General features: G+C 40.0%; 2 protein-coding genes across 3 annotated transcripts; both read right to left on the minus strand.

Moving 5' to 3' along the window:
- Positions 1-15,513: 15,513 nt before the first annotated feature.
- LOC116982698 (tyrosine-protein phosphatase non-receptor type substrate 1-like) lies at positions 15,514-31,525 on the minus strand. The gene is made up of 5 exons (XM_033036063.1): positions 30,531-31,525; positions 29,971-30,282; positions 25,209-25,499; positions 20,507-20,611; positions 15,514-15,995 (listed from the first exon to the last, which is right to left on the minus strand). Exons 1-5 carry the CDS (start codon positions 30,583-30,585, stop codon positions 15,793-15,795), a joined length of 966 nt encoding a protein of 321 aa, XP_032891954.1. The 5' UTR covers positions 30,586-31,525; the 3' UTR covers positions 15,514-15,792.
- Positions 31,526-34,282: 2,757 nt separating this feature from the next.
- On the minus strand, positions 34,283-54,794 carry ogfod1 (2-oxoglutarate and iron dependent oxygenase domain containing 1). Of its 2 annotated transcripts, none has more exons than XM_033036065.1 (13): positions 54,520-54,794; positions 52,794-52,942; positions 51,282-51,328; positions 49,339-49,385; positions 47,493-47,609; positions 44,635-44,726; positions 43,409-43,534; positions 40,729-40,842; positions 39,067-39,146; positions 38,132-38,445; positions 36,438-36,566; positions 36,210-36,268; positions 34,283-34,889 (listed from the first exon to the last, which is right to left on the minus strand). In XM_033036065.1, the coding sequence occupies exons 1-13, from the start codon at positions 54,668-54,670 to the stop codon at positions 34,728-34,730; spliced, it is 1,587 nt and encodes a 528-aa protein (XP_032891956.1). In that variant the 5' UTR covers positions 54,671-54,794; the 3' UTR covers positions 34,283-34,727. The 2 variants fall into 2 exon arrangements, with proteins under 2 accessions (XP_032891956.1, XP_032891955.1); XM_033036064.1 differs by having other exon boundaries at positions 49,285-49,385.
- Between the last annotated feature and the right edge of the window lie 17,295 nt (positions 54,795-72,089).

Raw genomic sequence — 72,089 nt, forward strand, 5'->3', positions numbered from 1 at the left:
TGTGGGCTGAACGGACTGGTTTCCAGAGGGCTGGTATGGACATTGTGGGCCAAATGGATTCTTGGGTTGGCAGCTCAGTCACTCAAGCCTGATGTGCTGGCAGCTCACTCACAGCTGGTGGGCTGGCAGTTGACTCACGGCTACTCCTTGAAATTCAATTTCAAGCAGGGTGCCATGCCACCAAATTCAAATGCAGTTCCCTACCATTTCAAGCAGGGTGCAAGGCTACCAAATTCAAGTGCAGTTTCTTACCACTTCAAGCAGGGTGCAATGCCACCAAATTCAAATGCAGTTCCCTACCATTTCAAGCAGGGTGCAAGGCTACCAAATTCAAGTGCAGTTTCTTACCACTTCAAGCAGGGTGCAAGGCCACCAAATTCAAGTGCAGTTTCATACCACTTCAAGCAGGGTGCAAGGCCACCGAATTCAAGTGCAGTTTCACACCACTTCATGCAGGGTGTAAGGCCAACGAATTCAAGTGCTTTCATACCACTTCAAGCAGGGTGCAATGCCAACCAACTCAAGTGCAGTTTCATACCACTTCAAGCAGGGTCCAAGTCCACCAAACTCAAGTGCAGTTACATACCACTTCAAGCACGGTGCAAGGCCACCAAATTCAAGTGCAGTTTCATACCACTTCAAGCAGGTTGCAAGGCCACCAAATTCAAGTGCAGTTTCATACCACGTCAAGCACGGTGCAAGGCCACCAAATTCAAGTGCAGTTTCACACCATTTCAAGCAGGGTGCAAGGCCACCAAATTCAAATGCAGTTTCATACCATTTCAAGCAGGGTGAAACCACCATCAAACCACCATCAAACCATACAAAACATCACAAAACACCACAAAACACCACAAAACATCACATAAACACCACACTCACTGTTCAGTAAACATTCAGTGTGTTCAGTTGGTTCACAGCTCAGACCGAGTGGTGACCTCTCCCTCCCCATCTTGCAGAAACTGAGCCACACCCACACTTCCGGGTTTTATAATCCCTCCCCCTCCCACCGGAAGGGGCGTGGCCTTCATGGCGTGATTGATAGGAGAGAGATTCTCAACATTTTTTAAACACTAATAACACTTTTATTTTTCATTGATGGGAAGAAGCCTGATGAGTGGAGGGGGACTGAGTAAGATGGCCAAAAATCACAGCCATAAATGATAGCGTTTTATCTAAAATCAATATACAGTGCAAACAGGAAGTTGTCAAGTTTAGACTTTTTGCTGTGCTTCAGTTCAAACCCAACCACCACCAACCATTTGCTGTGTTTAAGTTCAAACCCAACCACCACCAACCACCATTTGCTGTGCTTTATTTCAAACCAACCATCACCAACCACCATTTGCTGTGCTTTATTTCAAACCAACTACCACCAACCACCATTTGCTTTGCTTTATTTCAAACCAACCACATTTTCATTTTCAAACCACATTAAGGGCACTCAAGGTCAGTAAAACCACACTCACAGTTTAGTAGACATGTGTTCAGTGTTATTCACAGCTCAGACTGAGAGACATGACCCTCTTGCTCCCCCATCCTGCAGAGACTGACTGAGGCACTCAACACTTCCGGGTTTGATAGTCCCTCCGGAAGGGGCATGGCCTTCAGGAGAGAGAATCTCAACATTTTTTAAACACTAATAACTCTTTTAATTTTCATCGATGGGAAAAATCCTCTTGTCCTGCGCAGCGGTGGCGGACTCTGAGTAAGATGGCCAAAAATCACAGCCGTATGTGGCAGCGTTTTTTCTAAAATCAATATACAGAACACCAGGAAGTGGTCAAGATCAGACTTTTAGTAATATAGATATTCATTAACACGGGTGGTATCTGCAGTTAGAGAAACAGAGATGCAGCTCAAAGACTACTTTGCTAATTTGGTTCTGCTTGAAAATGAGAGGATGCTGCTGATGTTTTGTTTTTCAGAACGTCTGGAGGGAATTTATGTAGAAGGACATGAATGATTACATGGGGGAGAGAAAAATCTTGAGGCGTGAGGTACAAAATACTGTAGATATTAGGAAGGTAGACAAAAGTGCTGGAGAAACACAACGGGTGAGGCAGCATCTATGGAGCGAAGGAAATAGGCAACGTTTCGGGCCAAACCCCTTCTTCAGTTTCTCCAGCACCTTTGCCTACCTTCGATTTTCCAGCATTTGCAGTTCCTTCTTGAATGTAGATATTAGGAAGTCGGAAATAACATAATAACATCATAACTTAGTAACATAATGTTAAGTTAAATAACACCATAACATAATAACATAGTGTTAAGGCAATAACCTCTTCCTCAATGTCTGCAAGATGAAGGTGCCAGTTATTAACATCACAAAACTTCAGGAAACAAGGTGGTGTATACATCCCAGTCAGCTTCATGGTGGCAAAGTGGAAATGCTTGAGAGTTTATCATCAACAATTTGCTTTAGACCATCCGAATTGAAGATGCGGGGAGGAGAGTACACTAATGCCTCGACTTGATAAGAAGACTCAGAAGGTTCCCAGGGTGGCATGTCTCCAATGAAACGGAACTGTAGATGTTGGAATCTTGAGCAAAAAACACAGATTGCTGAATTAACTCAGCAGGTCAGGCAACGTCACCAGAGAACATGCATAGGCAATGTTTCAGCCTACCTATGAATCCTTCTTCAGACTGATTGTAGTCAGCGGGTGAAAGCACTAGGAGAGGTGGGGTGGGGGGGGGGGGAGGGGGATCAAAGCTGGTCAAATGATAGTTTGATACTGGAGTAAGGGTTGATAAGCAGATGAGTGGACAAAGACCAGGGATGAAAAGGAGACGAAAAGCTCTGAGATAAATAGAGAACATGTATGAATTGTGAGGCATGAGGAAGGTATGTAAGTGGAAGCAAATGGGGAGAAGGGGAAATGTGAGGGGATAGTGCGAGAAATGCAGCCACAGGGAAGAGTGGCAGATAAAGAGGAGGGGAGGAGTTGTTGATTTGTTAAAAGGATAGAGTTTGCCTGGTTCTTACCTCTCACCCCACCAGCTTCCACATCCAACATATCATTCTCCAACATTTCCACTACCATCAACATGATCCCACCACCAGTCACATCTTCCCTTCCCCATTCCTTTCCACTTTCTGCAGAGACCATTCCCTCTGCAACTCCTTTGTTTACTCATCCCTTCCCATCTAAACCACACCCTTCCTAGGTACTTTTCCCCACAACCGCAGGAAATGTAACACCTGTTGTCCCTATACCTCCTCCATAACATCCATCCACAGACCCCAGTCGCCCTTCCATGTGAGACCAAAGATCACAATCACCTCCTCTAAACTCATCTACATCATTCTGGGCTCTCGATGTAGCCTTCCTTACATTGGCGACCGACAGCCGTTTAATCAAACACTTGCTCTCATTCTAATAACCCCCTTTACCATTCCCATACTGCTCCATTACCAGAGTGAGACCACAACAAACTGGAGGAACAGCACCTCAACAGCATTTGAGTTACAACAACCTAATGGTATAAATATTGATTATTCAATTAGTTAACTAACCAGCTTCTATCTTTTTTTCTTCACCCTCTCTCTCTGTGCCTACCCATTTCTCACACTATCCTGCTCCTCTTTCTCCTTTCCTCCACCCCCTTCCACCTACATCTCTTCTCCTTGATTCAAAATTCACACATTTTCTCTCCTTATCTCTCAGTCTTTTAGTGGCCTTTGCATCTCTGTCCAGCCATCTGCAAACCAACCCTCAGATGAATCCATCTATTACTTGCCCCACCCCCAACTCTCATCCAGCTTTCACTCACCTACTATAATAAATCAGAAGAAGGGTTCAAATTTGAAATGTCACCTATCCATGTTCTCCGGAAATGCTTCCTGACTTTCTGAGTTACTCCAGCACTTTGTGTTATCCTGCTCAGGCCTCCGATGATTCTTAGCAATTTCTATAGATGTACTGCAGAAACCATGCTATCCGGATGCATCACAGCTTGGTTTGGCAACAGGTCTGCCCAAAAGTACAAAAAAATTGCATAGGTTTGTGCAAGTAGCTCGTTTCATCACACTAGCAGTCCGTCACACCCTCATGGACTCCACCCATACCATCGTGCCTCAGGAAAAAAGCCCAAGCACTTGGCATTAACAACATTATTGAGGACCATTTATTCTCTCTTCAACCTTCTATTAGGCAGAAGATAAAAAAAGCTTGAAAGTATGTGCAGCAGAATTGGGAACGTGCACTCAGACCACTGAACCAATCTCCCATAAGCCAGAGTGTTATCCCTATCTCCCAACCTACCTCATTGTGCCCTTTTTTGTTTTTTTGCACTTTCTCTGTAACTGTAATGTTATAAAGCTGTAACACTAAATTCTGCATTCTGTATTTGTTCTTTCCTACACAAACTATTGTAGTCGTGTGTGGGTTGATTGCATATGCATAGTATGATTTAACTAGATAGAATGTAAGCAAGGTTCTTTTGCTGTATGTTGCTACACCTGATACCGAAAATCAAACCAATAAGAATATAATCCAAAACCACACCTAGAGAATATCAAGAAAAATCCGTTCGTTTGGAAAAGCACAACAATTACGAGAATAATAGAATTTCTAAAATTGAAAATTAAACAAAAATGGAAGTAATGTCAGAAGAGTAAGACTGATTCGGATTGAGTCAGCATAAAATCATAAGACATAAGAATAGAATTAGGCCCTTCAGCCCATTGAGTCTACTCCTCCATTCAATCATGGCTGAATTGGGAACATTGGAGGCAGTTTTACACACTGACTGGAACATAATGCAAACTTTTATGTGCATACATCATAAGTGCACTTAATCATTTCAAATAGCTTGAACTTTACTATACTAAATTCTATCAATTTTTGTGTCTTATATAATGAAAGAAACAGGTGCATTGTTCATTATCACACCCCACCTACATCAAAGGTACATAAACCTGTTGCCAGAGGCATATTTGAATACCTTGGGCATTTTATATTGCTTTTTAAAAGTATTTTTGTCTTTTAAATAATAAAAAAAAGAGTTCAACCAGCATAGCACATCATTATATTTATTATCATTGCAATGAATTCTTGCACTGCTACAGTCATTTTGGTGAATGTGCTTCAGCAGAGTTGTTGAGTATGGAGTTTCAGGTTTTAATCACAGTAATGATGAATGATGAATAATAAAGTAAAGGATGGACACCCACACATACTGTGACTCCAGTATTTTGTGTCTATCTTTGCAATAAAGGACACCTCTGGTTTCCGTTGCATGTGAATTTTAGACCTGATAAATCTATACATTGCCTCTTCTAACATCCTCAAGTTCCCTTCATTGTGTTGGCATCTTTTCCAATCATGCTTTCCCAGTAAATAAGCTCATGTTACAAACTACTCATCTTTCTTCTAATTTTCTGAATTTCCTCTATCAGCACTGTGTGTTTACACTTATCAGATGATTAGTAATATGGCTCACCAGCACCTCCTTAAGGGCAATTAAGGAAAAGCAATAAATGCTCAGCCCATCAGATGTGGATGGAGAGTATTATGGTGACAGTAATGCTATTAAATGTAACGGTTAATTGCTTGGACTTTCATCTATGGAATACCCACATCCTGAAACAAGAATAAATAGTTTAGAAAAGGCTGTTTTAAAACCAATAAATCTAAATCTATACAATCATGAAACTATGATTAATGCATAAGCAAAGTAGCACATATTTCTTTAAAAACATTGTGTACCTTAGATGTCAATAGATATCCTATTGATGTTTTCAAAATAAGTTACCCACATCAAACTTACATCTCATCCTGTACCATGATTTTTTCTATCGCCTTGCATATAAAATACATAGGGAATCATAATTAGTACTCCTAAAGTTCTTAGTTCAAGTTTCTTCACACTCCTGTCATTTTTTTCTCTTTCTCTAAGCTTTCCATTTATAAAAGCTTTTAAAACATGCAATACTTCAAGTTCAAGTTCACATTTATTTGTCACATGCACCAAATAAGTGATATGAGTTACCATGCAGCCATGCTATCAAAAAGAGCACAATACACAATAGAGTTTAACATAAACATCCACCACAGTGGAATCAACATTCTTCACTGTGATGGAAGGCAATAACATTTAGTCAATCTTCCTCCTTTGTTCACCGTAGTCACCGCTACGGACGGCCCGATGTACAATTGAATGATTTCAATTCAGTTTCGAATGGCATTGATAAGTTTTTATAGTTTTTAGCGTTTACAGCAGAGAGATTGAGGTTAAGATTGAATAGAATACAATAGAATGCCATTTATTGTCATTTAAACAAACAAGGCTCAAACGAAATTGTGTTCCTGCAGTCATAACAGCAAAAAAAAACAAAACGCACAATTAACACAATTCCACACAAACATCCATCACAGTGAATCTCCAAAAACCTCCTCACTTTGATGGAAGGCAAAGGTCTTATCTCTTCCCTGTTCTCTGTTCTTTATTCTTCTCCCACGATCAAGCAATCAAACTGCTGCATCAAGCTGATCGAGGCTCTTGATGTTGGAGCCCCTGGCGGGCGATGCTAAGTCCCGCGGCTGTTTAATCTGCGCCGGGCAATGTGAGGCCCTGCTCCGGGCCGGTTTAAAATCGATTTAAACCCCTCGATTCGGGCGGGAGAAGTTGCCGTTGCGGGAGCTCCGAAAAGCGGTCTCCCATCAGGGACCCGCGAGCTCCCGATGCTACCGTCCACAGGGCCTGCGGCCGAAGCCTCCGAAGTCGGGTCACAGCCGTGCGCCACCACAGTACTCCACGCTCCGAAGTCAGCCAGCTCCATGATGGTGAGTCCGCAGGCTCTGCAACTGGAGCCCCGAGGTCGATTCCGGTTGGAGGCCCGCCATCTCCACGATGTTAGGCCCCAACAAAAACGGAGACACGACAGGGAAAAGTTCACGTCCCCGTTCAGGGAAGAGATTCAAAAGATCTGCCCCCCCCCCACATATACACAATTAAAAATAAAATATAACTAAAACCAAAAACATACACCTAACAGGACAAAAAGAAAGATAAGACAGACGGACTGCAGTCGAGCCGCTGCCACAAGGCGCCGCCAGACCGAAGGTCCCTGGTGAGATCACACCTGGACTATTGTGTGCAGTTTTGGTCTCCAAAGTTGAGGAAGGACATTCTTGCTATTGAGGGAGTGCAGCGTAGGTTCACCAGGCTAATTCCTGGGATGGCGTGACTGTCATATGTTGAAATAATGGAGTGGCTGGGCTTGTATACACTGGAATTTAGAAGGATGAGAGCGGATCTTATTGAAACATATAAGATTATTAAGAGATTGGACACGCTAGAGGCAGGAAACATGTTCCCAATGTTGGGGGAGTCCAGAACCAGGGGCCACAGTTTAAGAATAGGCCATTTGGAATGGAGATGAGGAGACCATTTTTCACCCAGAGAGTAGTGAATCTATGGAATTCTCTGTCTCCGAAGGCAGTGGAGGTTGATTCTCTGGATGCTTTCAAGAGAGAGTTAGATAGGGCTCTTAAAGATTACAGTCAAGAGATATGTGGAGAAGGCAGGAATGGGGTACTGATTGCGGGCGATCAGCCATGATCACAGTGAATGGCGGTGCTGGCTCGAAGGGCCGAAGGGCTGAATGGCCTACTCCCGCTCCTATTTTCTATTGTCTATTGGGATGAAGGAAACATTTTTTTTAATCCAGGTGATAGAAAACTAGGAATGTCGGTGAAGAGTAAGGAGAAAAATGAAATAAATCATCTGTTAGATGCTGAGACCAGTGGCAGGTAAAAATCAAAGCAGGAAAAAAGCAAGCAATATAGTATGGAAGGGAGAACAAGGAAAGAAAAAGAAATGTGAAGAATAAACTACTAACTGGAAAGGGTTATGAATTAGAAAGTAAATGGGTATAATCATGTCACCATAAAAACTTCACTGCAGGAGTTTCTTTGTGCTGTGTCCTGGGTACAACTATCTTCAGCTATTTCATTAATGACCTTCCTTCCATTAGAAGTGTAGGAGTGAGGATGTTTAACAATGGAAGACACAATTCATAGATTTTATTAAATTCACAACTAATTTCCAGCCAGCTATCACATTTAATATAACTGCATACAACACACCAAGTGCAGCCTGACCAATGTTTGTACAGCAGCAAAATTGTTTTCCCAACTCTTATCGATGAAGGCAAACACACACAATCCCTTTTACACCTACCCATCTGTGTTGCCATTTTCAGGGCGCTACAAACTTGTATCCCAAGGTCCTTCTGTACACCAACAGTCCTGAAGTCTCAGCTATTTACTGTATATACAGTGGCTTGCAAAAGTGTTCATACCCCTTGAACTTTTCCACATTTTGTCACGTTACAACCACAAACGTAAATGTATTTTATTGGGATTTTATGTGATAGACCAACACAAAGTGGCGCATAATTGTGAAGTGGAAGGAAAATGATACATGGTTTTCAAATTTTTTTACAAATAAAAAACTGAAAAGTGTGGCGTGCAAAAGTATTCAGCCCCCCTGAGTCAATACTTTGTAGAACCACCTTTCGCTGCAATTACAGCTGCAAGTCTTTTGGGGTATGTCTCTACCAGCTTTGCACATCTAGAGACTGAAATTTTTGCCCATTCTTCTTTGCAAAATAGCTCAAGCTCAGTCAGATTGGATGGAGAGCGTCTGTGAACAGCAATTTTCAAGTCTTGCCAGAGATTCTCAATTGGATTTAGGTCTGGACTTTGACTGGGCCATTCTAACACATGAATATGCTTTGATCTAAACCATTCCATTGTAGCTCTGGCTGTATGTTTAGGGTCATTGTCCTGCTGGAAGGTGAACCTCTGCCCCAGTCTCAAGTCTTTTGCAGACTTTAACAGGTTTTCTTCCAAGATTGCCCTGTATTTGGCTCCATCCATCTTCCCATCAACTCTGACCAGCTTCCCTGTCCCTGTTGAAGAAAAGCATCCCCACAGCATGATGCTGCCACCACCATGTTTCATAGTGGGGATGGTGTGTTCAGGGTGATGTGCAGTGTTAGTTTTCCGCCACACATAGCATTTTGCATTTAGGCCAAAAACTTCAATTTTGGTCTCATCTGACCAGAGCACCTTCCTCCACATTTTTGCTGTGTCCCCCACATGGCTTGTGGCAAACTGCAAACGGGACTTCATATGGCTTTTTTTCAACAATGGCTTTCTTCTCGCCACTCTTCCATAAAGGCCCGATTTGTGGAGTGCACGACTAATAGTTGTCCAGTGGACAGATTCTCCCACCTGAGCTGTGGATCTCTGCAGCTCCTCCAGAGTAACCATGGGGCTCTTGGCTGCTTCTCTGATCAATGCTCTCCTTGCCCGGCCTGTCAGTTTAGGTGGACGGCCATGTCTTGGTAGGTTTGCAGTTGTGCCATACTCTTTCCATTTTCGGATGATGGATTGAACAGTGCTCCGCGAGATGTTCAAAGCTTGGGATATTTTTTTATAACCTAACCCTGCTTTAAACTTCTCCACAACTTTATCCCTGACCTGTCTGGTGTGTTCCTTGGGCTTCATGATGCTGTTTGTTCACTAATGTTCTCTAAAAACCTCTGAGGCCTTCACAGAACAGCTGTATTTATACTGAGATTAGATTACACACGTGGACTTTATTTACTAATTAGGTGACTTCTGAAGGCAATTGGTTGCACTGGATTTTATTTAGGGGTATCAGAGTAAAGGGGGCTGAATACTTTTGCATGCCGCACTTTTCAGATTTTTATTTGTAAAAAAATTTGAAAACCATGTATCATTTTCCTTCCACTTCACAATTATGCACCACTTTGTGTTGGTCTATCACATAAAATCCCAATAAAATACATTTACATTTGTGGTTGTAACGTGACACAATGTGGAAAAGTTCAAGGGGTATGAATACTTTTGCAAGCCACTGTATACTGTTTGATTTTCATGTCCCAAAATGCATTATCTCACACTTGCCTGGATTAGGTTCCACCTGCCACCACTCTACCCAACTCTCCAACTGATCGTTGTCGCTCTGTATTATTTTACAATCTTCTTTGCTATCCACTCTTTCGTCAATGTCATGTGCAGTCCATTGTACATTTACTCATCAGTCCACTAACATTGCCTCCCAAGTGCCCTTCTCTACCAGCCTACTATGCAGAACTTTGTCAAATCTAAAGTCCATTTCGGCCATGTTATGATGCAGTATCATGAGGAGAAGCCTCTTGGGAAGAACACCATGGGTTTGTTGAGAACATAAGATGTTTTTTTCTGAGTAATAAGCTCCATATATCAGTACTATGTTCATTATATTGTAACCTGTTATGAGCATTGTGAAACACAATTGATATTCAGGCTGATGTCTTTCTCTACGGCAACATCTTTATAATTAAAATTATCATTCCAGTGTAATTTTGATTTTGTTTAATTACACGTCTGAAGGAGGGTCTCAACCCGAAACATCACCCATTCCTTCTCTCCAGAGATGCTGCCTGTCCCATTGAGTTACTCCAGCATTTTGTGTCTATTTTCGATTTAAAACAGCATCTGTAGTTCCTTCCAACACAAGCTGGTAATAATGTTCTATCACGGAGTGTTGTTAAGATCTCAGATGCACCAACTGATGGATTATCTGACAAAATCAATTTAAAAGAGAGTTTACAAAAGGCCATTGGAAATTCATTTGCGGGGGATTAATTTGCCAAATTATTGGTAATAAAATGGGGCTCGAGCTAAATTTTATAGCATTTTCAAGCATCACACATGCACCCAAGATCAAGTGACCTCCATGTGGCACTATTTGATGGTTTCATTAAATCAAGGCAACTGCACGTATAGGTATTTCATTAACTCGAACAATTTTAAACACTGACTTTTATAAAAAGGATGCACTTTAACGAAAGTAGTGATCCATTGGAAAATTATACAACGATGAACCATGGTATCTTGAAGTATTCAAGCATTATGCAGCTTATAAATGCACTAGTCCATTACATTGGCAATGATAAACAGGAAGCCTGCCCATTAAATTTTGCACACTATCATCTTTCATTCCATTCTCACTCCTGTACCAATTACAAACAATGAACTAAATGGAAATTAAGTGTAAAAGAAAGACACAAAATGACAGAATATCTAAATGAGGTCAGGTATATCCCTAAAGAATATGCATAGGTGATGTTTTGGGTTGGGACCCTTCTTCAGACCTGCTATGTTACTCCAGCATTTTGTGTCTTCCTTTGGCATTAAATAGCATCTGCAGTTCCTTGTTTTTACAATATGAAATTAAGTGTGGCTGAAATCAGATTTTATTTATTATTTACATGAAAAAAACTGAGTTGGATAAATGGGTCAGCCCCATTCTCAACTAGGGGCAGAGATATTTGCTTCATTTTCATACTTAAACCAATGACGGAGCAACTTTGTTGACCTTCTGACACTGGTTGCAAAGCAGTTCTATTACACCAAAAATCAAGAGGAAGTTTTGAAGTACTGTTTATTCATAGGCTTGTGTCATTTGACTTACAGGATCACAGATTTTGGAGATATAAGTTATGCAGGTAATTTAATTATACCCAAGCATTCTCAATTCAGTTTAAGGATAAGGGGGAAATCTTTTAGGACCGAGATGAGGAAAACTTTTTTCACACAGAGAGTGGTGAATCTCTGGAATTCTCTGCCGCAGAAGGTAGTTGAGGCCAGTTCATTGGCTATATTTAAGAGGGAGTTAGATGTGGTCCTTGTGGTTAAAGGGATCAGGGGGTATGGAGAGAAGGCAGGTACGGGATACTGAGTTGAATGATCAGCCATGATCATATTGAATGGCGGTGCAGGCTCGAAGGGCCGAATGGCCTACTCCTGCAATTATTTTCTATGTTTCTATGTTTCAATCTGTCTGCCTAAATGTCCATAAAACTCATTGCCTCTTCAAGTTAAAAATCATGAGGTAGGTTTCCTGCTTCTGTACTTGTGTAATAGAAATCTTAAAATATGACCAGATTTTCAGTTATAACAGGAAATATTGTTGTGGTGGTTTATCCTTAACATTTTGATATTTTTAACCTCTTTCCTGAGACCAGACTCTTTCTGTAATAGAACATTTATAAACTAAATATATGGATGGATTTTGGGAGAGGGGGTGCTTAGTTTGGGGGGGGGGGGGTGCAGAGGTTGGTTTGCATAATTGGCTGCGATGCATCTCCAACTCTGCAATTCCCTGAGGTCTTAGCCAATGCATTTGCTAAACCAAGCTCTGGGACATCCAGATTGGATGCCTTCTATCGTGCAGATACCGAGCTGAAACTTCAGGTTTATATGAGAATATGTGATTTAAGTTTAGTAATTGGTCATACTGCCTTATCCACCTTTTCTGTTTGGGGGGGGTTGGGTTGGGGGTGGGGGGTGGATATCCTACGCAGTGTATCGATTATGTATATTGTAATAAAGAAAGATAAATCAACTGCACATATGAAACTAAATAAAGCAGACAAACATTTTATTGATTTGCTTTCTTCACTATCTTCGTGAAAACAAACCCAAGAAATCCCTGAAGAAATGTACCTGACATTTTTTTTTACACACAATGGTATTTTAGAAAGCTCAATGAACAGGAAGTTTGTAGCCCACGGTGACCATCTGCTCAAAGCTAAGTAGGCACCAACCATTTCCTTCCTTAACTGGAACCAGTGCAATGAAGCATTGCAATACAAGTGGAACATATTAGAAACCACATCAATTGAAGTAGATACTGCTCTGTGGATTTTTGATAAAAATTAGTTTATTCAAACGCGATGGGCAATACGTCTTCACATTTAACCCTTACATCACAAAGGAATACTGATTAAAGTGATTCACATATTTCAAAATGAAACAGTATGTTGCATTGACAACTGGTGTTTAGTTTAGTTAAGTTTAATGATACAGTGCAGAAACAGGCCACTTGGCCCAATGAGTCCACGCCAACCAGTGATCCACCCTCACTAACACCAGGGACGTTTTATAATGTTCCCCAAGCCAATTAATCTGCAAATCTGCACGTCTTTGGAGCGTTGGAGTGTGGGGGGGGAAACAAGAGCACCCGGAGAAAACACACACAGGTCAGGCGGAGAATGTGCAAACTCCATACAGACAGCACCCCGTAGTGAGGATCAAACCCGGGTCACTGGCGCTGTGAGGCAGCAGCTCTACCGCTGTTCCCCCATGCCACCTGTGGTGAGATGAAGAAGCACAGAAATGAAATGGCCTTGGGCTGATCAGCCTCAATCATATTGAATCGTGGTACAGTCTTGAGTGACCAGATACTGCTCCTATTATTAATATTCCTATGTAGCTGCTGAAATGCAGACATTTCACAAGTTACAGTACACATTGCAGGCAGTACTGGATTGAATGAATTCAATATTATCACTAAGTTGTTGAAAATGACACATCCACTTTTGATTTGGGGGATACACTAATCAGCAGAACAAATCAACTTTAACTGCACACTTGTTTACAAAGGAAGAACTTATGTACTGACTTATTAACAGTAAAATGAAAGCATATCTCACAAGACAAGCGTTTAACAAAAAGCTTTATTTGTTACCTCCATGGGGACACAACCAAGATAGCTCTGAAATTATGTAAACAGACATAACTGTATAATTACACCCATAGTTGCACTTTCAAAGTCTGTGAAAATTAATAGCTATTATATTGACAGCAGCTATTTAATCAAAGCATATATAATATGCATGAAAATAAAATAAATATACAGCAAGTAGAAATTGCTTGGTTGCAAATGTATTCAAGAGAAATCAGAATTGCTGCCGACTGAAAAAGTAAACTGAAAAGGTTGAGTCACTTGTCTCTCTGCTCACTTGCAATAATTAGTGTGGAATGCTGTAACTGAGGTATACGCAGCAATGCGCAAGGTGACTTAGGAAATCACAACATTGAAATGTTCTCTGCAAAAGAAAATTGTGGAGTGAACATTGAAGGCAGTTGTGGAAATCACATTGTGGTAAATGCATGGCAGATGATTGTCCATCAGATAGTTATATTAATGCCCAAACTATTTTACCTATTTTTCCTATACCATGGAACAATTTTACCTATTTTACATATACCCTGAAAATTCTCGGATTCAAGCATCAATCAGATGACCCGGGATGAGTGTTGAAGCACTATCTGTAATATTAACAGATTTTTTTCTCACTCCACAGATACTGAATGATCTACTGGCCTTGCCCACCATTCCCCTTTTGGCCTCAGTTTTCTGCAACATACATGGAAAACGTTTAGTTGCTTTACATATCCTTGTGTTCATTCCCTCTTCTTCTTTCTCTCACTTCTATTATGAATCTAACAATCAGGCAGCTTTGCAACAGGCCTATATACCTATTGCAACCCTGGCCTCTTCCTACCTTAGGTATTCTCTTGGTTCATCAATTTTTCTTCAATTTAAACCTAATTAATTTTCTCACTTTACCAGTTCTGATAAAGTATCTTCAACCTGAAACATTAACTCTGTTGTACTGTCTACAGATGGGGTCAGTCTGCTGAATGTTTATAGCATTTTCCGTGAATGTTGATCACATTACTATCCTTCAATGTGCAATTGAATGCAACACACTGTGGAATGAAATTTCACACTTTATTCAACAATTTTTTATCCAAAGCACAGTGTCTGAATAAAATGTAACTTTATATCACATGTGCGAACAAAAGCCTATCCTATATATTGGTATGAAAAGTGACCATACAATTCCTTATATTTGTGGAAAGCAGATAACAGAAATAATAATTAAACAATTAATCATTTACTGTTCGCCATCATATACGCCATTGGACAAGGTCAAAATTTCCCCTAGTGAAAAGGCCCGGAAATCCACACAATGTGTATGAATGATGATCAAAGAAACCCAATTAGTTTTGTTTTGAATAGTTTAGTTTAGAGATACAGCACAGGAAACAGGCCCTTCAGCCCACCGAATCCACACCAACCAGTGATCTCTGCGCATTAGCACTATTCTACACCCCCCAAGGACAATTTACATTTAAGCCAAGCCAATTAGCCTACAAATCTATAGGTCTTGCGAGTGTGGTAGGAAAACAGAGCTTCCAGGGGAAAACCCACGCTGATCATGTGGAGAACGTACAAACTCCATACAGATAGCAACGTAGTCAGGATCGAATCCGGGTATCTGGCATTGTAAGGCAGCAATTCTACCGTTACACAACCGTGCCATTCAATAAGGCTGTTTATTTTGGACAAAAGTTCCATGCTGGACTGGACATTGTATGTCTGGATTCTTCAAAGGTTTAACAACAAACAACAAATGTGAATGACCTTCTAAAATCCCGTTTCCAACCATATTTAGAATAAATGCGTAGAAAGGAATTGCAGATGCTGGTTTAAACCAAAGATAGACACAAAAAGCTGGAGTAACTTAGCAGGACAGGCAGCATCTCTGAAGAGAAGGAATGGGTGATGTTTCAGGTCGAGACGTCTGCCCCTAAGAAGGGTCTCGACCCAAAATATCAGCCATTCCTTCTCTCCAGAGATGCTGCCTGTCCCGGTGAGTTACTCCAGCCTTTTGTCTCTATCTTCATATTTAGAATAAGTCAGTAAACACCATTATAAATTCTGCAATTTTGAAAATGTGAACAATGTTCTTGTCAGCGTCAGCGAATAAATATATAAAATGCAGTTATCTGATGACCTCATAAAATTGGATTTTCTTTGAGTTTCAAGAAGTGCACGGTGTACAAACATTGAAAGTTATGTAAAATAATCTATAATAATTACTATAAAATGCTTCTCAGATTGAAAAAAATATCAAATATTCATTGGGCCATTTTTCCTTTTACGATGTTTTTTTACTTTTGGCGTGGTATCGGTAACGTCTGCTGTTGTGATTGGGTTCCACTGTGTCATCTGTGTATTCCCTTTAACTGTTTCCTCTTTCAGATTTTTAGGATTTGCCACGATAGGTTGAGTGCAACGTACGCAGGTCTTCATTTGTACCTTGCCTTTACGTGCTGAAAGTAAAATAACATGAAATAAGGTGCAAATTTTTCACTGAAAATTAGAAAATGCAGAAATATTCCCAAAGAAACTTTACCTTCACAATCTGACGTGCTACTACTAATCTGACGCGCTACTACTAATCTGACACGCTACTACTAATCTGACACGCTACTACTAATACTAAGCAATGTTGACCCAGCAAATCTCAGTCATAGCATCAAGATGATGTTAGGATTACTAAAATTGTCCTTGTGTCCAAAGACTAAAGAGTGGGATGATCGAATAAAATTCCCTGTCTCGTACTTGTTGTTTACAAGGCGGTAGGTGTGATAAAATTTAGTATAGTGGGACCAGGAACCATCTCCTTAAAAGTCTGGCTACTGTCACAGACTGTGGGTGATCATATACGTCATTGGCAAGGTCAGAATTTCCCCCTTGTGAAAAGGCCCTGAATTGCACGCTATATGACTGATGGGAATGGGAATCTGGAAGAAATGCATGAAATACTATGTAGAAACAAAGAACTGTAGATGGTGGTTAATATACAAAAGGACTCAAATTGCTGTAGTAACTCAGCAAGTCAAGCAGCATCCCTGTTTTGTTGGGATTATTGCTAAGTGAGCAGAGGGCTGTTCATTCAGAGCTTGTGATGTTGGAGTGTCTGAGGGGAGTAGATAAGTTAAGACAGTTGATGTTGTGCCGACAGTTAGAAACAAAAAGCAGCAGAGGGAGTCCAAGAGGAAGGGTAATGTTGCAGACAAGAGAAGGGGTCATCACCGTTTAATGCGGACACTTTTCCATAGAAAAATGCCCGGAGGTAAAAGAGCTCTACGTCATGGAGCCCGGAACTCATTGACGTGGGGGTGGAGGCGTATAAAGGTAAGGCCTTTTTAGAGGACAGACTGTTCTGTATCGGAAAGAGGGACGTCACGAGGGGAGGGTGAAAACATAACAAGTTTTCACTACGCTCAATTAATCAACTTTAAGTTAATGCACTTTAACCTTTCAAAAGAACTGAAGTTCTCTGCAACCAACAAATTATAAATTGTAGTCCCTGTAACTTTATGAGTACCCATTATACTCATGTTTCTATGAACAACAGTAACATAATACAAGTTTTCTTTATTGTCACAGGGACCGAGGTACGGTGAAAAGCTATTGTTGCGCGCTAACCAGTCAGCGGAAAAACAAAACATGATAACAATCTAGCCATTCACAGTGTACAGATGTAAAGATAAGGGAATAACATTTAGAGCAAGATAAAGCCAGTAAAGTCTGATCAAAGATAGTACAAGGGTCTCCAATGAGGTAGATAGTAGTTCAGGACTGCTCTCAAGCTGTGCTTGGATGATTCAAATATATAACCACAGTCAGTGATTTTAATGTGGGATAAACACTGACTGAGGATTTAGTGAAGGAATCTCAGCTCTTCCTAAAATGTTCGTAAATTGTTTGGATTTTATTGAGAAATAGATGAAATCTCTATTTAAAAATTCAAACGAGATAACAAGCACTCCTTTGCGTGGGATATAATTCAAGGTCTTGTGCTCAAATATCTTTCCTGTCACTATGCTACATATGGAGCCATTCATATTCCACATGGTTATACATAACAGGAACACAACTCCAAAAATTAAATGTGAATGTGAAAGTGAAATACAACTGTAGATCAGGGAATGGGGCAGGGGCAGAGAGATGGTAGCAGTATCAAGTCAGTTATCGCATGTGGTCAACTAGAGAATGCAGATAACAAACCCCATAAGAATTTTTTTTTTTAAATCAACATTCTTGAATCTAAAACTTTTTTTCCCCCACCCGATTTAGCATTGTCATTGAGTCATTCAACATGGAGACAAGCCCTGCAACTCAACTCGTCCATGCTGACCAAGGTGCCCATCTACACGTCCATTTTGCCTGTGTTTGCCCCCATATGGGCAGATGGGGCTCATCAGCCTGGGAAGGCAGTCCATCGAGGAGAGGGAAAACTCTGATTTAAAACCTCCACTGCCTTGTGGCCATATCCAGTCTTGGAAAAGGCTCCAGGAGTAAACCTCAAGAAAATCTGGAGTCGGAGCCCCTAAGGCAGTTCGTTGTTGTCTACAACCTCGCTATGGCAGCTCCTGCGACGGCGCTGGTGCCAAACTGTAACGGCCCTGCTGTTCCTTTGGATCGAGCAGCGACGTGGTGAGGGGGGACGTGCTGCATGGGCAACAGCCTGTCCTCCATATGACATTGCCCAGGCTTGCATCCTTTGGCTGTAAGGAGGAAATGAAGCTTCCTGAAAGCAAATTTAGTGGTGGAGGTACTTCAGACAAGCGAGAGATAATGGAGAATTTCACACGATGAAAGACAATAGATTTAGTAAAAGATAAAAGGCAAGATATGTTGATTTATAAGGACAATAATGTTGAAACAATCAAACAATATCCCAATTAAAGTTAAAAAAGGATAGAGACCAGGATGAGGGTGGAGGTTTGGGGGAGGAGCCAGGCTATCAACCAGAAATTTTCATCGAAATATTCACTACCATTTAAATATATAAAAGGTGCACCCGTGAAATAATGTCTGTCTGGTGTTCAAATGTGGAAAACCAGTGGGCTGTATTGTTTCTGATATAATCGTCCGTATTAACAGATTGGCAATATATTGTTTTCTCTGTTTTTAATCCTTGCACACGAGTTCAATGGTAGAAAAAAATTGTAAAGTGGAGTCATGTTTAATATGCAAGAAGGCCAGGACACTATAAATGTACTTCTTGTATATTGTTCTAACTGAACAATATAATATGATGATTAGTCAATTAATGTCAGAGGGTTTCAATTAAATGGTACAAAGATGTTGTGTTTGTTTGGAAGGCTGTACTTTTCTGTACGGGCAGGAATTCTCTGCAAGATTCCACGTTCTGATGAATAAGATAAACCAGAAATTATTCATAACTTGATCACTTTCATTCATGAAGCCAGAAAAGAACAAGACAATTAATTTGGGAAATATAAAAAGGATTGCAGCATTGAGGTGCAAGTTGAATTTGGTGCTCAGCAGCTCATCGGCCAACTTTTACATCTCCATTTTAAAACACGAAGCATTTTCTTTTGCTGCACAAAACAGAAGCTCCATCACATACATCTGGCCTAAAGAAATAATAATAAATCAAAGCTAACTTTTCTTCAATTTAATACTCCGATCTTGCCATGAGGATGAAAGTAGCCTTAATTGTGTTAAGAAACTTGAGCTATGGCCCAAGATTACTCAGAATTTTGTTAAGTTTTTATGTCAGAAGATTGGAGGTGGGAAGGAACATAACGAACTCGAAAAACTGGAGCAATTTTTAAGAATCACTTTCTTTTATTAGCTGATACCTAGCGTCATGTAACCCTGATATTCAATGCCATTACCATCTTTAAATGCCCCACCAACAACATCCTGAAGGTCACCTTTGAGCATAAATTCAACTGAACCATAGATAAACAATGTGCCCACAAAGCAGACCAGATAGTGGATATCCTATGGTAACTTGCTTGCACTCCTAACATCCGAGTTCTTTTTAGCACTTACAAAGCACAAGTTAGGAGTGCGATGGAATATTCTTCACTTGCCTGGCGATTGCAGCTGCCACAATTCCCAACAATCCTTCTTGTTGAACAATAATTTGAAGTAGTAAAGACAAAATATTCCGTGGCTGCGGGCTCTCCATCCCAAACTTGGCTTGTAGCACGTGTGTTGGCTGACTCTTGAAAACGAGTCCATAGCTGATAGTGAGTGAACCAACACAACCAATAAAAACACTTGACCTCACTCTCGCCAATTCACCTGTGGCAGATACATCTGTTCATGATAGCATTGATGGAAGGGAACACAACGTTAACTTTATGGAAACAGATCATTACTTGCATGCTGGCATTCAACATTAGTTGAATGGGGAATGCAGAAGGACATGCCAAAAGCAGTACTAGGCAAAATCAAAAATGACGATATGTTAGCTTTGTGAGGCTGCAATGTTGGGCTACAATTGTGTTAAACAACAAATGCAGCATGTAACTAACGGAGCTGAACAATCTCACACAAATCAATCAAATGAAAGTTCTGCAAATCCCACAAAATCTCGTTGTAAGTGAAGCTGCATCTCAATCATGACATCCCTAACACATGAATGCTAGACATGGCCAAACTTTCAAGCTACGTTCAATCAAAAATGGCAAATTGATGGCTTTGACTTCCTCCTAAAATCCCTTTCACCACAAAAACCAACCTTCATCAATTTAGTTCTCTCCACATAACAGCAATAAATATCCAAGAGCAGTAAATACACTGAATACTTTGCTTTAAAAGGCACTCTAAGCTGAAAATTCAATGCCCATTGTGGAAGTGTCCAATTTGCAATACTTAATCCTATTACAATGTACAGCTCAGAATAAAAAACATAACAATGTTTTTATCTGATTAATTTACAATAACTTTTTTGCTTGTTATAATTAGTGAATCAATGTAACACTAAAATCATTGAAAAGAGATTGTCCCTTACCTTTGCAGAGTTTATAACTGACTATTGCTACAATAATCAGAAGCAGTAGAGACAGTCCTCCACAAAGAGGAATCCACCAAGGTAAAGTAGTTTTTGAACTGACATCTGGAAAGCAGATATAAAACAGAAATAAAATCACTTGTACTCTCAAGTCAAATGATGATTTGGGAGGTTACGACATTCTGAGGGATCTGCATAAAACTATATTATAAAGTAAATCTCCCTGTGCAAAAACAGCACTAATGTTCAAACCAATATTCAAACCAACAGAAACAAATAGTGTGATTAAGCTCATTTAAAATATAATACCTCAACCTAACGTATAAAGAGTTTTGAGAATCTCAGTCCCATTACTGGTTGGTGGGGTTCAAAACCTTTGAGTTAACTAATGGAGTTATTTTAAACTGTTATAATGTGAAAAATACAGAACAAATTCTTCACACAAAATTTAAGCAATTACATTTTTGACCAATTAATACATTTTATGAATGTTAGAACACAGAATGGATTAGCACTGAATAGACCATTGCCCCATGATGCCTGTGCTGAGCTTGATACCAAATCAAACTAAAACCTTCTGCCTGCATATGATCCATATCCCTCCAGTCCCTGCATATTTATGTGCCACTCTAAAAGACTCTGATCTGTTATTATCAAAACTGCTTCAGCCGCCAGAACTGGCAGCGCATTCCAGGCACCCATTACTTTCTATGCAAAAAATCTTGCAGCGCACTACTCCTTTAAATATTCCCACTCTCAGCTTGAACCAATGCTACTTTGTGTTTGACATTTCCATCCTAGGAACAAGATTCTGAAGAAGGGTCCCGATACGAAAGGTAACCTGTCCATGTTCTCCAGGGATGCTGCCTGACCCGTTGAATTACCCCAGCATTTTATGTCTGGTTTGATTGTTTCCTCTATCTTTGCCTCTCATGACTTTGTAAACCTATATCAGGTCTCTTCTCAGCCTGTAACGCTCCGGGGAAAACAATCCAAGTTTGTCCGACCTCTCCTTATAGCTAACACTCACTAATCTACGCAATATCCTGGTCAACCTCTTCATCACCTTCTCCAAATTCTGCACTACTTTCCTGTCCTGTAATGTGGTAATCAGAATTGCATACAATACTCCAAATGTGACACAAGTAAAGCTTTACACAGGTGCCAAATGACTTCCCGATTCTTATACTGAATGGTTTGACCTCTGAAGTCAAGCAAACCAGATGCCTTCTTTAATACAAAGATAGACACAAAAAGACTGGAGTAACTCAGCGGGTCAGACAGCATCTCCGGAGAAAAGGAATAGCTGGCGTTTTGGGTCGAGACCTTTCTTCAGACCTTTTTCTGACCTGGTGCCTGACCCGCTGAGTTATTCCAGCTTTTTGTGTCTATCTTTGATTTAAACCAGCATCTGTGGTTCCTTCCTCTGTGCCTTCTTTAATACCATCCACTTCTGGTGCTACATTCAGGGAGCTTTGTACTTGGACACCAAGACCCCTTTGTACATCAATATTATTATGGGTTTTGTCATTATATCCTCTTACATTTGACCATCAAATGTGCAGCAGCTCACATTTGCCCAGATTAAACTCTATCTGCCATGTGTCCACCCAAAAGGTCTAAATCCAGTTGTATTAATTGATGATCTTCTTAACTGTCTGCAACTCCACTAATTTTTGTGTATTCTGCAAACTTGCTAACCATTCCATCTACATTTTCGTCTGAGTCATTTATATATATCACAAAAGAACAGAGGTGCCTGCGCTGATCTCCGCAAACCACCACTGGACACGCACCTTCAACCAGAATTATGCCCTTCCACCACTAACCTCTTTTCTATGGATTAGCCAGTTCTGAATCCAAACTACCAAGTCACTGTGGTCCCCTGCATTTTAGTCTTCTGGCGATAGACACAAAATGCTGGAGTAACACAGTGGGTCAGGCAGCATCGCTGGAGAAATGGAATAGGTGACATTTTGGGTTGAAACTCTGTCTTAGTCTTCTGGTTTAGCTACCATGAGATAATGAGGTGCCATCATTGTTCTGAGATGCAAGGAAATCTGGGTGCATGAACTGCAAACATCTAGCATTCAGGTGCAGCAAGTAATTCACAAACCTGTCAGAACATTTTCTTCTATTATATTTTATTGCTGGGGGAATTGAATACAAGAGTAGGAAGACCTTGCTTTATTTACATCGGAAATTGATGAGACCACATCTGGAGAATCTAGTGCAGTAATGGCCTCCTTGTTTAAGTAAAGACTAATATGACAGAAGTAGTTCAGAGAACGTTTACTGGACTAATGCGTGCCTTACAGGAAAAGGTTTGACAGGCTAGGATTGTGTCTGCTGCGATTCAACAGAGTGAGAAGGGTCCTGATTGATAAATGTAAAATCATGAGAAGTCTTGACAGGGTGGAAATGGAAAGGATATTTCCTCACAGAATGATTAGTTGTCATTGTTTAAAAAAAGGATCATATATTGAAGGCAGACGAGGGGGATTTTTCCATTCTCTCCACTGGCTGAAAGCTTTGGCAAACTCTTCCTTTAAGGGGAATGGAAAACAGAGTCTGTTAATAATTTTAAAGCAGAACGAGGCAAATACTAATTCACTAATGGGCTGAAATGTTTAAGGGTTGCAAGCATGGATTTGTTAAGGGCATATCATATTTAAATAATTTGAGATAACAGATAGAGTTAATGAAATTAATGCAGTTCTAGCAATGTTTTGTGTTAAGTGCCCCATACCACACTTATCAGCAAAGCTGAAGGACAATCCTTAAAAGGTGATAATAAAAAAAATTATGGTTGGCAAAGTAAAAGATAACAAGAGCAATGTAATGAATGGTTTTCTGACTTAAATTGTTAATAGTGGTGCTTCAAGGTGTCAGTTTAGGATCATTGTTTTTTTTATAATCTATTTTAATAACCTAGAATTAGGGGGTCAAGCCAAAATTTCGATATTTGCAGATAGCATAAAACTTGGTGTATTGTGATTAACAAAGAAGATAGGGATATATTACAGCCAGATATAAACCAGCTGGTGATAGATGAAGTTTAATGTGGAGAAATATGCATGATGCAATTTGCTGTGAAGAATGAGGAAGAGAAAAGGATACTTTTCAAAATGGGGTGCAGGAGAAGGAGGATCTGTGCACAAATCATTAAACGTGGTTGGGGAAGTTAGGTAAGTGGATAATAAGGCAAACACAATCCTGTGCCTTATCAGTAAAGAGAGTATGAAAGCAGGAATTTATGCTGAATCTGTATAAAATTCTTGTTTGGCCTCAGCTGGAAATATTATATTAATTTCTAGTCACGACATTATCGGAAGGACGTGAAGATGTTAAACAAAATTGGTTACTAGGGCTATAATCATGACAGAAGTTTAGAATGAATAGAACTGTTTTGATTGATTGTTTGATTGACTGATTGATTGAAAGTACAGCATAAAAACTGGCCATTCAGCCCACCAAGTCCATGCCAACCGTCGATCACCCATTCACCAGTTCTGCATTATACCACTTTCGCATCCACTCTCTATATACTAGGGGCAATTTACAGAAGCCAATTAACCGAAAAACCTGAACGTCTTTAGGATGTGACTGAAATATGGAGCACCCAGAAGAAACCCATACAATCACAGGGAGAACATTCAAACTACACACGGACCTGAGGTCAGGTTCAAAACTGAGATTCTCATGCTGTGAGACAGCAACTTTACATGCTGTGCCATCCTTTCTTTGGAGAAGAGAAGGCCGAGGGGAGATTTGATGGATATATATAAATCGATGAAGGCTAGAAAATGTATCGAGATAGTGAAACACAAAGACCAAAGGGCTGTAATTAATAATGGGGAAAGTGAATGCATTGCCTATGGATGTAATGGAAGCAGATTCTGCTATATCATCAAAGAGATGAATTGTATTAATATATGCTGCAGAAATAAAATGCAATGCCGGAGAGAATGTGCTGGTGTGGGGAGACTAGTGATTTGTTCTGGTAGAAAATCAGCACACACATGATGGGCTAAAAGGGCTCCTTGTGTGATGTAATCATTCTATAATTCTGTGGCATATTGCTCCCATGTATAGAATGAGTAAGTAACCGAGGCATGAAAATAATCATAAATCCATGGATGCTGGAAATCTGAAGTAAAAATACAGAAAATGCTAGTAGCACACTGCAGAACAGGCAGCATCTAATACAGAAAATGCTAGTAGCACACTGGAGAACAGGCAGCATCTAATACAGAAAATGCTAGTAGCACACTGGAGAACAGGCAGCATCTATGGAAAGAGAAAGAAAATTAACCTTTCAGGTTGGAGGTCATTCTTAACTCTATGTATCTTTCCATAAATGTTGGAGGAGCTGCAGAGTTTTTCCAGTACTTTCTGTTTTTAACTTAAGATATCTCATCAGTTAAAACAATTGTGCAAAAACACATCAGCAAAGGATTACATCCAGGGAAATATTGAATAAAAGTGGACCTTAAGAAGTAGTGTAAAGTCACGTCACAGAGCTTAGCAGCTGCAGCTGGTGTGTACTGCTATTAATCTTAGACACTCCATGCAAACCCAGTTTCTGAAAATTCAGATTTTAACTCATCGCCTGCTAGGTATTATTACAACAAAAAAATCAACCAGACACAGTGTAATCATATACAAATTAAATTCTTTGTCAAAAGAGGGATGTTTCTACCTGCAAGGTTGACAGTATAAGTGGCCGAAGCTGGAGCTTGGAGCGTGGAGTGAGACACTTCACATGTGTAGATAGTTCCTTCCTGCGCTGGCTCTGTGTCGTGCAAGCAGCTGGAGGCTTCAGTTAGACTCTCTGCGTTAAGCTGATGGTTTGTTTTTACTCCATTCGTAATTCTTTGACCATCTCTATACCAAGACAAGCTGTAGTCTGCAGGAAAGAACCCAGAGGTTTTGCACAGCAGAGAACCATCTGCATCTTGTGATTTCATAATCGTCATTGGTGCTGGGGAAGCTGTAGAAAATGTTAAAGATAACATATGTTCTGATTTCAATATTGCAAACAAGATGTGAACCGATATACTTCTCTGGTGTACATTGGAAAATGTTAGAATATTCCCTTTTCTAATATTTCATTCCTCCATTATTTAAAGGGATTATTCGCTGGCATGTCTGATCTATAGAACATTTTGGTATAATAATCTGACACCATCTTGTACAAAAATATTATAATGGGGACTTATTGGGTAAATGTGTTCTGTTCTGCACTGTAAAGATCTATGTGGCTATAAAATTAAAAACTGGCCCAATCATGATGAATCCAAATTAACTCTGAGCTTGCCTACTTATATTTTACGCCTACATTAACGAAACGGAGACGACCTGGTACATTTGCTGGAAATGGGAAAGGAAGAAGCTATCCCGCACACTTAATGGTTTTGTTCAACAAAGATGTAGGTATATACTCGAGTAAATCAGCCTGAACTGAATGAAGTAGTGAGCTAGGTTGGCACAGAATGAGATGCCCTGGCCTAAACCCAAATATAGGTTGTGTAGTCTGAATTCCAATTATGCCTGTCTTGCACTTAAATATAATGTGTTCATTTTGTGAAATTAATACATTGTTAAAGTAGGCAGCTACCATTCTCTCATCAAATAGCTGAGTCATAAAAACAGCTTTTTTCCTCCACGAGTAATAGCTCTACTCAATAATGAAAATTTTGTAGCCTCCTTTGGCTGTGGTATTTTATTTAATTCACATGTTTAATCAATAATGTTTTATTGTTAATGTTGACTGTTTTATGTGTCATTCTTAATTGTCGCTGTATGTCATGTTGTCACTTGCGCGCGGAGCACCAAGGCAAATTCCTTGCATGCGAACTTACTTCGCCAATAAACTTATTCATTCATTCATCAAAAAATTCCATTGTCAGGTAATATTCATGTCTCTATTAAAACAAAGCTTGACAAAGTAAAAGCTTGTATTTAGCAAAAGAACAGCAGCATTACCATAAAAAGCTAGTTTCTACAAAATGTAATAACATTTAAAAAATGAAATTTTGATGCTTGTACAGTGCATAAGCTTTATGCAGTTTACCATCGATGGCATCTACACAAGGCACTTCTTCAAGAAGACAGCATCTATCATCGATGATTTCCACCAAATGGCTCATGCTCTCTTTTCTCTGCTACTGTCAGACAGGTGGTACATAACACTAACATGTAGGAAAGAACTGCAGATGGTGGTTTAAATTGAAGATAAACACAAAATGCTGGCGTAACTGAGGAACAGGCAGCATCTCTGGAGATAAGGAACGGGTGATGTTTTGGGACGAGACCCTTCTTGTACAGAACACTAAATTCCCACACCACCAGGTTCAGGAACAGCTATTTTCCTCCACCATCAAGTCTTGAAATGGCCTTCATGATCTTAATACTTCCTCAGCAGCGAAATGCTATGGACCACCTCTTGCACAACAATGGACTTGATTTTAAATCTGTGTAAGAAAGAACTGCAGATGCTGGTGAAATCGAAGGTAGACACAAAATGCTAGAGTAACTCAGCGGGTGAGGCAGCATCTATAGAGAGAAGGAATGGGCAACATTTCGGGTCGAGACCCTTCTTCAGAATCTGTTTTGCACAAATTTATTGTATTACACATTGTTTTTCTTTGCACTGGCTTTCATAATTTATGTTTAATTTGCCTGCCTTTGATGCTGTTGTAAGCAAGCTGTTCATTGTACTTATAACTTACTGTATTTGGGCATATGTCAATAAACTCTACTTGCCAAATAATTTAGCATAATTATCATACAAAGCTGTATTCTACAAAGTGTAACAAAGTGCCAAATAAATTACCGATAAATTAAGAAACATTTTAGAATATTAAAAATATATAATTTGCATCGTATAATTAAATAATAATTGATAATATGGGAAAATGGTTGCCAGGACCATTCATATGAAATCGGTCTTTACCTATAGGAATGATACATTTTGTTCCAAATATTCACACTGTTGCCACTTGTTCTCACCCCTTTCCACTAACTCCATCCCACCAAACCCCATTCTTAAACAGTAAGATGGTCTGCTTAAATCATGCATTTCAGTGGTATAATTTATCTGCTGCATCCTCTGTTAAAAATGCTAATAAGTATCTACAATTAAAGAAAACCAATACAATTATAGATACTTAATCTAAAGCAGCGAACATTAAATATTATTAAAGGATAGGCACATGCTTTGACAGAGAATGCAACAGAAATAATGCATACATTCTCAATACTATGAAACATCTTTAAATAAAATAATATCCTCATGTTGCATTGGGAGGATAGTCTGTCAGTAAATTTGGCTTTTATAAAAATAAAACGGTAAGAAAGTAGGTTGTATGAAAGTCGATGAGTCCCTTGCAATTATAATAAGGGTTATTTAACTTCAGGCCAGTGTCAGTACTTGTAAACTGCACAAATTAACCAGGATTTTCTGGAAACACAAGTTACAGAATATAGATTACATCATTTATATATCCAGAAATAACCCCTAAAGGAGCCTATTCAGCCAACGATTAAAATTGAGATGTCCAGAAATTAAGTTTTTGTTTTGTCAATCGCTGGTTGGCACATTCACTCGTCCAACTTTTTCCTCTGAAGACAAGGTTTGAAATAGAGACTGGGGCAATTGGTGGATGGGAAGGAAGGGAAATGGGTATCTTTCAACGTTTAACATTTCATTATTAAAATTTCCAATCGGAATGGGATTCATATTCCAGAACCGAATAACTGAATGTGTAGAGTTGGGACTGATCAAATAAAAATAAAGGTATGGAACTTGAGCGGGCGAGTAGCCGTCATCATCCTTCCGCTTCGGGGCACCCGCGACCCCTGAAATAACAGCGCAACTCTAGCACATATTTTTGTAACATTGTTTAAGGAGGAATTGATCCATTTGTAATCGTAGAATCTCGCAATTTGGCTTTGAAAATCTTTCGATACGGTTCGATCCTAGTTTTCCAATGTATGTAATAACATAACGCTGAATGAGTCTGGGCTTGATTAGTAATTTAACTTCGTGCAACATTACCAAACGAAAGATGTCAATGAACTGTGCAAATTTAGTCCAAACTGCCCCACTTCAGACACAATCGGTTAAAGACAAATGCATCTCAAATACAACCGGCTGGTGGGGAAGGGAAATTTAAAGTTATAATATTGTTTATACTATCCGAGCGACTAACTGTTCAGTTTTGGAGATAAGCAAATTAAATACAGAGCACCAGATACGGTCACTGAGGTTAGCACCAATTAAGTTTCCCCAATATATTTATGTTATTAAATTGACTGCACCGTCGGACGGCACGTGTAGGGCATTAACCGGAGACAGTTCAGTGCAATTATCCCATTGCAACCCGACTTTCCAGGAATTTTTGTTTTGTTCCCCGGGTGGAAGTCCATTCTGAGGGGATAATGAACGCGCCTGTGCGTAGATAGAATTCTACCCCAGCATGCTTGAGCATGAATCAATACGCTACTCTCCCGTGAAGTATATTACACAGACCACTTGTAATGCAATATACATCGATAACTCAGATCGCAATTTTCCATCAGCCCAGTTAATTTGCCTTCCACCCTTTCGGCAGCTCTTCCAGTTTAGCCTGGAAATGGATTTCCCTTCCTGTGGAATGCTGCAACTAATTGGGAGCCTAATTGTTTATTAAGTAGCGGGAATTGTGTATTAAGTAGCTGTTTGTAGAAAGCGTGGCAATCCCCCTTGGATGGAACACCTGAAAAGTGTTTGTAAAACAAATACTATCAACGGCAATCCAGATTTTAAACCCCCCCCCCCCCCCCAAAAAATATATATCTGCTTCTTCTCTGCCCAGCTGAACTGAAACCCCATACTAGTACTCTTTAGGGGTAAACGATAACTGATAATTAAATTCAAATATTTCCTCTTAATGAACACATTCAAGTTTGCGGGAAGTTACCAATTTCAATGGATAGAAGCAGGCGGATACTGGGGAAATGTTAATGCATTTCACACGATGTGTTACAGCTATAGAGCACAGCGGGTTGCGACATATACCTTAAAAGTACAATTGTGTTCTGCAAATGATTTCGAAATAATTGTTCAGCCGATGCCCGCGTTTGCCGCACGGAATTATAAAGGGATGATACAAAATGTGCATTCGGCGCGTTCATTTACGAATACCCCCCTTCCATTATTATACATGTCATGGTCTTCCGTGTCTCACAATGCCCGGTACCAATATTCCCTTGTGCCCCCTGTCATTGCTGTAAGGTTTTGCATGGCAGCGACCATTATTTACGCGTAGTGTATGAATCGTAAATGAAAACTTTATATTTTAGCTACTTTATTCCATTCATTCCTTTCCAGTCTCCTGTCGCACTGCACCGGATCAACATTGCCCCGAGCCAGGTTCATAAACAAAAGTGGCAGCATGTCGCTGAGAACGATCGCTCACCTTTTACTTCAAGGGTTGCACCTGTTCCATTTCCAGTGTATTCACCCTCCACTCTGCAGTAATAGATTCCGGCGTCTCCGAATCTCACGTTCACAATCTTAAGCGAAGCGCTCGCTCTAGATTCCACCTTGAACACTTTCCTGGAATCTTCTCCCTCTTTGAAAAACTCCCGTGCTCCTGTTTTCCACCAATACATCTTAATGTTATTTTTATCTCTAAATAGCCCGAACGAGCATTGCAAACTCGCGTCCTGCCCTACCAATGCATCGACTTTATCCGGCATTTGATGCACCTTCGTAACCTCGGCGAATGCTGCAAAAATAAACGGAAAACAGTGTGTAAATTTAGGAAAGGTTCAGGACAACAACAAACTTTCTCGTCTTTCAATTGATTTTTTAACAAATCCATGGAAATGGCGACTTGCTTTAATGTACAAACACCACAGGAACAGATACCTTCCAAAGACCAGACACAATGAATTAAAAACAGCGACAAAACAAATGACAATTAGTTTGCTAAGTGAACTCGTCGCTTCATGTGCAAGTGTTTTTGAAGAATACCTGTGCAAATAACGGCCAGAATGAGGAAGGGGTTAAATTCATTTTTTCCATACATACTGAGTACCGACTTCGCAATTGAGGAGCCACGAGAGACCGCGGAGTCGAACAACAGAAAGTTGTTGAGCCACGCAGCTGCGTTGGTTTGGGGATGGTGGGTGGGAATAACGGTATGTTGAGGGACTTTTTTTTGGTTGGGTATATTGTGCAAACGAAACTAAATGTCAGACTTGCAGCTTTGCGGTTTCAGTACCGTCAAACGTCAGTTGACATCTGCGAAGAAACATGCTCGCTGCTGGAAATGGAAATTGAGGCTAATTCAAAGAATTCGAAAACACATTGAAGCAGGGTTTTAATCACAAGGTGTGTGTGGCGGGGGTGGGGTTGACAGGATTGTTAGGGGGTGAAGGCAGGGAGCTGTGTGGCTCAGCAACTTTCTGTTGTTTGACTCCATGATCTGCAGAGTCCTGCTCCTGCGCTGAATAAATATTTTTAACTTCACGGGAAGCCAAATGTACAAGAGGCTCTACATTCACCCTCAGCAGATAACACAGCATGGAGTGCTTGTGCGTATCCCTTGCGAGATTCTCCAGGCGACGTGATTGTTACATTAAACGGAAATGTTCCCCACAATAGGGATATTTTAGAAGCAGCTGAAACTCAAACACGTGTATCATTTCCAAATTTAAACCTTGATATATAGCAAGGACAATCCCATCTCTATCCTGTGATTTCACTTATTTGCTCCAAGGAAGATTTGATCATCGTCTTGCACTTTCTCCTTGCTGTAATATATTTGGGGGAAACAACCATTCTAAGTGTTAAAGTTTTACATTCAAATTGTGAAAAAGCTGTGTCATTTGACATCTGAAACAACTAGTTACATTCCTGGAATTTTTGGATCGCTTGCTTTGCACATTGTTCCAAAAAGTCTTAGTGAATAAATATAATCAAAAATCTTTATGGGTGCTTAAGATAACAAGGAGTTAACTTGTCATTGCAAGGTAAAGAATAATTTATTATTAACTAACATATTCAAAGAAATAAATTAAGTCATTAACAGGAGTTAACTTTTGTGTTATCTTTTTACACACTGAGAGCATCACAATGCATTTACGTTCTCTTGTCTTGATTTTTGACGCTCAAAACATATAACAACAATATATAAGGTAGGTGTCTGGTATCTCAGGTCCAGAATGCAAAATGTTCACACATTTCACCATTTTAACTGGTGTTGCACAATAGCCATTGTGAACTTGGGTCGTTATCGCTTCTAAAATTAATTCAGATAAAAATAGATATGAAACAAGCAGAGATTAAGAGAGCAAGTTTGCAGCAAAATCCTGTAAATGACAAAATTTCACAACGGTTCTCATTCCGTGCTCTAAAACTGATCTCCCGTTTGTTCAGGACTTAAACTCCCCCTCCCATTCCCAATCAGATTTTTCTGTCCTGGGCCTTCTCCATTCTCAAAGTGAGGCCCAGCGCATATTGGATGGACAGCACCTTATATTTTGCTTGGACAGTTACATCCCAGCGGTATAAACATTGACTTCTCTAACTTCAAATAGCCCTTGCTTTCCCCCTCTCTTCATTCCCACCCCCTTCCCAGTTCTCCCACAAGTCTTACTGTTTCCGACTACGTTCTATCTATGTCCCGCCCATTCCCCTGACATTAGTCTGAAGAAGCAAAGATCCTATAGCTCCGTGAAGAAGGGTCTCGACCCGAAACGTCACCCATTCCTTCTCTCCAGAGATGCTGCCTGTCCCCCTGAGTTACTCCAGTATTTTGTGTCTACCTTCCTGTAAATGACTATTACTTTTTCTATAGACACCATTGGATGATTTTAAATCTACTGTGTTAACTATAAAAATACTTTATAAAAAAAATCAACTTTCCCCAACAAGGGGATAAACAGGGTGGAGTTTTATACAGCTTTGCTCAAGCTTTGAATTCACTTGTCCTTAAAAGCTGCAAAGATGTTTTAATGTATATGTGTGTGTATATGTACCCACTCTAAGTTTATGATTCCTCTTCTTTGTAAGTTTCTTTAATGTAGCAGTACAAGATACTTGTAAAAAACATGGCTGGCTTCATGGCAACTTATTATTTCTAAAACCTCTTAATTCTTAACTGTCATTAAGTCCCTTGCCCTTGGAAAATATATCAGTGTCCTCAATTTAAACTTAAATTTTAGTTCAAAACGTCTCTCAAGATAGGCATGGAAAACATGGAAAACAATGTTGTTTTATATAATGCAGAAATATCAATCCATGAAATGGGTGACTCTTCCCAGGGGCACTGTTGCAGAAGTTTGATCAGCCTTCCTGAGGGTGAATCCATGGAAAATAATTGGTCCAGAGCCCATGGCCATGTCCTTGGGAACTGCATGGACCAACTAGCAGGAGTGTTCACAGGCATCTTCAATCTCTCCCTCCTCCATTCTGAGGTACACATCTGCTTAAAAAAGACCATTATCATCCCACTGCCAAAGAAAAGCAAGATCTAATTCTTAACAACTACCGTCCAGTGGTCTTGACATCCACCATCATGTGAGAGGCTGGTTATGGAATGCATTAAATCTAATCTACCAAGTAACCTTAACCCATTGCAGTTTGCCTACCGTCACAAATTAGAAAAGCTGGAATGCAGCTCCCTCAGATCTGGACTGAAAGACAAATCAAGGAGCAAGTTGCAATAAACCTCTCCCGGTTAACAAACCAATTATTACCAACTTCATAAGGAAATGTGTGGAGTGTTCTCCCATGAAAACCACCTCACTGTTCCCCAACCAGAAACCTTGGATGAACCAGGAGGTCTGCTTTCTTCTGAGGACCAGATCTCAGCCATTCTAACACAGAGAGCCATTAGACCCAATGTCCTTCAGAAGGAACTTTCTTATCTCAGGAATCAACCAGTAATTTGATAAATCTTCATTCGACCTCTCAAAAGAGTAGATGGGAAAATAGAACAATATAGAACTAGTGTGAACGGATGAACAATTGTTGGTTGGCATGGCCTGTTTGGCGCTGGATCTCTAAACTAAAAGGGCTAGATTTTATTTTGCTAATATCTTCATTCCAGTTATACCAAAGTTCTTTTCCACTGAAGACTAACATCCCATTTGCCTTTCCCAGTTTTATAATATCAACCGGACTGTTGTCTCAATCTTTGATTGGTGCCATTCCCTGCCCAAAATCATGGCAGCCACTCCAGTTAGTTAATCTACATTCTTCTCTGTGTACAGTGAAAATGTGGAAAGTTTAGAATCACTTTTTTATTTTGTGCACCAAGAGCATCAGGCTTACTTTTATATTTCAAGTTTTGTCAGATGAAGAGAATGTATCCACAATCCTAAACTCCAGAAAATTACCTCTTACACATCGTATAAATGTTGCTTCCCAATCATCTTTATTGCCTCTGAGTGACCTGATCAAAGTCATATTACTTTGTGCATCATTTCATCATGGAGAGAAAATAAAATAATATTTGCCTTGGCTTCCCACATATCGTTGAGCAGCCAGCTTCCAAGTTAATGGGGTAGCAGACAGACAAATATACCATCTACACTCTCAGCAAGAAAATGGTGCACAGCCGTAAATCAAAGTTAGATATAAAATAATATAAACTGGAGGAAATATTATAAACAAAAATATACCTCCAAAAATGTCTACCATCATAAGGATACATCACCATCAAATTAACCAGATATTTATAGCAGCATCAACAAATCTGTTGTAAGCATCAATACATGTATTGCGAGATTTATTTTATTAAAAGTATGAAACCAATGGGTCTCTCAACCCAGAACACTCACTGAACATAGTTAGCCGCAAAGTGCAGTCAATGTTAGGCAAGATAAATTAAGGGAAACGTAATTCACATTTGTTCAGACATTTTTAATAAGGAATAAAAACCACATTTGTTCGAAAAAGATTTAAATCACTTCTATGAGACTTGCAGTACCTTTTCCCAGGTCAAATAAGTCCTCACTCAACTTCTGGAAAACCAAACATTCAGCCCATCGAAAATGTAGTTGTGATCAGGGACTGATCAGGGACAAGTATGTCTGATCTTGGAATGGCCCAGCACATATTGCCTCAGAAATCTGCTTTATCAGGAAGACCATGGTGTTGAGTACTTTTGCGCTTTATCCCATATCAGATGCAATGATTTAGGCAGAGAAGGCAGATGTGAAATCACTCATAATACACAAAGGAAATGTCCCAGAAACTACAGCCCTCATTATTCTTGTTAAACTGATTGATGCTCTTCTGGTTAATATGTTTCACAAATTTCAATGTTTCTTTATCTCGGTAGATCAATGCCAATGCGTTGTCTTCTGGACAAAGAGTAAGTAACTGAAATACAACATAAATAATTTAAAATGAATTTTATTATAGAAAAGTAACACCTGATTTATTCTCCATCACTCCACGATTCCCTATGTTTTTCTTATGAAAATGTTGGGGGGTGCATGATCAAACTATAGGATCCAGCTGAGATACTTGCTGGTCAATGCAGGGAGCCTTCCCATATGATTCAGAGTTAGAGAACAGTGCAGACCCGAAATGGGTCATTCAGCCCCCCCCCCCCCCCCCCCCCCCCCCATTTCTTTGTTTGCCATCAGCATCATTCCTAATGGCCTACATTAGGTGCATATCCTTATTTTGCTTATTTCAACATCTCTCTAAATGGCTCTCAAATATAATTACTATCTCCTGTGGTCGTAAATTTAAATAATCAGCATTCTGTAAAAAAACAACTTTTGACTAAAATCCCATTTAAAATTCCTTAATGTCATCTTATATTTATATCCATATGTGTTGATTACTTCCCACCACAGGAAAATAATTATAGCTACCTATGCCCATAAACTTTATATAGCGTGAGCAGGTCAGGCTCTTTTTCTTCCGAGAAAATAAAAATCTAACCACTAATATCCAATAACTAAACTACTTCAATCCAGGCAACATTTGCACTCTCTCCAGCGTAACCATATCCTTCCTGTAGTGTGGTGACCAGTACGATCCAAGTAAGGTTTTGTAAACTTGCAAGAAAAGCATTTTAACTTTTATATTTTATAGAAGATAAACATAAAATGCTGGAGGTCAGGCAGCATCTCTGGAGAAAAGGAACAGGTGACGTGTTAGGTTGAAATCCTTCTTCTTTATATCCACTGATTTATAAAGACAAACATGCCTTGTGTACAACGATTACTATCTGCATTTCTACTCTCTGGAAATTATGGGCTTAAACCACAAGGTCCCTCTGTTCATCAACATCGCTTAGCACCCAAACATTTATTGTCCTGCATCTATCTGACCAAAAATACATCATCTTGCACTTGTCAAAATTAAATTCCATCTGTAAACTTACTAATCATACCCAAGTTCCCATCAAAACTATAATCTACATCAAAAATAACGAGAGTCCCACACTGATCCTCGTGATGTATCAGTATTCAGTCTAATTCGTTGCAGAATGCAATGTATGTTGGAACTTGCATGCAAAAGGCAACATGACTTGGTTACTGGGATTCCTAAATAACATTTAATGGTTCAATGGTCCTTTAGTGTCACAAGTACCAAGGTACAGCGCATAAGCATTTATTAAGCCTATATTAATTCAAACGTTTTAAATCTCCTTAGGAAATTAATTTGAATTAATTCAGTTCTTACCTCTTCATCTTCCCCTTTTGCAATGTATGAAGTGACACCACCAAATTCCTCATCCCAGCCTGGAACAGAAAAATACACATGTTCATTCTCCTAATCCAATCACATGCTGGCACTTTCCAATACAATGTTTTGCTCTTCCCCTCAATGGTATAACAAAAGCAAAGTTGTGATCCAGCATTACACCAGATGTGTAATACATATCCTGTAAATTAAAATCAGCACATTTACCTTCACAACCGCAGTTTAACAAGAGGTCGAGGGCAAATTCTGTGTTTTCCACATTGGTGTCATGGATAAGTGTGTAGTATCCATTTTTCCAACGTCTTAATTCTCCTCGGCAAACAGGAACACCAGGCTCTGTAAAATAATTGATTGATGCATCTTCAAACTCTTTCACTTGCTTTTCATTGAGTATGTGAAGAACCAAACAATGTCTCCATTGTTATTTTTAACTTTACCATCATATCATTTTTTAATTTTGTTGCCACACAATATTCATCAATAGACACATTGATGATCTGTCATTACTCCAAGATAACTGCTGCTCAAATGTATTAAATTGTTGCTGAACGACCTTCAGCTACAACTTTCTTCTCCCATTTCACTGTGTAGCATGGAGTCAATATCCACAACGTTCAACTGAGTACATCTGTGCTGACTTTATTAACTGTGTGGTAGGTTGATTGACTGCTAATTGCAGCAAATCCCATTGAAGCTAATATTTCCGTAATCTAAAATGAGGTGTCAACTTACGTGTGCGGACATGGCACCGACGGACGAGAAGGCGAAGCAAAGAAGTCGAAGCCAAAGAACCGAATGGAAACGAGGCCGAAATGCCAAAAATCCGAAAGATTACGAAGACGAAACGGCAACTAACCGGAAGGCAGCGTCTCCTACAAGCAGAAAAGTCCAATAACGGACATCACGTTGCTGGGGGGCGGGACTTGTCAGCGATTGGTCAAGACCCCGTCGTCCATCACATTACTGTGGAGGGATGAACATTGTCCTACACCTCCGCTCCACCCGACCCACAGCCTTCGGCCGCTTAGTCACCTATGGCTTGTGTGGAAAAATGACCCCCACCCTGCCGTCCCCCCTTCTCTCTCCCCCATCCCTCTCCCCTTCTCTCTCTCCCTCCTCTCTCTCCTCCTTCTCTCTCCCTTCTCTCTCTCCTCCTTCTCTCTCTCCCACCTTCCCTATCGCCCTTCTCTCTCTCTCTCTCCCTTCTCCCTCTCTTCCTTCTCTCTCTCTCCCTTCTCTCTCTCTCCCTCTCTCCCTTCTTTCTCTCTCCTTTCTCTCTCTCTCCCTTCTCTCTCCTCTCTCTCCCCCTTCTCTCTCTCCTCCTCTTGCTTTTAGGCGTCCCATCCTTCCGGTTAGTTGGTGTTTCATCTTCGTACTCTTTCGGTTTTTTGGCGTTTCGGCCTTGATTCCATTCGGTACTTTGGCTTCGACTTCTTTGCTTCGGCTTCTTGTCCGTTGGCGCCACGTCCGGGTACCATCAACGTATTCAACTTCATCATGCCTCTGATCAACCTCACTGGCTACATATCTGCATCCTCCAACACAAATTTAGTTGCTACCATCACACCATGAGGTTTCCATTAAACATCTTTCTGTGCCTTCAGTAATCAGACTGATTTCTGAAATTTCACAGTTAAGAAAGAGAAATAAAAATGTAGTCTGCTTCTAACTAACTGATAGGCTTGGATATGTTGATACCTTCAAACCCACCCAATTGTATTCACTATTGGATTCAGAGGGGAGCAATATTGGACAGTTTAAAACCAGTATTACATCTAATTTTGTTAAAATCCAGCTTCACTAATATTATCTAACTTGAACAATTATTTTTTACCTGCCATAGTTCCAAGTGATGACATCTGCCAATCCCTAAAAATAAATATTTTTAAAATAAATCTTACTTTGTGGACTGTCCGTTGGCATTGTTTTTTCTGTTGTTTCAAGTACACTGCCTCCTCTGCTATCATTGCCATTAGGTAATGTTGAATCTGATTTCTCATCCTTTTCAGTGCTAGAGCATGCTTGCTCATTTTCATCAGACATCTCCAGGTCATCTTCTTGCTCATCTTTTTCATCATTATCTGAGGCTGCGAGGAAATGTAGCTTTAAGCCAGTAAAATTGGACAGAAGCAGGAACATGGCCTCAGAATAAAAGAGCTTCATACATTTGGCAAGAATGTCAGGAAAGCCATCTTCCTCTGCTTGATCATAGCATCTAAGGAACAGAGAGGCACTATCAGAGAGCATGCCACAAATCCAGGAAAAACTGACCAGAGCTCTGAACAATAACAAGGTTTGTCACTTATTTCACAAATACATTAAACAAATCTGGCAACCCATCTGCTATGAGCACAAGCTCAAGTTAGCTTCTATTGCACAAAAGGAAACAATTGTGCAGCATTGAAAGACCATACTACTGCAGAGATTGAAATTTTAGATAAAGTGGTCAAACATGGCCCATTAAATCACCTGAGCCATATACTGAGCGAGCCTGTGAACAGGTCATGATTCCTATGATCTCATGAAGTGGAAGGAAAACGAGAGGGATAAAAAAGATGAAACTTTTACAAGCCTAGATAAGCATTCTGTAGCACAAATAATGTATGTTTCTATTTCTGAAATAATTAAGTGCAAGTGTGGTGACTGCCATTCTCTTCCATTCCAGGTTTAGGTGCACTTGATTTTTGGAGTAATACAACATTACAGAAAAGTCCTGCTGTAAATTCTGCACAGGTGCTTCTGGGTTAAGTATTCCATTGATAAGTGCATTAAAAAAAATCATTCAACATCTTTAATATTCATGAATGACGATCCTTCAGATTTCTGATCCACCTACCTTTTGTTGGCTGGTCCTCTTCTCTTCCATTTAATCTTTGGGTTAGATATAGCCTCACATACCATCTGAAATTTTTCTTTCTGATCAGAAAATGCAGAAAAATGTTTGTTTTACTGTTATCGTCTGTGGTATCCCTGCATTAACAATATTTTACATTTTGAAACCTAATTTCTTTCTTTTTTTGGATTCTCATCCTCTAATTGCTGTCATTTCATAGCTTTTGTTAATTTACACTCCACAACTTTGAACAAACGTCGAAGTCTGATAGTCAATATAACAAAGTGGGTTGACGTTTTATGCAAAATGACTGTTTCTTTGACTATGGCTCTAAATAATCTGGGCTGACAGGGCAGTGCTGATTTGAAGAAACTGTACAATCTGTGAGGTTCTATTTTTCAGATGATGCTGTTAATCAAGGTCCTCTCCCATCTGCCTGCCTCGGAGTCACACCAAAACATCCCAATGCAAGGTTTAAACCAGAGCAGTGGAGGTCTCTTGGTTAACATTATTTAATTATTTGGTTAATGTCTCTTGGTTACATTAATCTATCAAATAATATTACTATAAGTTATTATATAGTCATGCTTGCCATTTGTAAGATTACCATGCAAACACATCTATTTGTGAACACTAAGAATATAGAAAATGCTGAAAATTCTCAGTTGGCCTAGCCCCAGTTGCAGCCTGGCCTGTTGAGTATTTCCATATTTTCTGTTTTATTTAAGATTATCACCATTTATTCCAATAATATTTCACTAGGCAGCTGTGAAGCAATTTAGGACTTCCCAAGACCAAAAAAAGTGCTGTGTAAATGTGATTTATTTTCTAATATACTCTCACGTTCACGGAAGCAGAAATGTCAATAAAAGTATCTCCAATACCTTGACATAAAACCAAAAAGGAATGTTGTTGACCTTTGAAATCTGATACAATACACCTCTTTGGTTTCGAAATAGTTCCTGACTTCAAGGATCCTATATTTATGGCTGCCCTAATGACTATTTGAAACAAAACCAAAAGATGTAACAAAATAATTATCTTGCAATCCAGATTAGAATCCTATGCCTTTCGAATTCTTGTTTCTTTGATTTCTCTAGGTGGTTTGGTATAAACAGGGTGAATTAAAGATGATTTTACGTTTTTAAACTGCACAGCAGGTGAGATGTACAGAACCCATAGCTTACTTTAAATCTACAGCAACAGCAGCTCACAACTTTTTTCTATGTTAACTATTCCCTTAACATAATCTAAATAGATTAAGCCTCTGAATTCTCCACATGAACCTGGGATAAAACCACTTTCCCCCTGACATTATTTGCCTGTCTTAGTCTTTTACTGTCAATGGCTATCAGTAGCACTCCAATATCCAAGAAAGCTTTGAGTTTCTATAATGTGCTGATTGTCAGCATTCAATTAAATTTAAAATGCCTCCTAAAGCAACCAGATGTAGATACCACCAATATATGACATCCGTGGGTGATAATTATCACAAAACTATTAACAGTGAAAGCAGAGACATCATATATTGACATTATAACAAATAAATTAATTTACTCCTAAGACTTTTTCACGGACAAGGTGACAGATTCACATCCATTTTCCTATCCATGTGTGTGAGGCATTTTCTAAATTCAACCAAATAAGAGCCTGCCACACACTTACCTTGAAAAAATTCTTTAGAAGAATTTCAGATTTTTCTTCAAACTGCTCCTGGATGTTCGCTTGAGCTGACATATCCATGTAAATTGGATTGATCCATTCATAAAGTATTTCTTCCTGAAACATTTTAAGACAAAGCATGTCACAGAGGATCAATGTCTCTTCACGGTCAAAATGCAACTTCCTGCTCAGTTGGAAGAAATAGAAACATAAACTGGCCATTGCATCCCTTCAGATATAACATCCTTATCAAGATCACTTCTGATCTTTTGATTTAGCCGCAACCTAATTCACTAACCCTTGCTATTAATTAACATCAATCCATCTTTGTCTTGTTTATATGAAGCACCTGTGCCTCCAAAGTTAACTTGGACACAGTGTCTCATTTATATCCTTGGTCAAGAAATTTGTTATGCCAGTGTTGAATGATTAACCTCTCATATTGTACCTCTGATTTGATTCTAGAGACCCCAACCAGAGATTTTGTTATAGCCTTGTTTATCTTATTAAAGCTTGTAAGAATGGTGTATATTTCAATGGGATCACACAAATTCAAGATATCATTGACCCATCTCTTTAATCTATATCCATAAAACAAACCTTCCTGCCCAGGAATCAATATGGCAAATTTTCAATGTACTTTCTCTTTCACAAGTATAACCTTCCTTAAGTCAGAAAACCTGACCTGTACACAGTATTCCAGTCGCAGTTTCACAAGGATCCTTTGTAATTGCAGGAATATATTGTTACTCTTGAAATCAAATCCTCTTGGGCGAGGGCAAATTTCACCTGCTTTCCTAATTCCTTGCTTTGCCTGCATGCTGGTTTGCAGTGATGCACAATGACTCTTCTCAACCTCTCATCATTTAAAAAAATAATCTGTCTTGCTAATTTTTGCTACCTGCCAACTTTACTTAACCTGTCTGCATCTCCAGAGCAACCATATGTGACTTTACCATCACAGCCCTCATTGCCACCTAGCTATGAGCAGCAGAATTGCAGACTTGCATTTGATTTTCTCAAACATATCTTCAGCATCAAGTCCAGCATTTAACCCTGTATCACCCTGCTTGTCAGGTCCCCTATGTGAAAAATACCTATTTATTTTCACTCTTGAGAAGAGTCAAGTGTTTAATTGTCATAGGTCCAGAGGCAGAACAAAATCAATTCTTACTTGCTACATCTTACCAGTCCTGTAAACACAGTAACACACACTTCATATATAATAATCAAAATATAATAAATAAATAGCAGTAATACTATATAGTATTATGGTTATGAAATACTATATGAATAGCAGTAGGAATAATACTATATGAATAATAGTATGAATAATACTATATGAATAGCAGTCATTAACCATAATAGTGCTAAAAACAAAATCTGTAGTGCAATCAAAGGCCCATTCCAAAGAAGATTACAATTATTAAGATAATGTTTCTAATGGACTTTGGATATGCTTTCTCTTTAGCTGCCTTTCAGACTCGAAGATGACTTGCGAAGATGAGTATCAACATTTCCGTCGAGCCATTCGTGGATTCTACAAATTGCACAGAAGGACTATGATGCAGGACAATAAATAAAACTATCATAAGGTGTTAACTATTGCATCCGCATGATATTGGTCTGACACGAACTGGCACCGATTAGAAAGACAACAACTGATAGGAAAATATAATTGACACTTCATTGCAGTTGAAATGGGTTGTTGGCCAGAGTTTGACAACCTTTGGTTTGTGTCTCAATCGTGTTTTTTTTTTTAACCTATTTTGTGTGTATTTACAATACAATACAAATTTATTGTCATTTGAGCCCCAGTGAGACTCAAACGAAATTTTGTTTCCACAGCCATACAAACAAAAACAATGTCCTACAGACATACACACAATTAAGTTCACACAAACATCCATCACAGTGAACCCACTGTGTTGGAAGGCAAAGTCTTTTCTCTCCCCTGCTCTCAATTTCTCTCCCGATGTCCAAGCCCCAGGCGGGTGATGATAAGTCCCACGGCCATTTTAGGCCGCGCGGGGCGATTTACGGCCCCGCTCCCGGTCTGAAAGTACAAGGTCGGAGCCCCAGCGTGCGACGGTGAGTCCCACGGCCATGAAGCCGCGCCAGGTGATGTACGGTCCCGGTCCGGGTCGTTCCAACCCCGCGACACGGGCTGGAGAAGTCGCGTTGCGGGAGCTCCGGGAAGCGGTCTCTCTCTCCCCCCGGACCCGCGAGCTCCCGATGTCCCAGTCCACCGGACCTGCGGCTGCGTTGCTGGAGCCTCCGAGCCCAGGAGTCGAGTCGCAGCCGCGAGTCACCACCGCTCTCCACGTTCCGAGGCCGGCCAGCCCCACGATGGTGATTAGTCCGCAGTTCCGCAGTCTCCCGAGCCCCCGGGTCGTTCAGGTTGGAGGCCGCTCCACGGTGCTAGGCCCCAACGACAACGGAGACCCGACAGGGAAAAGGTCGGGTCTCCCGAACAGGGAAGAGATTTTAAACGGTTTCCCCCTCCCCCCCCCCCACCCCACATATACACATTTAAAACCAAGCTTAAAAAAACACAAACACTACATTTAACTAGACAAAAATAAAAAAAAGACAGACAGGCTGTAGGAGCCGCTGCAACGAGTCGCGCCGCCACCAGGAAGATTGTTATTCAAGGCAGATTGTGAGAAAAATCTCAACTTACATCACACGCAATATGTGGCACTTGAGAAAGGCATTCAATGTAACGAGGTGGCCTCTCCAACATTGGCCCGTAGAACCAGCCACTGATAGAAAGACGGCATTTGCCCTCTACCACCACTTCGGACACCTGAGCAGGTAAAGCATTAATCAGTAAATTTTAAAACACAGTGATTCATACAGGTCTACAATCAACTTTCTGGCAACTGGTGGTCTGGCACCTCGTTTAACCCAGACTAAATTACAAGAACTCACTTGGAATCCCTCACGGGTATCTCCCCGAAAATGTGGCAGCTAGGCCAGAAGACATGGGCGATCTGGATTTTATTGGGACTTCGGCGGCCAATTGGCAAGTTAAATTTGCCCTCTGTGGCGGGGGCAATGGAACTCAGGCCTGGCCAGAACCGGCATATAGGTTCCCGTTGTTACACGTTGTACCGAAATAAGCCATTTGTAACTTTATCAAATCACATTTTGATCATGAGCCAAATCTTGAAAGTCGTATGGGAATAAAATTGTCCCTTCACCTTTACAAAGCCTATCAGCAGTTTTAATACATTTCTCAACATCTGCAAATATTGCTTGGATTACACAAACACCAGGCAAAATTCACAGGTTGACAGGATTCCAGGAGACCTGGAGATGAGTACTTGACCAGGTGAAGAAGTGAGGCAATATTCCAAATGTTTTTAATGGTTGTGGGACTGGAATTAGTGCAAAATAAGCTCAAACTGTAACGGAAATCTCCAATGTCCCACATCAATTGGACAGCACTGCCTGAAGGAGCCAAAAATAACAGCAGGATAGTTAGCTATTGACAGCACCAGTTTTTACAGTTTGTGTTAGCGCTGATCAACGTACCAGTTGGCACACCTTCTCTTGTGTCCTTCTTAAGTCCAATGTTTATTTAGTCAGTTCAACAGAATTATCCCTAGTTAGAGGATAACTCCGTCTGCAAGATTGGTGCTGCCTGACTCGGGTATATCCAAATCTAACTGGCATTCTCTATTATGCTTCTTTTCCTGTGTATTTTTACAAAGGGAATTCCTATTCCAGTAATATCTTGGGCATATTGAAAAAACACACCTGTGACAGTATACATATCACAACATCTTTAAATCAAGTTCGTCAAACAAGAACAAAGGTTCCAAATGTCTGAAATCTTCATCTGAAACATCTTTGTCTGTTTGTCCACAGTTAGCTTATTCTGAACTTTTTCCACATCTGTACCTGATGATGAGAGACAGGAGAAACTTCAAAGAAAACTAATGTGTTCCATGTTGGAGTTAATGACTTGACAATCTCTCGAGGCTGGTAATGGTCTATAGAAGACAATTAGATTGAAAAGCATCAGTGCAAGTCTGCAATTTCTAAACAAGCAAGCAGAATATATTTAATATTCTTATAACTTATCAAATATCATTTCACATTTACCCAAAATCACTTCCATATTCAGAAACAAGATTGCACACCGTCGTCTTCTGCCCTGACCGTCCACTGAAGACTGGAAGTGACAGCAGAAGTCTAGGCGATTGGTGAAGGTGCTCCACAGTGGGGTAGGGGAGGTCACTCAGTGTTTTAGAACTAGTTAATGAGGTATGACAATTTATTTCCAAAAATAATGGTGTACAAATTGATGCTGAATCTGAAGGCAAGTGTGTTCCCTTATGACTATTGTAGAGGTCATAAAGTTCAAGGTGGTGTCATAGTAGCCGAGGCAAGTAACTACATTTTATAAATACCACACATGACAATCAGAGTGACAATCAGAGTGTGCTGGTGGTGGAGGGAATGGATGTTTATGATGGTAGACTGGTGAACCGCCTTATTCTGACTGGTGTTAAACTGAGGGAGAGTTGTCGGACCCACACTAATGAGAGTTCTCTGGTTGGCACTCAATCTGCTGATGTTATCATGGATCATGGGTCCATCCAGTCCAACATCTAAATCAAGACTTTTGTATTACTTGTAAAAAGACCCTTGATCAATAATAAAATGTTGCATCCTAATTTTACTGCATATAACTAGGGTAGCTTATTTGCTGCATATAACAAGTGTAGCTACACGACTAATGTAGCTGGGACATGTTGGCTGACGTGGGCAAATTGGGCCAAAGGGCCTGTTTCCACACTGTATCATTCTAAGACTCTATAAATAAATGTTCTTTCCTCATTTTAATTTTGTCTCTGAATCATTTTGATTCTGAATTCTACCATAAGGAATTTGCCCAAATATGCAAGGCCTATTTACCCTGCTGAAAGCCCATAGTAAATAAGATCCTCAAATTCAATCAACATCTTTCACCATGACACCTATAAATATAGGAAAATCTGAAAATTACAAGAAAAATGAGCAGCTTGTAATATGTTGAACTCAGGAGCTTACATGCTGGGGAAGCATGATGGGAAAAGAGGCCAACAGAGTGAAGGGAACTTAAAGATGTTAGGAGAAGCAATAAATAGATGTAATAAGGTGTTTAGATTCCACACCATAGCCAGCCTGATAACAAAAACAATGTGGGCTGTAAACTAAGTTGAGGGAAAGAAAATTGATCAAGAAATATTGTTTTTATTGCAAATGGGAAGAGTGGTTTTCTAAAAGGGTGATTTAGGCCATTTGGAAAAATGGGCTGAAAGATGGCAGATGGAGTTTAATGCTGATAAATGTGAGGTGTTACACCTTGGCAAGACAAATCAAAATAAGGCGTACATGATAAATGGTAGGGAATTGAAGAATACAGTTGAACAGAGGGATCTGGGAATAACCGTGCATAGTTCCTTGAAGGTGGAATCTCATATAGATAGGGTGGTAAAGAAAGCTTTTGGTATGCTAGCCTTTATAAATCAGAGCATTGAGTATAGAAGCTGGGATGTAATGTTAAAATTGTACAAGGCATTGGTGAGACCAAATCTGGAGTATGGTGTACAATTTTGGTCGCCCAATTATAGGAAGGATGTCAACAAAATAGAGAGAGTACAGAGGAGATTTACTAGAATGTTGCCTGGGTTTCAACAACTAAGTTACAGAGATAGGTTGAATAAGTTAGGTCTTTATTCTCTGGAGCGCAGAAGGTTAAGGGGGGACTTGATAGAGGTCTTTAAAATGATGAGAGGGATAGACAGGGTTGATGTGATCAAGCTTTTCCCTTTGAGAATAGGGAAGATTCAAACAAGAGGACATGACTTCAGAATTAAGGGACAGAAGTTTAGGGGTAACATGAGGGGGAACTTCTTTACTCAGAGAGTGGTAGCGGTGTGGAATGAGCTTCCAGTGGAAGTGGTGGCGGCAGGTTCGTTGGTATCATTTAAAACTAAATTGGATAGGCATATGGATGAGAAGGGAATGGAGGGTTATGGTATGAGTGCAGGCAGGTGGGACTAAGGGAAAAAAGTTGTTCGGCACGGACTTGTAGGGCCGAGATGGCCTGTTTCCGTGCTGTAATTGTTATATGGTTATATGGTTAAAAGGGGTCAGAAGATTAAAGATAACTGGGAATAAAAACAAGATAAAAGGCTACAGAGACATTGATCAATGATGGATTATTTAAAATATATAAAATGAACATGTAACCATTATGTTGTGAGAATATAAAATGCAATGGATGCTGTGAATCTCGTATTGTTAAGGCTTTGAATAAGCCGACTTGTTTGAGAAACTCACCACTGCTTTATGAACTATTCTTTATGTCTGTTCCTCTTTGAGCTGGGTCCCACGTGAATCACAGGTGAATCACAAGATTCCCTCCAACTATACTATGCTGGAGGAACTCAGCAGCTCATGAGCAAAAAAAATGAAACTGCTGAAGGAACTCAGCAAGAAACAGTTTAAAATAGGGTCCCAACTGGAAACATAGTTTGTCCATTTCCCTCCACAAATGCTGCCTGACTCGCCAAGATTCTTCAGCAGTTTGTTTTATGCTTGTCATTGGATATTGTCAGGATATTCATAACATTAATTACTGAGAATTAAAACATCAGCAGAAACTATGTGCACCATAATGATGAATATATGTTAGACACCTTTGGGAGTCACCAGTACATCATGGCTAAAGCGATACAAGTCAGTGATATGTTGCAAATCCTACTCACCATCGGCATCATATAGATCCAAGGTGCCACCATCACTTCCTTGCCACTCAGGCACAAGATACAAGATGAAGGCAATTCTCCGCCCTTCTAATTCATCATCATGACAGAGCAACACATCTGCAACAGCATTGGGTTCAAAACATCAATATAGTTGCTACCTAAAGGCGTTTAATTAGACTTTCTCAGAAATTATGAAAGGGTACCGAGTATTTCATTTTCAGTTCAACAAATGTAACTGTTACATTTACAGAATATTTTAAATGTGTTTTTCAAATCATATAACTTTTGTTAATGGTTTGATTACATCCACCATTCTGTATACCAAGTTACTCAAGCCATTGTTGGATTGCATCATGTTTTCTCCTGACAACAGAAGTATATTAACTTTTCTTATTTTTCAGCTCAATGGTGCCTGCTATAAAACCAATTGATAACAAAGAGCTGCAATTGGTTTGTGATTAAATATGGTGTTAAGGCACCAAGTCTAGACTCACATGAACAATAATACGTGCACATTTTGGACATCAGGCAAAATACATGAAAATAGCTTTCCAGGAAAATGGACAAGGAATGCTTTACTGTTTTATCTTCTGAGGACGCCTTTACAAAAAGGGATCAGAAATTTGTCTCTGCAATGCCGTGAAGAGCTGCCTTAAAAAAATGTGTACATTACTGCGTTTCTTAATGTCAACAATAGCACACTGAATTTTGTGGAATGCGTTTTGGTGTTGTTCTTCCTGTATGAAAATCCTGTCAGCTGGACTTTTAACTACACTGGTTGGAATAATGACAGCTACCAGTTATTACAGAAGAAGCAGTTTCTGCTTGATCTGATGGTTCACAAGTAATATTATTTGAGAGGAACAACCACACTAAATCTCTCTGTAAAGTTGGTTGTACAATGTTATATTTGCACAGTTTTCTCTATGCACTGCTCACACTGCAAATCAATTCTTACCTGTATTGTCAGGCATTTTTGCAATGAAAATTGCTTTACCATGAGCATTTGTCTAGCCCTACCATTCCTCTTCATGGATGATCTGAGTCTGCAGAAGGTGTCTTCTATCTATGGCAATCGCCTTATAGGAAGATTACAGTGGACAACAGAGAAAAACTCTGGTGAACCAGTCAACAATTCTCACTCAACAAGGATGAAAAGTTAATTGGTTATATACCTCACGGTTATACATAAAAGTCAATTTTACCTATGTAGCAATTCAAGCACTTTAAGGTAAGGCAATGTACACAAATTGTAACATTTCCACATGATGTAGCAATAATCCTACACCTTATCAATCTCAAGATTTTAGCCATAAAAGTAATATTAGACATAAGCTCTGTGTTTTTCAAAGCACACCCATTATATTAAATACCTGCTCCCAATCAACTTTTTAAACATAGGAGACTTTTAGGATTTTCATATTCAACTACAGTGAAAACCTGAAGACCACCCTTAAAACAGTCACAAAGTAATTGTATGTAATATTTACACTGTGTAGCACAACACATGATTATCATACATTATATCTAGTGATATCACTGTTCTGATTCACCAATTATGAAGGTAAAAATGGCATTTATAGAATTCCAATGGTAAAATATTCCTTGGATATCAGCAAACTGAAAGCAAAAATGTTCATTCTATACATCTCACAAAGATAATTAAATGTGCATGCCATGCAACATTGCAACTGAAACACCAGATTTACCACATAATACAAATTTGGCAGAACCCACAGTAAAATGACATGTAATCAATATCTCCCATATTTGCCTTAATAACACCATATACCTGTGTATTCATACTTAGCACAAGATATATCAACTGTGCTTTCCAGTTTTACACCTGCAATATCTGAGAGCCATAACCGAAAATCTTCATAAAGTATTTTCCTGGAGAGAGATAGAGGAAAATCATCTGAACAACTTCATCGATACGATACAATAAAACTTTATTCATCCCCGGAGAGAAATTGGTCTTGCAATCTCAGCTGAACCCAAGTTTGATCATGAATTCAACCAAATTATAACAGACTAGGTGAAATAAAGTTACAAGAGAACAATCAGCAGCTCCTAAACTCTGATAAATTATATCATCAATGCACAATAATACTGGAAATATATAGATCATGTGCAAGAAACAAATTGAGCAATTTTCATCAGAACTCAGGCAATTTTGGAGCAATGAAAGTATTACTTTGCAGAGATATAGTAGTTAGCTCTGGCAGATAGGGAGAGGTTAAGCAGACTAGGACTTCATTCCTCACAGGACGATGAGGGGTGATCTTATCAGGCACGTGCCGTCAGGGTAGACAAGGTAGGCACTGCCTACCCCGACTAAAAATATAAAATGGTAATTATTAAATATAAATAGTAAAGGCACGGGAGAATTATGCTTACCTAAGAGATTGATCTCTTAGGTAGGCATAATTGTCCCATGCCTTTCATCCACAGTACTTGTAACACGCAAAAGTATGTGCAGCTCACGTGCTGTCGACGCTGCACGCTGTGAAAGGAACTCTCCCTCCCAATTGGTCCCTTGAACTAGTGTTGTAATTCATTAAGATCACAACTGATTCAACTTGTCCCGGTGTCCTCCTGTTTTTCCTACCATCTTTCCACCTACCGTCACCCTCCACCCCCCATCCATTCAGTAATTCAAAATGAAGGAGATTTGGAAGCCTTGGGCAAATTGAATTGTAACTTTCTTTATTTTTATTTTTTTGAGCGTAAGAAATTCCATGCCCGCCAGCCTTCTTTCAAAATTTAGCAACTCAAAATGGGGCTGCGTCTTCGATGCAGGTGCATCTTTATTGCCGGGAAATATGGTACTTTATTAAGAGATATGGCTTTTGAAGACTTTATAAAAGTCGACTGACAGCTTAAGGAGAGGAGAGCAATCTGCGCATGTGCGGTTTAAGATTTTTTAAAAGCCGACTGACTGAGTAATTACACACTGCACGTGCCTGGATCTTATAGAGGCATACAAGATAATCAGGGGAATAGATAAGGTGAATGCACAGAGTCCTTTACCCAAAGTAAGGGAACCAAGACAAGAGGACGTAGGTTTAAGGTGAGAGAAGAAAGATTCAATAGGAATCCGAGAGGCAACTTTTTCCACACAGAAGGTGGTGGGTGCATGGAACAAGCTGCCAGAAGAGGTAGTTGAGGCAGGTACTTAAACAATATTTAAAATACATTTGCACAGATAAATGGATAGGAAAGGCTCAGAGGGATACGAGCCAAATGTGGGAAGATGGGACTGGTGTTGATGGAGCATCCTGGTCAGGTTGGGCTGAAGGGTTTGTTTCTCTGCTATATAATGATATGACATTTGCTATAATTCCAATAATTATTCACTGCTTTTCGGAAGTCCCAATGGTTAGGTATTTGTATCATAGGGGTCCATTTCTCTGCAAACACACTGCAGTCCCAATTCCTTTAACGCCTCTCATATCAACATCCCAAGCTCCCTCCAAACTCATAGGGAACGGTTTCTAATGCTCTTTTTAAACTCACTTGGGATCGGTTTTCTGTTTTCACATGCATCTTAGAGGGCCAAATTTACCACACTTCGTTTAAATACTTTGAGCCCTGGTTCCCACATTGCCTTTCAACTCAACAGGGTCTGTTGAGTGTGTGTTGTAAAGTGCATTATGGCAAATCTCATAAATCAAATAAAGCAATGAATGTTTTATTCTCCCATTGTTGTAAAAGAGCAATGCATTTTTTTAAAAAGTATCACGTTGTGTCCACAAGAGGATAAGCTGTGGTTTAATAGTAACTCACCTTAGTGCTGAGATATGGTACCCCTTCCTCCTCCTGAGGTCATCTGACTATCAGGAAGCAAAAGACACCATTAACATCCAGTAAAATCAATCATTCCTAACTATATATTTACATCTAGACCTGTTCCTTTAATAGCGTCATTTATTTTCCGCTATTAAAACCTTAGCTGAATATTCACCTGGAACTTCGTTCCGTCAGCTCAATCAGAATAGCTTAATTTAGTTTAGAGATACAGCATGGAAACAGGCCTTTCGACCCGCCAAGTCCGCGCCAGCCAATGATCACCCGTACACTAGTTCTAACTTTCACACCAAGGACAATTTACAGAATTCAATTAACCTACAAACCCACACATCTTTGGAATGTGGGAGAAAACCAGAGCACCCAGAGAAAAATCACGCAGTCACAGGGAGAACGTACAAACTCCCTGAGCAACTATATCCAAGATCAACCCTTGGTCTCTGGTGCTGTGAGGCAGCGACTCCACCACTGCGCTGCCTTTACATATTTACATTCGAAATTTCATCTCATCACTTCTATTAACAGCCACTTTAGGCACCATTGTATGGGATCAGCTGTGGTTTACGCTCTCCAATTTAATTTCAATAATTTAATACAATCTTTCAAATTATATTTAAACAATGTCTGTAACATCTTGTCTCTATTAAGAAACTAAAATGCCAGCAAACATTGTAACTGAAATTTAACGTGATTGTTAAATACCACTTTGTCAAGTCACTGCAAACTTTACATTCTGTACCTCACCCCACATTTCAGAGTTTCTGTTATACAATCATAGAAACATAGAAAATATGTGCAGTAATAGGCCATACGGCCCTTCGTGCCTGCACCGCCATTCAATATGATCATGGCTGATCATCCAACTCAGTATCCCGTACCTGCCTTCTCTCCATTCCCCCTGATCCCCTTAGCCACAAGGGCCACATCTAACTCCCTCTTAAATATAGCCAATGAACTGGCCTCAACTACCTTCTGTGGTAGAGAATTCCAGAGATTCACCACTCTCTGTGTGAAAAATATTTTTCTCATCTCGGTCCTAATCCCTTATCCTTAATCATCACCTCAGCTTTGCTATTCCAAGAATTCTGCATAAAGATTTTCTGAAATTACAACTAAGGCTAAAATATTAATATGGTAATTTGGCTGCAGGGTTTTGAAAATAGCTAAAATGATGCAAAAATCCTTTTGTAAATGAAAATTACTTAACTCCTTCTTTCTTTCATTCTATCCCTTTGCCTGTTCTCTTGTTCCCATTGTGCGAACAGTCCATTTGCTAGCGATAGAACCCCAACGTCTATAACCTTCTTAAGAAGCTGTTCATGATATGCATGCTGGGCTCATTCAAAGCAAGGAAATTAGTATCACTACAGCATAGTTTCATTAGCATGCATATACTGTAGCAAAAGGCCCTGTACTTTTAGTGTTACGAATTTCATTTTGGTCTCCCTCCAACCAACCCTTTCATTTGTTCTCTGCAAAACTGCTTCTCACCTGCTTAAATTTATAAAGATCATTGGATTTTTCATGAAAGTTTAGTTGCAGAAGGTCATTTTGAAGTCCTGTCAAGAATGACTGACTTTGTATAAAGTCTGGTATCACACAGTGTGTGAATGGCTGAGTGCTGACCTGCAGACCCAGTTCTGTAAAGGAAGGCAGAAAGGCATAGGTAAACTTGTCAAGAAGCATTTATGCCGTAATAAATTAGACACAAGCATGTTTCTCTTACAGTTTCTTTACAAAATAAAGAGGAATTCTGATGATTATAATCTCCGAATAGAAAAAAGGGAAAATATTTGTAGACTGCCAAAACTATTAATTACTGCAGTATTGGTTCAACTTACATTGCAGGTCTCATTGTCACTTGCGGGCGGAGCACCCAGGCATATTCCTTGTATGTGAATACTTGGCCAATAAACTTATTCATTCATAACATTAGTCTTCCTCCTGTCGTCTGGCACCTCACCTCTGTCTAACGATGACAAGACCTCAGCTTCCCACACTGTTCTTGGATTTATCAGATGAGACAGTAGATTCATCTATCTTTGTACATCCATGGACTTTCAGTACTTGCTCAACTCTGACATAGACTATCCTCAAGATATCTCCATCAACTTTCCCCAAGTTCCCCAGTCTTTAGGTCTTTCACCGCCGTAAAAACAGAAGAGAAATATTCATGGAGAACCTTTCCCATCTCCTGCACTTCCACACATTGATGACCACTTTGGTTTCTGAGTGGCCCCATTCTCTCTCTAGTTACCCCTCTTCCCCATAATATACCCACCCTTAAGCCTGAATACATCCACTGAGAAACAGGGATCTCCAGTCGTCGAGCATATGAACATTTGAGATTAATATATTTTTAGACACTAAGGCGATCAGAGAATATATATCCACCTGTCACCTGCTAGGCGTTGTTCCACCTCTCTTTTCCAGTTTTCTTCCCCCTACTCCAATCAATCTGAAATTTCCCTCCATTGAATTCCTCCAGCACTTTGTCTTTTGCTGAAGATTCCACATCTGCAGTTTCTTGTGTCTCCAGAGAATATATTAGCCATAAGATTCAGTGAAGCTGTCACGTCTTGTCTACTGTTGCTTCTATTTCTTATATTATTTTATATTCCACCGCACTGATGATGTCAGTCCACATTTGGTGCTCAAATATTTTAATGGAATTCGACTGATGCAAGAGTGGGTCACATTGACACTTGAATTGTTTCTCCATTCACAACATTCATACCTTACCCGGTACGATCCCCGCTGAAGTTAGACACAAAATGCTGGAGTAACTCAGCAGGACAGGCAACAGTCCCGCTGGGTAGCATTTTGTGTCTATCTTCGGTGTAAACCACTATCTGCAGTTCCTTCCTACACATTTCTCCAGTCTGCTCCAGTGCGAAATCTCCTCAAGGTGTGTCCACTTTGAAGAAGTTCTCCTCTATCCGACGAGTTCTGCAACGCCCTCTCTCGCTCCTTTGATCCTTCCGTACCTCTAGTTTCCCTTTGGTTTCCCTCTCCCCTGACTCACAGTCTGAATAAGGGTCTCGACCCGAAACGTCACCCATTCCTTCTCTCCAGAGATGGTGCCGGTCCCGCTGAGTTACTCCAGCATTTTGTGTCTGTCTACGGTGTTAACCAGCATCTGCAATTCCTTCCTACACACGACCCCCGCCCGGCTGTCTCCAGTGCTGTGGACCGGGCCCGATACACTTCTCCTCACCATGCGAGTACTCTAACCCTCTGCTCCAGGCCTCGCTCACTCGCTCCTTCGCTTCCAGCAACAGCGGGTTGAGTTCCGCAATCTCCCTCTTCAGCTGTCTTTTCCTTCCGCGACCATTTCCCGACTCAGTCCGAAGCCTCTTCGAGCTCATCACAGTTCAGCTGCACCTTTTTCAACCTTAATAACTCCAGGCTGTTATTCTTCAATGGAAACTACACTACCCGGCAGAACCTGCCGTGCCGCAAAGTCAGATGATTCCCGAAACAGCGCCGCTGAAAGGTCAGATGCTGTTGCAACCACTCAGAATGCACCTTCAGTGCTGGTTTTGCCCACATGTGGCCAATGGCAAATACGCCGCAGTTCGCCGAGCAATTGGATCGATATTATAGTTCCCTTCCAGTGGTAGTAAATGAATGGAAGACAACTGATAAGAATCGTGAACAAAATAACAATGGTTAATAGGCAGCAAGAAAACATTATATAAAAACGGAATTTAGATTCATGACAAAATATTGTGAATGCTTGAAATCTGCATTAAAACAGAAAATACTGCAAATAGTGTTGTCACTTCAAGTGATAATGAAGACTGCTCAGTTAATCTAATCCACAAGAGAGATCTTGCTGAACTATGCTTTTTTTGGGGTATCCTCTAATGCCACTCCATTAATATCAGATTTTAAACTGTCAATCGAATTAATATCGACTGCTTTTCTGGAAAGAATTCCAGACTTCTACCATCTTCCAAAGAATATTTATTGTGTTTCCTTCTGAATGACCAGTTCCTATTTAAAGATCATAACATCTTCGAAACGAGGTCCCCCCCCCCCCCCCCCCCCCCCCCCCCCCATCTCTTCCCGAAACAAAGGGGAACAAAGCACCCCTTTCTGATGAAGTAGAAATTCACTTAATCTTTTTACAAACGAATGTACTGTATTTCATGCCTCCTCTACATTATGGAAACAAAATGCAGTTTGCGTGATTGCTTTGTGGAGCATCTGTATTCAGTCCACAAGGACAAATGTTGGCGTTCATTTGGCGACTACTTTAATTCTCCATCACCTCTAATTAATTCGTAACTAAGAGTTAGATATAGCTCCTATGGCTAACGGAATCAAGAGTAATGGGGAGAAAGCAGGAATTTTGGATGATCAGCCATGATAATTTTGAATGGTGGTGCTGGCTCGAAGGGCCGAATGGCCTACTATTTTCTGCAGCTATTCATATTGCATCGTTAACATGCATTTCACTGCTTATATCGTCCGTTTAGTTTCTTCCTCACCAACCATCCGGATAGCATCAACCGGATAGCTTAATAAACGTGGCATAGCCTGGACAAAGCTGCCTCACACTTCAAAGATGTCTACGTTGTCCTCAGCTCCTTTTTCTCTCCTTCTCTTGAACTAACTTGTTTACTCACGTTCCCAATTTCACAGAAGTTACAACCCAAAACATATCCCCTGTTTCTCTTTGAGCAACTATTCGCTGACTGCTGAGTGTTTACAGGCTTTTCTGCTTTTATTTCGGGTAATAATGCATAGTTCACAATTTAGTTCTTAAAATTAAGCTAAAATGTAATTATACACAACACTACATCTATCTAATAGTTTAGAGGGTGGGAGCCACAATTATGCATACACCAATCCTCATGTTATGCAACTATGCTTTGCATTACTGTCAAATGACTGCCCACTCATTATATTACCAACATCCAGTGTATCCAGATAAAATCCATTTCATTTACATCTGTTAAATCCTGAAAAAAGTGATGTCACCAAGTTGGCTAAGAAGATTGATGTTCTTCCAAGTCTTGATACATGTTGAAGTACATTTGTTGTATGAATGCCCTAGTGCAAGAAGATGGCTGCATGTCAACTTCCAGGAGACAGTTAGACATGACAACAAAACATACATTCTGTAAAATACATTAAATTCATGAATTTAGATTAGCAACAAACTAGCATCTATTTTTATTACTGAACATTTACAGCTCTCCTAAGTACAAAACATCAAATGTTCACTGCTTTCAGGGAAATAAATATTTTCTCATCTCTGTCTTCAATAACTGACCTTATCTTTTGAGAACATGGCTCCTCATCTTAGACACCCCAGCGACAGGACATCTTCAATATGCAAGTACTGTGACAAACATATTTGTTAATCCATACAAGTACATTACCTCCCCCAACACCATATGCCTGAAGATTCAACTTATATACCGATCAGCATTACTGATGTCAATTAATACATTTGAGTAGTAATTTTTACTTTTTCTTTTACATTTTCAGGAAATGTCACAGGAATAGGTAAGGGGAAAATAGATGGATGGCTGTGAGAAAAAGTAACACAAAGTCCTGCCAGTGTATCTATGTGTAGGCCTTCGTGTATGCATATAATAGGCATGTAGGTGTTTTTTCTGGACATTCGTGTGCACCTCTAGGTCACCTGCTCTGTGTCAATGATGTGTGCACAACACAGAATACAACACAGTGCCTGTGCGCTTGATCATTTACTTTTGTGTCTGAACCAGCATGATCTTCATTGCAATCCTAATATTCAAATAATTGCACCATATTTACAGGTTATTAATTTTGCAGAGAAAACCAAAATTAAAGGCTGTCGAAGCATTGACAGATATGGATCAGTAATTGAAATGGGCGGAGAAAGAGCAGATGGAATTTAATCTGTGAGATGTTGTGCTTTGGGGGGTAAGGGGAAAATATAAAGTTAATGGCATGATCCTTAACAGCATTTATGGGGAACAAGTCCACTGCTCCCTGAAAGTGACAACACAAGTAGACGGAGTGGTGAAGAAGGCACTGGGTTGCTTACCATTCGGGCAGAACATTGAATATAAAAGTCAAGAGGTTATCTTGTCGTTTTATAAGTCTTTAGTTGGGTTATACTTGGAGTATTGTGTGCAATTTGATTGAAAGACATGGAGGCTTTGGAGAGAGCCCAGAAAGGGCGTCCAAGAATACTGCCTTGAATAGAGGGTATTAGCTGAAGGCGAGGTTGGACAAACTTGGATTCTTTTCTCTGGAATGTGCAAGTTGAGGATCATATATAAGATAAACAGTCTGAACCTTTTTCCCATGGTGGATATGTCAAAGACTGGAGGCCACAAGAGATGTGAGAGGAGCTAAGTTTAAAGGGGATGTGTTGGGCCTGATTTGTTACTCGGGGACTGATGGAGACATACAAAAGTAAAGTTTACGAGGTTTTCAGAATGGATATGCAGGGAACAGAGGGATATGGATCATGTATAGGCAGAGGAGATTAGTTTGGTTTGCAATAATTTTCGCTACTGATATTGTGGGGTGAAGGGCATGTTTCTTTGCTGTACCGTTTTATTTTCTAAATCTCTCCATGGCCTCACACCTTATCTCTGCGCCGACCTTCATACCCACAGCCTTATTGCTCTCATCGCATCCTGAATTCCCCCTATTTTCATATCGCTGCCACGAGGTGAAAATGCCACACCTTAACTCTGAAATTTGTTCCCAAATTATCTCGTCCAAAAACTAATTGGAATCCAATTTTTGTTTAGACAATCAGACGCGTTACTTAATATTAATGGGATTAAAAATTGTTCATCATATTCCTGTGAAACACCGCCGAGGGGATTTGAGAACACAAAAAGCTCTGAATAAATGAAAGTATGTGTATTTTGGGGAAACATAAAGCAGTTTTACAGCTATATTTAAATGCGTGAAGGTCCATTCCTGCAGATACTGGAATCTGGCGCAAAGAAAATAAACACATCTGCAGGATGCTCTCAGCAGATCAGGCAGCATCTCTGGAGGGAAATGGTGAGTCGAGGTGTCGGATCGGGACCCTTCAACCAGCTATTCTTTCAGTACTACTGAAGGGTCTTGAACCGAAACATGGACCTGCGCATATTTAAATATAGACATATTTATTGCTCTACGCTTCCCACAAATATATGCAGCATGCCTGCTTATTTGCCTCGATTTAAGGTTTACTCGGTTCCTTTTCGAAGGTATTTTTATATGTTGTTCCGTCGTGATGGAGGGTCACGTCGTCTTGAAAGAGATAACTACTTTATAGTTTGCTCTAATAGTATTACCATTGGCTAAGTACGAACCTTTGCAACATGTCTCGAAAAAGATTGAACCAAGGTTATTTTTCTCTTTAACAGACATACCGCAAACATATTTGGATTTCGATTCACTAGTAAGAGACAGCATGAGAAGAACATTTCAGCCGCGAGTCTGCTGATGACGTCATGGAATGTTTCCGTGGCTCAAGGTCGCTGGCTGCTAGAGGTTAACTTGAAACGCACGAGGAGTAATTTACGAAAAAAGAAATGGAGGAACTCAACGGATCAGGGAGTATCCATCGAGTGGATTGAACAGTCGACTGTCTATTCCCCGCCAGTTTTGCTGTTTGATCCATTGAGATCCCGCAGCAGTTTGTTTGTTTTTTGCTACAGTTTCCAGTATCTGCAATCTGGTTTATCTCTGTATTCTCCCTGTGACTGCGTGGGGTTTCCCCGGGTGCTCCGATTTGTCTCCACATTGTAAATTGTCCCTAGTGTGAGGGACAGTCCGGGGCACGGAATGATCGCTGCTCGGCGCGGACTCTCTGGCTGAAAGACCAGTTTGCGCGCTGTATCACTAAACAAAACCAATCTCTACCTGAGCATGTGATTACCAAATGGATAAAGGAAACATTCAATAACGTTCACGGCAGGTGACATAATGGGAGAGTCTGCGCGCCATTGATGGGAATGAGAGATCATAAAATGCGTTGGACAGAAATGGCGCCGGTACATTTCCACCACAGATGCTGATTGTCCCGCTGAGTTCCTCCAGAACTTTGTGCTTTAGTGTCAATATGGGTCTATTTCCGTGCTGTACCTGTCTATGACTCTGTGACCCTGATTGCTAGAGTAAACATGTTAGTTTCGCTAGAAGGGAAATTTGAAAAGATAGAACGCTCTGTCAGACTTATTCCCGTTGTCTTGAGTCCCTTTCCTCAAGTGATTAATCGGAATAAAGTCAGGCAATTATTCCAAAAGTAATGATATTTAGAAATTGAAATGAATACTTGTAAAGATTGAACGAATGTCATGCAACGTTTAGGAAGATAGCTGACTGATCATAAAAACATAGAGAATAGGTGCAGGATAGGCCATTCGGCCCATAGAGTCAGCACGTCATTCATTATGATCATGGTTGATCATCCAAAATCAGTACCCCGTCCCGGCTTTTCCCCCATAATCTTTGATTCCCCTAGCGCTAAGAACTAAATCTAACTCTCTCTTGAAAACGTCCAATGAATTGGCCTCCACTGCCTTCTGTGGCAGAGAATTCCACAGGTTCACAACTCGCTGGGTGAAAAAGTGTTTCCTCTTCTCAGTCCTAAATGGCCTACTCCTTAATCTTAAACTGTGACCCCCTGGTTCTGGACTCCCCCAACATCGGGAAAACATTTCCTGCATCTACCCTGACCGATCCTCTAAGAATTTTATATGTTTCTGTACGATCCACTCTCATTCTTCTAAATTCCAGCAAATGCAAGCCCAGTCGACCCATTCTTTCAACATATGCCAGTCCCGCCATCCCGGAAATTAACCTGGTGAACCTACGTTGCACTCCTTCAATAGCAATAATGTCCTTCCTCAAATTAGCAGATCAAAATTGCACACAATACTCCAGGTGCGGTCTCACCAGGACCCTGTCCAACTGCAGTAATACCTACTTGCTTCTAAACGCAAATCCTCTCGCAATGGCCAAAATGCCATTGGCTCTCTTCACTGCCTGCTGTACCTGCATGCTTACTTTCAGTGACTGATGTACAAGCACACCCACGTCTCATTGCACCTCCCCTTCTACTAATCTGACACCATTCAGATAAATATCTGCCTTCCTGTTCTTGCCACCAAAGTGGATAACATCACGTTTATCCACATGTTATTGTATCTGCCTTTTGCCCACTCACCCAACCTAAGAAAATCACCCTGCAGCCTCATAGCATCCGCCTCGCAGCTCACACTGCCCCCCAGCCTTGTGTCATCCGCAAATTTAGAGATGTTACATTTAATTCCCTCGTTTAAATCGTTAATATATATTGTAAAGAACTGGTGTTCCAGCACCGAGCCTTGGGCACCCCACTAATCACTGCTAGACATTCTGAAAATGACCCGATAATTCCTACTCTTCTACTTCCTGTCTGCCAACCAGTTCTTTATTCATGTCAAAACTCTACCCCCAATACGACCTGCTCTAATTTTGCACACCAATCTCTTGTGTGGGAAGAAAGTCGAAAGTCCAGATATACCACATCCACTGGTTCTCCCTTAGTCTACTTGTTACATCCTCAAAATATTTTAGTCAAATATGATTTCCCCTTCATATATCCATGGTAACTTTGACAGATGCCGCCACTGTTTTCCAAATGCGCTGCTATAACATCTTTAATAATCGACTCCAGCATATTTCCCACTACCATGTAAGGCGAATTGATCTATAATTCCCCGTTTTCTCTCTCTCTCTCTCTCTCTCCCCCCCTCCCTTCTTAAAAAGTGGAGTTGACAAATCGGTTACACTCCAGTCCACAGGTACTGATCCAGAGTCGAGAGAACATTGGAAAATTATCACCAACGCATCTACGATTTTTAGGGCCTCCTCCTTGAGTACTCTGGGATGCAGACCATCTGGCTCTGGGGATGTATTTGCCTTCAGTCCCAACAGAATACCTAACACCATTTTCTGACTGATGTATATTCCTTTCAGTTCCTCCCTCCGATTAGATCCTCGGTCCCATAGTATTTCTGGGACACTGTTTGTGTATTCCTTAGTGAAAATAAAATCCATGCGGTCTTTACATCTTATTGCAGAAGTCTTCAGCAACTCAATGCACTACACATGATGCTGTTCCTTCATGGTTAGCCTTCACGCGAAGATCGTGAGTTATACAATCTACAATTATGTACAATTATTGCTTTAGCAGTCCAATTCTCCAAAGTTCCCTTGAGTCGTGATGCACACAATATTTTATATTTATTTTCATTTTCCAGGTTTTTTAGTTTAATAATCTCAGTTTTTCTTTTGTTCTCAGCGTTGTATTGATCCAATGTTTGGGTTCTATCCAGTAGTCTATTGGTAAATTCAGTAACGACAAATGTAACTCAGTTTTATTCCGCTCAACATTTCAGTTCACGTTTATTTCAGTAGCAGAAGCATTGCAACCATTGCTAAGCTCCCTCAGGGTTCATTCAGCGCTAGCATTAAAGTATCATCGGAGGCAACGGACTCAACTAAAAGAGCAAAAGTCTGGCTAATTTCTGAACTTCAATAATAAAAGAAGGTTATAAAAATAACTCAGCCGACACTGAAGCAATCAAACTTTTATTACAGATCCTTGGGAATGCAATTCGAAATAAGTAGATCTGCTCATGTCCATATAACTGAAGATGGAACAGAAAGGATATATTAACTCCAATGACCACATTTCACTGATCGTAGAGGGAATTAACATTTCAGTGCAAACGAACTTTACAAAATATGAAAGAGGACGGAGTTACAGACAGAACTGTCATTGTTACTTCACAAATGTTTTAAGTTGATAGAGCATATGAGATTGCTCTCAAAGTCATACCCAATCCTTTATTTATAGAGAACTAAATTATGTTAAGCATTTCCTGGTTAGGCCTCTGCTGGAATGTTGTTTTCCAACCTGAGAGTTGCACATTAGAAAAGTGAGAGAGTGTGGAGAGCGAACGTAAAAGGAGGTGGTGAAATAATTCTGGCAAGTGAAGAAAATAGTCAAGTGTTTTTCTCCTTAAACACAAACATAATAAATAAAAGTATTTTCAGTAATGAATAATAAGGATAGATGTGTGACATCCTTTCTGGTGTAACGGTCAGACGTGCCATCCCCCGCTATTACCAAAGAATTACACAAAGAAAATGCTCCTGTTTGATTTTCACCTCCTGTTGCAAATGACCTAACTTGGCCTCGGCCGACATCGGGCAAAGAACGTGCAATAGACTGAATTTTGAATGTGTCTCGCTTTTATTCAAACATTTTATATTATTGTGCTATAGAAACATAGAAACTACGTGCAGGAGGAGGCCATTCGGCCCTTCAAGCCAGCATCGCCATTAATTGTGATCATGGCTGATCGTCCCCTATCAATTACCCGTGCCTGCCTTCTCCCCATATCCCTTTACTCCACTAGCCCCTAGAGCTCTATCAAACTCTCTCTTAAATCCATCCAGTGACTTGGCCTCCACTGTCCTCTGTGGCAGGGAATTCCATAAATTCACAACTCTATGGGTGAAAAAGTGTTTTCTCACCTCAGTCTTAAATGACCTCCCTTTTATTCTAAGAATGTGACCCATGGTTCTGGACTGGCCCAACATTGGGAATATTAATATTTTTCCTGCATCTAGCTTGACCAGTCCTTTTATAATTTTATATGTTTCTATAAGATCCCCTCTATAGCGTTGGTCATTCTGGACAGTTTTACTTTGCAGTTTTGTTGCTATTCGAAATAGCCCTTTAAAATCCACCGAACAATAACATTAAAATTGGACTCCAGCGGCTTCAAGCCTTTTTTTTATGGAAGTTGTACCTCAGATATACACTAACCTACAGAAAGCCTCGTTAATCATGTGATACCGGACGTCAGGATCACATGTTCCATACAAGAGATGCTATTTACTAGACAAACTTGCAAATAAACCACATTCATTTACACCGAGTGGACAAGCCACTTTTCCTAATATGTTGGCGAAATTTCCTGTACGGTACATGGCGCTATGTGGTATAATTTGGCATGGTGAGTTTAGATATTTGTGTTGTTCCTGAATTGCAATTCATATTTGACATTTTTTTCCTGTTTACATCCGGCAGATGTAGCAAAAAGGCCCCTTCCATTTGGGTGCCCTTCTTCCATGATTGTTTTGTATTAATCTGCTATTTTTTTCCTTATCCAGTAAATGCAACTAATTTCTTACTTAATTTTCGGCAGTTGTGGAAGTATCTTCGAGCTCAGTATATCAATTTCCTAATGATGCAGATGTCCCCATCGGTGCAAACTTCACCATGTTCTGCAAATTTCCCATATCGCAAGATACTATTTCCGTTTTTTGGTGGAGAGAAGGCATGAGAACATCATTGGAACCAGATACGAGAAAACAATTTCATGTAGGTAGCGGGAGCGGAACATTTGTTCTCCATAACGTCAATGTTGCAGACTCGGGAACATATTACTGTCAAGCAAAGCACCAGAATCAACACATCGGGAATGGAAGTGGCTGTCTGCTCACTGTGTTCGGTGAGTGTGCATGTTCGAAAATTAAGAGATTTTCAGTTCTCTGTCATTTACATATAAATTCGTCGTCTATAAAATTCGTCGTCTATATTCCAACTTGATAAAATGCCGGTGCTAATAAATCCCAAGAAAGATACTGGAATGGACGACTTGAACTGCGTCTTGAACTGAAATGAATAGCTGTGGTAGAAAGTCAGTTTTCCTTTCACCGAGGAAAGAAATGGCGAACAATTTTAGCAACTTTCCCCTAAATTAGGTATTGTACGCAACATTAAAGTTGGGATATTCCATATCAGCAACATCACTGATATTCCACTTCAGCTGCTTCCCGTGTTCATTCATTGCCCAGGTATATTTCTGATGCTTCGTTATCCAAATCTTATATTTGACTCGGCGCATGACCGTGTTGCAGCAGTAGCATTGAACTCTGTACATTCCCATAGTGAAGTATGCACCATTGAAAATCTCCATCCCAAGATCTGAACATCAATTGACCAATCAATTTTGGGCACCGAAATGTAATCAATGAACGTAACTACCCCCGAACAATGCACGTAACCACCCGCCTCGAGAAATCTGTGACATCTCTACTTTAATACCATTATTTTCAATAAAGGAAATACCGATAAAGTCCCAAGCGTTAAAGTTAACATAGAAAGCCAGTCATTTCCATTCAGAACATTGGCGCCTTTATCCCATATTACCCAAATATTAACCCTCCTTGTATAATGTCTAAAATCGCTCAGTTTTTATATCCAGTGTTCAAAAAAATCCATGGTTAACCAACGTAATATATAATTATAATATAATATAATATAATATAATATAACTTTTTTTCTTCTGCTTAAGATTCCCCAACTCCTTTGGAAATTGTTTCACTTGAAGATAGTTTGGCTGCTCCAAAACTCGTGTGTAAAACAGATGCGTTTTATCCAGAGACATTAGAAATCTTCTGGAGAAAAAATAATGTGGACATTCTAACCGGCATTGAAACCGTGAAATACAGGAATGCGGAACGATTGTATGAAGCTTCCAGCTTTTTGGAAATAGCGCAGCCTGCCCGGGGTCAAGATGTGTACACCTGTTTAATATCGCATATCTCACTTAAGGTACCGGCCAGTTTCACCTACATCGTCGAACCAGGTAAGACTGGGAATATTTGCAGTTGAGAATGAGTTAGTAGCTGATCAGAATAGCGGATTAAAATTTTAGATCTATAGAAATAATATAGGGAGAAAGAGTTAAGGTGAATCATTTTTACACCAACGCTTCAATGTACCAGCATTAATCATCCCAATGGGCAGATGATTAAATGCTTGCACAATGCCGACCTTAAGACAATTTTAAAAGAAGAAACGTGAAGTAGAATAATAGAATGCCGCACTTTAATGAATGGGAGATAATTGCATTGGGAGTAAATCGATTTGAAAACGATAAAGGGACAAAATACATTTCATAGAAGTCGAAAATGCTGGAGCAACTCAGCGGGCTAGGCATCATCCATGGAGAGAACGAACGGGTCAAATCAAGTCAAGTCCACATTATTTGTCACATACACATACAAGATGTACAGTGAAATGAAAGTGACAATGCCTGCGGGATTGTGCAAAACAACAGAACAACAGAACAGTACAGAGCCAGTATTTACATTTAAAAAAAAGACACAACAGCAATTACTCTCTGGTGAGATCAGAGTTTACAGTCCTGATGTCCTGTGGGAAGAAACTCCGCCTCAGGTCGAGACCCTTTGATGGAAGTCGCACGGACGAACGAGTTAGTAGACATAAGGAGCAAGAAAGTCAGGCAGTGATATGAGAACAAATTACAAATTTGAAAATCAAATTAATACGGAATAAACATGACAAAAAAACAATGATTTGATACGTAATGGGATTTGTTCTCGGGCTTGTGGTGTGTTTTGCGAGACCTCGCGGTTATGCTGCGTAGATTAAGAAAATCTGATCAGGAATAGCCAGGTCTCTGGGTGGCAATTGCCAGAATGAAGGACTTGGAGGTAGCAAGATAGAGTGGAGGATAGGCAGTCCATCAATGTTACCGAAATGTAAATGTTATTGAAGGCATTCAAGTGTGGTCCAAAAGTGTCATCAGAACAGAATATGTGGCAAGGAAGAGAAATAATTGCGTTGAAGCTCATGAACTATAATTGGAGAAATATCTGCTCCTCATACTTCTATAGACGTAGACGCAGACGTACATGTGCGCAGACGTAGAGTTGCAGCTTTGCAGCGCTTGCAGCGCCGGAGAACCCGGTTCGACCCCGACCACGGGTGCCGTCTGTACGGAGTTTGTACGTTCTTCCCGTGACCGCGTGGATTTTTGTCTGAGATCTGCGATTTCCTCCCACACTCCAAAGACGTACAGGTTTGTCGGTTAATTGGCTTGATATGTGTAAATTGTCCCTAGTGTGTGTAGGATAGTGTGATTGTTCGGGATCACTGGTGGGTGCGGACTCGGTGCGCCTTTTTCCGCGCTGTGTCTCCAAACTACACTAAAGACATATTGCGTGCTGAAGGGGGGGGGGGGGGGGTGATATGCTCGGAGTGGGATGTCGATGCCATACAGACAAGGAAATTGTTAAAAGTCAGTGCCTGTTTTGAGTAGAACCATAGAAAAGAGAGAACAGAAAATAAGTATTTCATTCAAAATTGAGATGGTAGATTGTGTAACGACATGCTTATTCAAAACCGGAAAATGTACATGCGGGTATTGCTAACAGGGTGAGTGCTACGAGGGTGAGAGCAATAGCAAGAACATTATATGGCAATTCCATAGCGGACTTGTTGGACAGCTCCAGTGGAATATGCAGTGGTGCCCTGAATGAATTGGTTCTCGTTATCCAAGTTATCCAACATTGAATTAGCTGATAGTTTTCCAGATGAATGGGCCATTTCTCCAGAAAATATTGAGTGAATTGAGTCCAAAGTCATATAGTCAGATAAAATAATCATAATCTTGCTGATCCAGATAAGATTCCAAGAGAGATACATATAGATGTCTTCATATGGAGAGATATTTATTCTTATCGATTATTGTTTGGTCAGGCCCTCTAATATATCATAATACGTCAATTCGTGTCAATTTTATATGTTAAGTGTTCAGTGGTCTTATGACCTGTCTTGGGTTATCTTATTGTGCTAACCGCTCTCTGCAAAACGTGTTAAGGCAAATATTCAGTATTCACCAGAAATATAGAAGGCTGGCGCGGCTTGTTGAGGTTGGTTTCCATTATCTGGTGTGGCATTGTAATAGAAAAGCAAACGTTTTTAGTCAAAATGGCTGACCTTCGAGGAAGCAGCCATTTTGGAATGGGATTTGCTTTTCTTCATAAATCCCATCATGAACGTGCATTTGGCATTGTTAATATATTTTATGTGCTGTGAGGATTTAAATACATCTTTGAAATGCTCTACCTCGTGCACTATTTATGTACGTACTTACATATGCATATTTTTTTAACATTTTAATATTTTGTTCTTGTAGATCCCAATTCCATTATCTTGATTCTCACGTGTGTGCAGGGCGGATTGGCATTGATAGCTCTGTTAATAATTTTTGCAGAACTAATGTACAAACCATTAAATGGTAAGAGCGCTGTTTATTGCAACAAGTGTTTACATTTGTAAATTCAAATGTTAACATAGTGATCATTAAGAAAGATACGTGATTTTCAAAGCTCTATCTGATTGACCATTCATTATGAAATTTAAACTATAACGTGGTGAAAACATTTCGCCTCGCTATTCGAATTATTCACCAATCTATCGCACATCAAGATTGCAATTTTACCTGAAATTAATCATCTTTTACACTTTGTAGATATGAATTCACCACCAGATCAAACAGCATAAAATAATAATTTGGAGCTTGATTTTCTCTAATGATTTGTAACAGTTGTTAACTTATTGACCATCTGGTATCGTCTGTTTGATCTTGATTTTAATTGTAATTGTGAGAGATAACCAGGCTATTGATACGCTATCGTCTTTACGCAATTTGGTTCACGTCAAGCTCCATTAAATTGAGGGTAGTATAGTCAAGGAACAGGAGAGTGTAACGTACCAGAAAATATATTGCATCAATTTGACATAAACATCTCCAGACAGACTTTAGAGAATAACTGTAATTAGTATCAAAGGAGTAAGTTCATTTTAACTGAGCATTTTTATTTGATATGATTTTCTTTTCTGTTTCCAAGGCGTTATTAGAAATTACATGGAAGCAAATCGAGTGAAAAACGGGTAAGCATAAAATTATATTTACATTCATGTTTGAATAAAGGAATGGAGTATTGGAGTCGTAGCTGAAGTATTAGATTCAGCAATTAAAATATATGTAATTTATCTTCTAAATATCGTAGAACAGTATATAGAAGGAAAACACTCCTTCTATATTCTATAATTGCAGTTAAAACTTGCAGTTAAAACTTGCAGCTAACCGTATCAGATCCGCCCTTAGGAATATTATTTGCATTTATCCAACTAGGTCGATATGAAGCATCAGTTTTAAGTACTTTTCTTTTACACGTTTTCTGGATGAAGGCCTTACTGGTAGGGCCACCGCGTAAAAGAAAATGGGGTGTCTTCTTGAAAGGCTGAATATGAAAGTCACTTATCAGCCGAGATCGAAATGCTGTTCAAGTTTAGTTTAGTTTATTGTCACGTGTACTGAGGTACAGTGAAAAAGCTTTCGTTGCGTGCTCACCAGTCAGCAGAAAGACAATACATGATTACAATCGATCCAATTGCAGTGCATAGATACATGATAAGGGAATAACCTTTAATGCAAGGTAAAGCCAGCAAATCCGCTCAAGGATAGTCTGAGGCGTGGGTACGTCGTCCCGTGTCTGCTGAAACATTCCAAATGGACCAGAGCTTTGTGCAATCATCATCTAACATCCCCAGTTATGACCTTAGCATGGCAGTAACATGTTTTGATAAAGGAGCTGAAGGTGGCTGCCCATAGGATGTTGCATTGGAGACCATTGAAGGAGATGTTCCAGGCTGGGAATTCCAACAACCACAACCATATTGTTTCCTGTAAGAGGTAAACTAACTATCGATTGTTCACTTTGATGCCCAGTGAATTCCATTTTTCGGGGGCTTCCTATTTCCACAGTTAGTCAAATGCTGCCTTAATGTGAAGGGTACTTGGAACAGTAATTTTGCATGTGAGGCATTTGTCCCTGACCACCAGTTTCTATACTTGAGGTAAGTTCCAACCTTGGATATGCCCATGCATCCGCAATTTTTAGCAAACCTATAGATTGCATTAAGACCTTAAATCACCTTACTTGGTGAAATATGTAATTAATATCATGTAATCTGTGGGAATTCTGGTCAATTTGTCGACCAAGTAGTGGAGCAGCGTCATTTTAGGAAGACCGAAATTGAGTAGCGTTGAGAAATTATTGGTGAGCAAGTGCTACTTGATAGCAACCTTGATTATATCTTCCACTCTTGACTGATCATTGGAACTGGTCGGATTGAGCGGCCTTTAGCCGATTGGAATTGCCATGCTTTTCGAGCAAGACATGTCTGAGGAATTTTCCATATCGTCAGATGAATATCAGTGATGTAAGAGGATTGAAACAGGTTGCCTAACGTGAAGCTAATTTTGGAGCGCAAGACGCAATGGCAACCGTCAGTTAAGCAACAGAAAACATTTCCATTCAGTGCTCATAAATAGGTGTACACAATAGGCAGTGGACAGAGAGACCAGACTAAAATGAGGTGCCAAATCAGACTATACAACAGAATACCAGACATGTGAAAACAATAAACCGTGTTTCTATCTGTCATTTTCTACAGCGTCAGCAAAATTCCGCAATCCATATGCTGACTATAAATTGCATGTGGGTAAAGAACTACAGCTTTAGAAATACTGTAATGTGTTCTGCAGGTCAAACTAACAGTCAATTATCGGCTACAAATATTCAAAGTGATTACATTGCAATAAATGTCTCCAAACAAAAGAGACACCAAGAGACATCAACTTTCACGCGAAATTTGTTATGCATTTAAATAAGGAATTATTGTTAGTCAAGAGTCGCTTCTATCAAATCAAAAAAGAAAACGGAGGAAATAACAGAGGTATACAATCTAAATGAGCCGGCCTCATTCATATCATAACAATGCCAGACAATGATTATTTCCAACAAGAAAGAATTGGTATTCAATAGCATAGCAGGTCGAGCCTATGACGATTAATATTCTGGGGGTTAATTACTGACCAGATTTTCAACCGAAATAGTCCAAGAGATACCATGGCTACAAAAACTAGCTAATGGTTATATTCCTTTGGCAAATTAAAAACAACTCCTCATATTAAGACCCTTCCAACATCTAAACAAAGGAATTTGGCGTGCGGTTAGGTACTTTCCACTTGCCTGGAAGAGGGCACTATCCGCATCTCCCACGAAATGAATCACCATCCAATTAAAATGGCCCTGCTGAATCCTAACATTCACCTCTTCCACCGCCAAATGCAGTGGGTGCAGAGAATCCTATCGACGAATACAATAGAGTTACTCTCCTAAGCTATTTAAAATATACCCCCCCCCCCCCTCGGAACCTGCGTTTTAAAGCAGCACAACAACAAAGTGTAGCAGGTGCATGGGTGAACTGCAATACTGTACTTCCCTTTCACCCACTAGGTTGCACAAATACGGACCAAGTCTAAATTCTGAAACGGGCAATTGTGGATGACTGTAAATACTGGCATAGTCGGTGATACGCAGACTCCAAAATTAGTATTTGCCTTTAAAAAAACTGAAGGTGGTAATTGATAAATTCGTGGCAATTTTGTCTTTCGTCATGCGTGTTAATGAATTAACGGATGGTATTTAATTACTTTCCAGACTATAACTAGTGGAATATACGATGTGATATATGCCGCTCTGCAACTTCCCAAAACAAAGAAAACTTCGCCGCAGTGAATGCAGATGAAAACAGTTCAATAAATGTGTGAGGCCGAGAATCTAAATGCATGCCGCTGCTGTAGATTAGTAATGAATTAGGTTTTGTAGTATGGTTCATAATCGTTTATTGCAGCCATTTTAAGAATTGGTGATCTCTATTGCACCTACGATCCTGGGAAGTGAAAGGATAATTTTCATCGCAGGACATTATTTTGCATAAATTGTCCAATTTTTTCCAGAGGCTGCAACTTAAATTCTGCTCTCGCTCTTTACAACTTGCTGTTGTGTTTTGATCAAAACTTCGCAAAGACCGCTTGTGATATGTTGCCGCTCAATGATGCCTTGTAAGAAAACGATAATTACGCAAATTTTAATACCGAGTATATTTTCACTTACCTAAAATATTTGTCTTTCAAAGCCATCAATGACTCGATGTATTATGAAATGCTTGTTATGAAATACACATTGGCTCAAACCGAACAAAGAAATTCGCGGCACCGAAATAAATGCATAATGTCACAACTGCACTCGAACGTAGGAGGATAACCCGAGGGTGCATCACAGTGTAATTATGTTCGGGAAAACGTGAGAGTGCATATATGGATTAGGAAAATTAGATTTAAATTGGAGTCACGTGTCTTTATCCAATCGCCACAAAGTTTGGAGTTTCAGGGGCAGCTCATCAAGTGTAATTGCTGTTCTGGAAGAACAGGTTTTGGTATTGAAATTGGCTTAATATTTGTATAAAATGTTGCCAGCCATGTGTCGCGCGAGAGGCCTGGTTCACCCAACGCAATATTCCACCACTCACCCATAGCCCCCAACTGCGCAGGCACGGCTGACGGGTTCCCGTTTTGATGCCCCTGATCCCCCCCTCCCCTCACCCCCCCCCCCACACACTTGCCCTCCACCCGCCCTCCGCACACTCACTCCACCTCCCCTAACCCCCCTCCCCCCCCTCCCCCCCCCTCCCTCTACCCCACTTGCCCTTCACCCGCCCTCCTTGGACTCACTCCATCCCCCCTCAATCCCTCCATCCACTCTTAGCAGCTCTCCGACGGTGCAGCCATTCCCGCCCCTAGGGTTCCCATTGACGTAGAACACGCAGTTATTACTGCGCATGCGCAGCCGACGGGCACGGCAAGTGGAAAAGGGATTTATTAAAGCTTAAAATGTTAATAACTCTTAAAATATAACAACAATTTTAAAGTTAAAGATGAGATTTATTGAGGTCAGTTCTTGCTGCGTCTCTTGTTGCGTTTTGTTGCTCACTACGTCTCAATGTCGCTTTGCTGTTGATGAAAAAAAGACACAATTTTAATATAGAGA

Source organism: Amblyraja radiata, chromosome 17 (genome assembly GCF_010909765.2).
Source record: "Amblyraja radiata isolate CabotCenter1 chromosome 17, sAmbRad1.1.pri, whole genome shotgun sequence".
In the NCBI taxonomy this organism is placed as follows: Eukaryota; Metazoa; Chordata; class Chondrichthyes; order Rajiformes; family Rajidae; genus Amblyraja; species Amblyraja radiata.

Excerpts from the sequence above, each read along its gene's own strand:
- LOC116982698 (XM_033036063.1), bottom strand. The coding sequence starts at position 30,585 with ATGTATGGAAAAAATGAATTTAACCCCTTCCTCATTCTGGCCGTTATT. Across the intron at positions 25,500-29,970 it reads TGCAACCCTTGAAGTAAAAG|CTTCCCCAGCACCAATGACG; the intron begins GTGAGCGATCGT and ends CATTTTCTACAG. Across the intron at positions 20,612-25,208 it reads TTATACTGTCAACCTTGCAG|ATGTCAGTTCAAAAACTACT; the intron begins GTAGAAACATCC and ends TCTGCTTTCCAG.
- ogfod1 (XM_033036064.1), bottom strand. The coding sequence starts at position 54,670 with ATGAGCTCGAAGAGGCTTCGGACTGAGTCGGGAAATGGTCGCGGAAGG. Across the intron at positions 51,329-52,793 it reads ATCTTTATAAATTTAAGCAG|TCAGATGACCTCAGGAGGAG; the intron begins GTGAGAAGCAGT and ends GCTTCCTGATAG. Across the intron at positions 44,727-47,492 it reads GGATCTATATGATGCCGATG|ACCATTACCAGCCTCGAGAG; the intron begins GTGAGTAGGATT and ends TGTCTTCTATAG.